The 72,089-nt window shown below is 36.2% G+C and overlaps 2 protein-coding genes across 3 annotated transcripts in view; both read right to left on the reverse strand.

The window, feature by feature from the left end:
- Positions 1-23,712: 23,712 nt before the first annotated feature.
- LOC127864663 (uncharacterized) lies at positions 23,713-42,893 on the reverse strand. Its single transcript, XM_052404506.1, has 5 exons — positions 42,292-42,893; positions 31,631-31,814; positions 31,128-31,249; positions 24,603-24,729; positions 23,713-24,092 (listed from the first exon to the last, which is right to left on the reverse strand). Exons 1-5 carry the CDS (start codon positions 42,386-42,388, stop codon positions 23,732-23,734), a joined length of 891 nt encoding a protein of 296 aa, XP_052260466.1. The 5' UTR covers positions 42,389-42,893; the 3' UTR covers positions 23,713-23,731.
- Positions 42,894-63,534: 20,641 nt separating this feature from the next.
- Positions 63,535-72,089, reverse strand: part of LOC127864660 (N-acetylglucosamine-1-phosphotransferase subunits alpha/beta-like) — a 50,448-nt gene continuing 41,893 nt past the window's right edge. For both annotated transcript variants that reach the window (XM_052404504.1, XM_052404503.1), the window contains 2 exons: positions 69,797-69,887; positions 63,535-67,310 (listed from right to left, as the gene is read on the reverse strand). In XM_052404504.1, coding sequence (XP_052260464.1) covers positions 67,206-67,310; positions 69,797-69,887 — 196 coding nt within the window. In that variant the 3' untranslated portion in view covers positions 63,535-67,205. The remainder of the gene's footprint in view (positions 67,311-69,796; positions 69,888-72,089) is intronic.

The raw sequence follows: 72,089 nt of genomic DNA on the forward strand, positions 1-72,089 counted from the left end.
GGTTGCGGCGATTGCGATGATCGTTAACTTGCATGCAGTGGTGGTAATGACGATGATGATGATTGGGTTGATGGTAGATGAAGTGTTCATTACAATGATGGTTGGTGTGCTGGTGATGCTGTTGTTGCTGATGCTGCTGCTGCTGCTGCTGCTGCTGCTGATGATGATGATGATGATGATGACGATTATGAAGGCCTGGTTTGGTATGGTGGTCATGGCGGTAGTGATGGTTGTAGTGGTAATGATGACATTTAAAGTTGTGGTGGTGGCGGTGATAGGAGTGTTGTTGGTAATGATAATGGTGATTTGTGTATATGGCAGTGGTGATGCTGCTATTAATGATGATGATAATCGTGATGGTTGTGGTTTTGGTGGTGGAGGTAAGATTTTGGTGGATAAGGTGATGAATGTAGCGGTATTGATAATTTCGACGCGGGCGATGATGATAATGGTATGGTGCTGGTGCTACATGTAGTAGAGTTGCATACAACATATGGAAGTGTTTTGTGTTGGTGTTGTGTAGTGGAAGAAGTTAGTTATATTACTGGCGGAGAAAAGAATTGCCCATTTCGGACAAATAATGCAATAATAGGAATAGTGTCCTCAGTATACATTTACTCTCTGAAATGACGCCTATGAAATGACGCATATGGCGCGTCTTGAGAGTATTTCCTTAACAAGATCCTAACCTAATAACTGTTGTTAAATCGGTACGCATGTCCACACCAATTACCTTCTTATGGAGATATGGATGTACTTAGAGATACTTCATGTTGAACTATATCGGATACTGTTTCGCTGAAGAATATTGCAAACCGTGTAGGGTGAAGTTTGTGACTGTACCTTGAAATCAAAGTACTGACAGTACTGGTGTGACGATGCTTTTGAAGAGGATGGATATAAAAGCATCAATTTAAGTTTATCTACATCACCACAATTGTGTATGTGGGTACGTAAATTTTGGGTACGAAAAAAAGATGGAAACGAAAATTTTGGGTACAAAAATTATGCCCCCAAAATGGGTACGAAAAAAATTTGGTCACGAAAGAAAATTTGGGTACGAAAAAAGATGGGTACGAACAAATTTTTGGGTAAATAAAAAATTTGGGTACGAAAAACAATTGGGTGAGAAAAAAATTGGGTACGAAAAATGTTGGGTACGAAAAAGAATTTGGGGGTACGGGGAAGTAGTGCTTGTGGGGAACTTGAACCATTCAGCGAAACTGGGAGGCGGGTTACATTCTCGATCAAATATAACAAGAAATATCTTTAAAAATATATTCGACGTGTATTTTCTGTTCAACTTATCTTAAAAAACCGTTCTGTTACAGTAAAACGTTTGTGGGTTATAACATTACGTTACGTAGAAGATATATTCAAAACTTGACATGCTCTTTAATTACACCGTGCTCTTTAATTTCACATGCTTATCATACCTAACTTTATTTTTCGTTGTTTCATTTCCTAAGTTAATGATGTTATGTGTACGGACGTGATTTCACATGCCCATGTGCATGAACATATAATTTTTTCTCTTTTGATTATTGTTTTTTTTCTCTAATTCAATAAGCTTAGGCATGTTTGTTCGTTAAATACGGCAATAATTGAGCACATAGTCAAATACGACTTGAATACTAGTACATGAGTTCGCCCATGAACACATGGCAAGGTTAACTAAATCTCCATGATATGACCTAATATGTGTTTAAAACAGCAAACAATATCCAACAAACGAATGAATTATCAAACATAGTATGTTCACTGATGTGGCTCTGTAATTTCTGTTTGAAAATGTTATTAAATATGCAAAATGAGTATGCACGCACAAGAGCAAGTTTCATAGATGTCGTGTGTGTGTATTCAAGGTTTATTTTCAGGTCGCATCCGCGTCTTCACGACTACATATAGGTACGAACCTGCCCCTGTGACCTTTCAGGGGGAAAACATACATTTTGAGCCAAAGTAGGTCAAATTTACCCCGGCTGCCCGGGTATTCGCCAAAGATATAATTTAGATCCAAATAGACCAGTGCATGGTGGACAATTATACCTTAATGTGCACTGGTAGTAGCCAATTTCAAGACAAATTCTTGTCTGGACGCAGCTCCACCTAGGGAGTGCAGCAAGCAGCTCTGCCTTTATGGCAACACTCGTCGTCACCGGCCGTCGTCTTCATACTCGAGACGGTTTCCCCAGTGCGTTAAGCGTACTGAGTACCGCTGCCCCGGGGTCCCTCTCTAAGGCCACCCCCTCGATGTTCTTGGGACTACTGTACCCACCCGCCCAGCAGCTCCAGGTTCGCCCCGTATGACCTCCACACTGGTAAGCCCGCTATCCCGCTGTTCCCGGCCCTCTTCAGACGGGACCTCTGGCAGGTCCGGGCCAGCGAACTCTCGACGATAAACACCGGTTGACAAGACCGCTGCATCTTGGAGAAGACAGCGAGCCTAGCAGTGTAGAAGACGTCCGGCTCGAGGGTTGGCGGACTCAGCTGGATCAGCAGAGCCGCCCGCAGAAGTTCCCCTCTATAAGGAAATATGTACAGGTGAGAAAATCGTCTGCGGGTGACTCTCGCCTCGGTCGCGACGCGCACGCTCTAGCTGCTGACCGAGTCATAGATGTCGTGCGGCTATAATGCTGTTTATATACCATACTCGTTATAACGTTTACAAATGGCAGGTTCGAAATAATTCGTTTTCTTTACCCTCATGATCGCGTTAAACGTTTATTATACACGTTTTCATTCGCAATTTATTTACAGAATCACGACAAATGTCAAATACAATACAGAAAACGCATAGTTGTATCTTTGATCTATAAACATATAATGGATTGAATATAACTGAATTAAAATTAACGTTTTTCAAACTATTATTAAATCTTTTTCCCAGAATATGCTGTCCTATTTATAGCTGAGCTTCCTTTACCTTTATCAATGATAATCAGCGAGGTATGCCAATTCGAAAAATAGAGCTATCTCAATCGTACTGGCTCGGTCTTTTGTATGACATAGGTCGCCATTGTGAAGAATTTGTTCATAGTATGATAACTTAGACGAGCTGCTTCGCAGCATCGTCAAAATGATTTATTTTTTAAATAATACAACAAAATATTTTTTTACTTAATTTTAAGTGTACATTCGACAGTTGAAATATGGAATGTTCTTCAATAATTTAAATTTACAACAAAGACTGCTAAGCGAATCGTTTGTATTTTACTGTACTTAATACTCTTTTTTATGGTTTTAAACACCTGAAATATAGGAATTGTGCAATAATTGTCAAAACAAGTTACCGCTTACTAATTCTTTTGTCTGAAAAAAAAACAACATATGTTAACTCGATTTGTTTAACCAAAACTGGCGGTACGCACTACTTGAATGGTCTTCATGAAAAGTTAATTAGAAACGTGTACATTGAGCACATGAGCTGCGCTCTGGGCAAGCCGGGCTTAATACATGTGCCTAAGTTGTCGTCCCCGCTTATGGGAAAGTAGGGCTTAATACATGTGCTTAAAGTGTCATCACCGCTTATGGGAAAGCAGGGCTTAATACATGTGCATTTAGTGTCGCCCCCGCTTATGGGAAAGCCGGGCTTAATACTTGTGCATTAAGTGTCGCCCCCGCTTATGGGAAAGCAGGGCTTAATACATGTGCATTAAGTGTCGCCCCCGCTTATGGGAAAGCCGGGCTTAATACATGTGCATTAAGTGTCGCCCCCGCTTATGGGAAAGCCGGGCTTAATACATGTGCTTAAAGTGTCGTCCCCGCTTATGGGAAAGCCGGGCTTAATACATGTGCATTAAGTGTCGCCCCCGCTTATGGGAAAGAAGGGCTTAATACATGTGCCTAAATTGTCGTCCCCCTTATGGGAAAGCCGGGCTTAATACATGTGCTTAAAGTGTCGTCCCCGCTTATGGGAAAGCCGGGCTTAATACATGTGCATTAAGTGTCGCCCCCGCTTATGGGAAAGCCGGGCTTAATACATGTGCTTAAAGTGTCGTCCCCGCTTATGGGAAAGCCGGGCTTAATACATGTGCATTAAGTGTCGCCCCCGCTTATGGGAAAGAAGGGCTTAATACATGTGCCTAAATTGTCGTCCCCCTTATGGGAAAGCCGGGCTTAATACATGTGCTTAAAGTGTCGTCCCCGCTTATGGGAAAGCCGGGCTTAATACATGTGCCTAAAGTGTCGTCCCCGCTTATGGAAAAGCAGGGCTTAATACATGTGCTTAAAGTGTCGTCCCCGCTTATGGGAAAGCCGGGCTTAATACATGTGCCTAAAGTGTCTTCCCTGCTTATGGGAAAGCCTGGCTTTATACACGTGTCTAAAGTGTCGTCCACGCATATGTCAAAGCCGGGCTTAATACATGTGCCTTTAGTGTCGTCCCCGCTTATGAGAAAGTCGGGCTTAATACATGTGCCTAAAGTGTCGGCCTCGCTTATAAAAAAGGCCGGGCTTAATACATGTGTCTAAAGTGTCATACCGCTTAGCCTTTGCTGTCAAATATATTCGGTACTGGCTCTGTTGTATGAGCAGCATCTCGGCTGATAACCGTGATATGGGTAGAAACAATGATGGCACAGTGATATGGGTAGAAACAATGATGGCACAGTGATATGGGTAGAAACAATGATGGCACAGTGATATGGGTAGAAATAATGATGGCACAGTGATATGGGTAGAAATAATGATGGCACAGTGATATGGGTAGAAAAATGATGGCACAGTGATATGGGTAGAAACAATGATGGCACAGTGATATAGGTAGAAACAATGATGGCACAGTGATATGGGTAGAAACAATGATGGCACAGAAGTTGGATGATGTTGACAGGTTTACGAAAAAAAATCAGGTTTAATAAAATTGCATATATCTTTCTTAGCCTGGAACAAATAATTAGGCGAATATGTTCGAAAAGACGAAGTAATCAAAACTTAAACCTGGAAAAGGAATCCAACGCAAAGTCTAGAAACGGCATACAAATAAACGTCGGTCGGGTTCGTTTAAGCCAACACATTTTTACTTCTTTTACTCCTCGTGAAAGGTACAGAAAGCACTCTTTGTATGTATTACGCTGTAAGGCCTTGCGTTATTTATGTATACAAGTTTATGATAACATTGTGTAAAAGACGACCTTCTATCAACAGCAGTTAGTTCATATATCTTGTATGACGTTGTGTTGTTCATTTTATTTTTTAACGTTTCATTCTGCTTTCTTACCACCATTTTTCTAGTATGTTATGGTTTTTTTTCCAGTCCTGTCCAGGTCATTCATTAGGGCTATGTCGCTGCCAACTTCTCTTGTCCTACAGCCTAATTGGTTTAAACCCCCTGTATTGTTAACCTTACTACCCAATGGGTAATGATGTTACTCAATACAGAGTGGCTGTTGGAATGTTTAATTCAAATGTAAGGATTTGTCGTCAAAAATATACTATCAGTTTTAATTTTACTCAGGTATTGATACAATTTTTGTCGAGTCTGCTAAGATTTTCGCAGTTAGCAATTAACAAATACCTAAATTCGTTGTTAGCATGTGCGATTATTGTTGTATGCGCTGATATTATTGGTTTTATTTTACTTCTGTCTGGTGATGTCGAACCTAACCCAGGCCCTCAGAACGGTGCCTTGGGTCTACTTCACCTTAATATAAGATCGATGCGCCACAAAATTGAATTTATCAAAGATAATTTACTAAATTCTGACATAATGTGTTTAACGGAAACCCATTTAACCGAGGTTATCACCGACGAGCATATTCTAATTGATGATTTTAATCACGCATTATTTCGTAAGGATTTTTCGAGTCATTCAAGCGGACTAATTGTCTATGTAAAACAATCATTTTTATCAAGGCGTATTCTCGACCTCGAAAATCCCCGTCTACACTCAGTTTGGCTAGAAGTTAAATTGCATAATTTGAATACTCTGGTTTGCTGCTTTTACCGACCGCCTAATTCTGATGTTACTTATTGGAATGATTTTGAAATCATGATTGATAAAGCGCTTGATTTAACCCAGAACGCCATTATGCTCGGGGACATAAATGAAGACCAATTTAAACACAATTCTCGCCTCTTTTAATCAGTATCCTTGTATAATATGCACAACGTTATCTCTCAAGCGACAAGGGTCACCGCAAATACTGCTACACTAATTGATCCGATATTAATCTCGGATACCATTTCATGCTTGAACAGTGAAGTAATACCTATCCCTCAAACCGTTAGTGACCACCATGCTACTGTCATTCATGTTACAATTCCTTTAATAAACAGCAAACCGATTCAACGAAACATTTGGTTGTACAAATATGCCGATTTTGAGCGACTTAACAATCTGATAACATGTACAAACTGGGAATTTATCCATGATTCTTATGTCAATGAAGCAACTGTTCTATTTACGAACAAACTTATCGAACTGATGAAACTTTGTATTCCAAATAAACTTGTCACGGTGCGCCCTAATGACAAACCATGGTATGACTCATCTATAAGAACGATTGCTCGTAAACGAGATAGACAAAAACATATATCTGTAAACAATCCTACTTCTGCTTACTGGAATAAATACAAGCAACTTCGAAATAAGGTTAATACCATGATAAAACATGCGAAAGAACAATTTTATTCAAACCTAGAAACATCTCTTGATGAACTAAACACTTCGAATCCAAAAAAATATTGGAAAACACTTAAGCAACTTATAAAAACAAGTTCTCATCCGAATTCGATACCACCTTTACAGTCAACGGACTCTGACGGCAACCTTATTGTACATATGTCAGACATTGAAAACTGTTTAAACAGATACTTTGCCTCTAACGTGTCGTTGAATGACTCGACCGGTGTTCTTCCACAATTCACTGATATTTCTACCGCAAAATTGTATAACCTGTCCATATCAGAATCAGAAACTATTGACGTTATAAAATGCTTAATAACCAATAAAGCCGTCGGTGGCGACCTTATAAGTCATATTGTCCTTTAAAAAAACGTGTAATTCTATTGCTAAGCCATTGTGTATCCTCTTTAACAAATCACTAAACGAAAGTACTTATCCCGCTCAATGGAAAGAAGCGAGTATAATGCCTCTATTTAAAAAAGGGGAATCAAATAATCCATCCAACTACCGTCCCATTGTTAAGTTGCGTAGGCAAGCTGATGGAGAGGGTAGTTTATAAACATTTATATAACCATCTGCTTGCTAACAAACTGATATACTCAAACCAGTCGGGCTTCCAAAAAGGTTACTCCACAGTCGCTCAATTATTCGACATTTTTGATCAAATAACGAAAGGTACAGATAAAAAGAAACTAACATGCATGGTATTCTGTGATATGTCTAAGCGTTTGACCGCGTCTGGCATACTGGACTACTTTTCAAACTAAAACAAAATGGATTTGATGGAAATTTACTCAATTGGATCAAAAGTTATCTTGGGAGTCGCATTCAAAAAGTCGTGGTTGGTGCATCAATATCTCAAACGTTAGAGCTAAATACAGGTGTTCCACAGGGTTCTGTTCTAGGCCCATTATTTGTTCTTGTTTATGTAAACGACATAGTCAAGCACCTTCAATGTACTGCCCGCCTCTTTGCCGATGAGACTTCCCTCGCCTGTACTACCTCAAATATGTCTAACATTGAAATTGTTCTGAACCATGACCTACAAGCTATTTGTTACTGAGCAAAACAATGGCTCGTAGATTTTAATCCACATTAAACCGCGGCTATGTTATTTTCTTCAAACCATGCTGTTCCCCATCCACATCTTTTATTTAATGATGTACCGGTCAATTTTGTAGGAAACCACAAACACCTCGGACTTACACTCAGCTCAAACGGTAAATGGCACGATCATATCATTAACATAGTAAAATCGTCATCAGAAATACTTGGAATTATGCGAAAAGTTAAATATATGGTCTCTAGAAAAACATTAAATCAAATTTATAATTCCCACCTACGACCACTACTTGAGTATGCATGTGTCGTTTGGGATGGATGTGCGCTTTACGAAAAAGAAATGTTAAATGAAATACAAAATGAAGCGTCAAGAATAGTCACGGGTCTCACAAAATCTGTTTCTTTGTCTAACTTGTATTCAGAAATCAACTGGCATAGTTTAGCCGAGCGTAGGAAGTACCTCAAACTTATACATATGTACAAAATACACAATGGCTTATGTCCAGACTACTTACAAAATTTACTACAAGTAACTGTTTTCAACAATCTGCTAGAAACATGAGGAACGCAAATGATTATGTAATTGTTACTAGAAGAACGGAACTTTACTCATGTTCATTCATCCCGTCAGCTGTCGACCTATGGAACAACTTACCTCGCGACATAAACATGTTAGATTCTATATCAAGATTCAAAATTAAATTGAAACAATTAATTCTTCCAAGTGTCGAAACTCCATTGTATTTTCATGTTGGTGATAGAAAATTGTCCATTTTACATGCTCGACTAAGGAATAACTGTAGCGATTTGAAACTGCACTTGTTCACCAATCACTTAGAACCTTCACCCTTATGTGTATGTGGAGAAGTTGAATCGGTGTATCATTTCTTTTTTAATTGTCCACGCTTTTCTTTACAACGTACAGCTCTTTTAAAAGCCTTCATGCAATTGAACAAATAAACTGCAATACAATGCTGTTTGGTAATAACATGTTAGATTATGACACCAACAGCTTCATATTTAAAAATGTTTAGATATTTATTAAGTCGACAAAGCGTTTTTCATAATGTTGTTGTAGCACATAGTTTTTTATTTTCCTGGACAGGACTTCACTATCTTAAGGTTGTACTGTATGTAAAAGAGTTTTATTTCCAATTCTTTACAAATCATGATTTTCTTTCTTTTTTTCTTGCGCACTTTTTTGTTTTCTTATGACAAATGTACTTTTTTCTTATGACAAATGTACTTTTGACCATGTAACATAGAGCTTTATAAAATTACGCTATCGTCACGAACATGTAATGTAAATAACAAAACAGGGAAAGACCACTTATAATGTTGTTAGAACTTTAGGTCCTAACCTTTTTTCAAAATAGTTGTATGTCTATGTATATTTTGTACTTTTGTGATTATTTTAGAAATTAAATATGTTTAAACTAACAGCAGTCAATGTAAAATGGATTATTTGAAACATGTAAATAAATATAAAAGAATAATACAGGAGGATTAACAAAATAAAAGATGACATCAAGGTGTACACGTATTGCTTTTTGTACAAAAACGTCACCAGAGCTCAGGCCTTTTATGTCTATTTTGGGAAAAAGTACCTAGCAAAATTGGGACTTTTTGATATCGCGAAATCTTCCAAATATGGAAGAATTTTCATTGATAAAAGCATTATTTGGGAAATTATTTTTCTGATTTTTTCTTATTTAATCTAATGTTTTCATACATAGGTATTGCCGAAAAATGCTAAGAAAGTATTCAACTGTTTTTTTTTACCATGCAACAGTCATGGTCCACTGCAAACGTAAATATGTGTATGATACATACACAGACACAGACTTTGTTATGCTGGATGGAAGTTCAAATAAAATACATAGCTCGATATGTCATTAAGGATTTTTTATGAGTATTCACAGTAAAAGGACCTGCATCCAACATATTTTTATTCAAAATTCAAGTTGCCTAATGTCTGAAGGCAACCATATTTTGAAACACAAAAGTAAAGCTGAACATAAATGTATATTATTGAACTGTTAAGAAGCTACAAAGGGTAGTGACTGAATCTGGCAGTGGCAAATGTTCATCACTTGCTTCCTAATGGGCGAGTCAGATTCTGGGTTAACCGTAGACTAACTGGCGGTAGTATTTCCCCACAAAACATTCAGTTTTTGTGTGCCTTTCGAGTCAATTTTTCGTATTTTACTTTGATAGAACTGCGAATTATGCGACAATGTTTAGACTGCGTCCGATTTCCGTATTGTTTTACTCAAATTTACTCTTTCGAACCACAGTTACGTTGAAAGCGAAACTAGTCCACATTTATTTCCCTCAGACCATCGATATCGATTCTCAACCAATTCACAATAATTAATGCGTACACATGGTTATCACTTGTTGTATACATACCTTGGGATTTTTTTTAATTGTGAAAAAAAAATCCATATTTGGCATTGGGAATGGGTCCGACTATCGGACCCGTGAGATAGGCAGAAAAAGGCCTGGAGCTATACAAAGAAACAAACTCAAATGGCGTCTACCTGTAAGTAGATCACCGCATATAAATCCCAGTGTGACGTCATACACGTGGATCTCGTCTTGTGTTTGGTTGTTGCATGACGTCAGAAACGGCTTTGAACAGTTCCGGAACTCCGAGTTTAGTAATAGAGTTTAAATATTTAAGTACAATAACACGGCTACTTTGCAATTAAATTATTTTCACAGAAAAGATCGTCTGAACATGCGACTGTTAATTCCGTATACGCATTGTCGAAAACGCTTTATATCTATCAAAAATACTGTCGTTCTCTTCTTTGTTTATCAATAACACTCGATATATCATCAAAATAAAATGCTTACGTGGACATTTGTGTCTTTAAAGACGATGTTCTAATTATATTTTCCACATTAGCATTTAAATTTCCAGGTTCGCACCTACAGACGTTTCTCATCGTGGAAGTTGTTGTACTATGAGGGCTGTAGAGTGATATCGCCGGCGGCGATTGTAGAACCGGAAGTCCAAAGGGACGCGAGCGCCAGTAACAAGATGTACGGATAGGAGCACATCCGGCGGTGGGACTCCGATGACTGGCCTTATACTTGGCGCACAAGAAAGGCGCCTGCAGCGAACAGCCATGTGGTTCATGTGGCACGTGCAAATAGTGAGGGGTTTATGCTGGTATAGTGAAACTTTTTTGGTCTGGCATAGAGATGCTATTAAAGACTGTGCATTATAGTTCGAAAAATCCTGTTATTATAATGCACTAAGCTGCTCATGGATCAAATGATTCAATGTATACGGACGCCGTGGTGACACGTTATGATAGTTCTTAAATCTGCTTTCGAACCGCCTCTGAGATATTTTCTTCCGGTTGTCATATAGATAAACGTAACAATATTATTTACACAAGTAAATTTTGTATGGAAAATTATCACCGATTTGTTTCCAATAAGATTGATGAATGGTTTATTTTTGTGGGTTTTGTGTAGCAAGTTAATGAACCCTGGAAGGTAGCTCATTATCACAAGCTATTCAATGTGGATGTCACGGGGCATTAGGAAAACAACCATTGCCTTTTCCAATTCTTTCAGAACGGCTGAGCGCGTCTTGTTCGTTTTCTGATTAAAAATAGTCGCCCCAAAGGCCTGGTTCTCACAAACAACTGTTCTCTTCATTACGCGCCGTATTATTTGATGTTTTTGGTTCCCTTTGTGAGTGTCTGTGTTAGTTCTGCTTGTTAGCACTGACAATATTATGAACGGCCCACTTGTAAATATACAATTGAGGCTCGGTCTGGGAAAACAGGACTAAATGCATGTGCGCCATGTGCGTCTCTGATTAGCCTTCTTCTTCTTCTTCTTCTTCTTCTTCTTCTTCTTCTTCTTCTTCTTCTTCTTCTTCTTCTTCTTCTTCTTCTTATTTCTCTTCTTCTTTTCTTCTTCTTCTTCTTCTTCTCTTCTTCTCTTCTTACGACTATGATTTTTTTTATTATTATTATTATTATTATTATTATTATTATTATTATTATTATTATTATTATTATTAATAATATTATTATTATCATTATCATTATTATATAATTTCAGCCAAACAAGTAATGAGGTATTCTAGGGGTCATATTTCGACATTAGGAAAAAGACAAAGTTTGAACAGCAATATCGTTTGGCGATGAGTAATTGCCCGTCTAGAGGTAATCAATAAGCATATGTCAAACCGGTGTGAGTTAATTGAGTAGTCAGAACAATTTTGGGGCTAATTTAACAGCGGTCTGCTTTTCGACGTCGTTCGTTGGTCTGTTATTAATCTACAGCGGCGATGTTGACGCGTGTTTGGAGTTAAAGCTCAACTGACTTTTTAGACACACGTATTGAAATGCTTTATCCGGTTATACATTATTTTAAGTCACGTTTAAACAACGGACTGCTTTGCTGTTTAATGGGCAACTATATTAAATATTATGCTATATAACATATGCCATATGTGTTTTATTTATTCGTTAACCTAAGCGGAGATTGCTTCCATAGAACTATGCGCGGTGCTGAACCCTGTGGCACGTGTAGTTCGATACCGTTTAACAGGCCCGTATCCAGGCCATGGGCCCAGGGGCCCGGGCCCCCCCAGCTCGCTGTAGAATTATTTTTTTTTTTAAATAATGGGCCCACTGCAATATTTTCTCTCGTGAAAGGGCCCACAGTACACTTTCCCTCAATACAAAACAGCAGCTATGTTTTATTGTCCCTGATAAACAAGGGGATTAGCGCTCGCCAATGGAGATAAGCACCTAGGCAATGTTTTCTTATCGCCTTGTACACACATCCACGATCAGTCCCCCATTGTGATCCCGAATGCTTCATCTATAGATGGCTGATGTAACATGTAATTTGATTAGTCAAGGAAAGAATAGCAGCAAATGGAAGCAACTGCTACAGGAGGTCGTAGACTATGGTCTGATAATTGCTGACGCAGGTTTTTTTTTCCTTCTTTGAGAAGGCCATATCCCCTCGACGTATTTTTCCACTCTAAAAGTTTGATTTTTTTTGGGGGAAACCTTTAATTGGAAATTGTTAGGTCCCAATTGGGAATAATATATACTTGTTTTACATTGCGAATAGGGCCCTGAATTTGAACGGGAACAGAAACACTGACACAGGTATTAAAACTGAGTATTTATATTTATCATTTTTGAAAGGAAATCACTAAAAAAGACTACGGATAGATAGTTAACATGTTTGTTGAAAAGAAAAACAGATTCATAAATTTGTCCAGCAACAGATAAGAATTTGGCAGAATTCAGTATTTAAAATTATTGAGTACCGAGAACTGAGTATAATGTCAACCTATTAATGGTTCATTGGTAAAAAAATAAGTAAAATTGAATCAACAAATCGATCTCATTATATACATGTAAGTTAACCTGATTCAGTGTAGAAAAATATTGTATTATTAATTTATCTGTTGCCTTGAATTTGTTTGAAAACAGTAAAATATGTTAAATTGATTATTTAAGACTTTCATTATTTCCTACAAAAATAAGGCGTTTCGCGCAATTTTTTTCCCCCCAAAAAAGGCAAGGTCTTTCCCAAAAATAAAAAATAAAAACTTTGAAGTTATTGATTTGTGCAAAAAATAAATAGTGTGAGCAATTAGAGAGGTGATATGGATAATTAGATCATTAGTTTAAACCTGTAAGTTTCATATTCACACCAATATTTAAAGCTTAAGACTTCCGAAATGTGCTGATTTACTTGTTATATTCCATAAATTAATATCACAAAATAAGGTTTGTATAAGCATTAAAATTACCTTGCAAAGTGCCAAATTCAAAAAACAAATATATATATATATATATATATATATATATATATATATATATATATATATATATATATATATATATATATATATATATATATATATATATATAGGGAGGGGGGACCCCTCCCAAATTCTCCCGGTTGGGCCCCCCCAGTCAAAAAATCCTGCGTACGGCCCTGCCGTTAGGTTAGAATGTGCAATCGTATTGCATAAACGAGCAGGTGCGCGTTTTAAATGTTACGTTATTGCATCGGTTATCTATAGTACATGGTTGCAGATGATATGTGGAGTTAAGCAAGCGGTTTCAGTTTCCGGTTAAAACAGCCTCGTACCCGACATTGTGGGTTTAAAAAGCTTATTAAAACGTATCCCCGGTCATAGCTTCAAACTTATATCGTTTGGGTTGACTGTGACGTCCTAACGCCATCACCCGACAATCTGTTTTCTGCGGTACAAATATTTTGTTTAATCTTTCTGTTTAATGTATCGTCTACTCTCAAGAATGCTGCGATCTATTTACCGTCTGCTACCGTACACATGAAAGATATAGAAAACATTAGTTCGACATCCCCTCTGTGATAACGTAATTACGCTTAAGCGTGTTTGCAGCAAAACACTTAATTTCCCATCGGAATACTAGCATGTAAAGTAGCAAAATCTGACAAAAGCGCTTAACTTAAGTACCATATGTTCTATTGGACACTTAAACAACGTTTATGCAATGATTTATACGTGCTGCATTAAATTATTTGATCGTTCTTCGTTCGGGAAAACCGTGTTGTATTATTTGTTATATTTACAGACATGGGAAATAATGGTCAATATGTTAACGATCATGCCAACAATTTAGAAGAAGATGTAGACAACAAAATATTATGGTTATGGTGAGCAAATGCTGAATGACTTTTGAAAAAGATAATATAGACGATGGTGAAGTTTTTTTAACGCTTATGAGATAATGATGATAATGATGATGATGATAATGATGATGATGATGATGATGATGATGATGATGATGATGATGATGGTGATGGTGATGGTGATGATGATGATGATGATGATGATGATGATGATGATGATGATGATGATGATGATGATGATGATGATGATGATGATGATGCTGCTGCTGATGATGATGATGAGGAGGATGATGAGGAGGATGATGATGAAAGAGAAGAAGAAGAAGAAGAAGAAGAAGAAGAAGAAGAAGAAGAAGAAGAAGAAGAAGAAGAAGAAGAAGAAGAAGAAGAAGAAAATGATGATGATGATGATAATCCAAATCAACTATTTTGGCATAATCCAAAGTATGTAAATCATTATGGGGTTTTCCAGTTCAACATGCGCTATTTTCGTTTCCTTTCGATCATTGTGTATAAGAAACTATATTAACTTTAAATGAACTTTGCTAGACATTGATTTTGAATTTCATCGCCAGTACGTAACCACTTTAGCGGCCGTCGACTATTGTACGAATAATTATTAGGCATATTAAACAAGATATAATCCATTGCTGATGTATTACTTCCACGCACACATCTGTCGAAGTGATCTCGCAAATTGCTTCCACAAACACCGGTTTGTTTGCACGAGAAAATGGGTCTGCAGAATATATTTAGGACCGCAGGGTTAACAACCCAACAAGAAATGTAATACTGTAATACAGCATCGCATGCCGCTTTTAGGCGCATGTTGTGATGAGAGTTCAAGTAAATCATTAACAGAAAGATAAAAGTATGGACGAACGAATGGAATGAGGCATAAGTCAGTTATCCCTTATTCTAATACATATAAGTTATAACCATTAACCCGTAAATATATGTACCTTCATTTTTTTTTACTTTAAACACATCTAAACGCGTGCAAAACAGATCTAAACGCCAGCGCACAAATGTAATAATAAACGGACAGAGGGAAATAAGTTGCACAATGATACCAAGGCAGAGAAGAACACGAACAAACCCGTATCGTAATGAACTCAGTGAGTTATAAAGGCAAATCCAAACTGTTTTCAGGCAAAAAACTGTTTTGTGCAATCTTTAAACATAATTCATATTTCTTCCGTTTGAACTCATATTATCCATTTTTCGTTTCCTGTTTCTATGTTACCTCTTTATGAACATGCATTAAATATTAATATCGCATTGTTTACTATATATGCATTGTTGTGTCTCTATTCTCAGTTTTTAATCTTTTTGACGATGCTGCTAAGCAGCTCGTCTAAGTTATCATACCATGAACAAATTCTTCACAATGGCGACCTATGTAAATGACCGAGCCAGTCCGATTGCGATAGCTCGATTTTTATTATCGGCATACCTCGCTGATTATCATTGATAAAGGTAAAGGAATCTCGGCTATAAATAGGACAGCATATTCTGGGAAAAAGATTTAATAATAGTTTGAAAACGTTACTTTTAAATCAGTTATATTCAATCCATTATATGTTTATAGATCAATGAAACAACAATGCATGTTCTGTATTGTATTTGACATTTGTCGTGACTCTGTAAATACATTGCGAATGGAAACGTGTATAATTAACGTTTAACGCGATCATGAGTGTAAAGAAAACGAATTACTTCGAACCTGACATTTGTAAACGTTAAAGCGAGTATGGTATATAAACAGCATAATAGCCGTGCGACATTTATGAAACTCGCTCTTATGCGTGCTCGCTCATTTTGCATATTTAATAAACTTTTCAAACATAAATTAAAGAGCCACATCAGTGCACACACTATGTTTGATAATTCATTCGTTTGTTGGATATTGTTTTCTGTTTTAAACACATATTAGGTCATTTAGTTAACCTTACCATGTGTTCATGGGCGAACTCACGTATTCAAGTCGTATTCGACTATGTGCTCATACCTACTTTCGGGAATCATCATGAAATTATTGCCGTACTTAACGAACAAACATGCCTAAGCTTATTGAATTAGAGAAAAAAAACAATAATCAAAAGAGAAAAATTATATGCTCATGTGCATGTGAAATCACGTCCGTACACATAACATCAATAACTTAGCAAAGGAAACAACGAAATATACAGTTTGGTATGATATACATGTGAAATGAAAGAGCATGGTGTAATTAAAAAGCATGTCAAGTTTTGAATAGATCTGCTACGTAACGTAATGTTATAACCCACAAACACTTTACTGTAATATAACGTTTTTTTAAAGATAAGTGGTACAGAAAATACACGTCGAAAATCTTTTTAAAGATATTTCTTGTTATATTTGATCGAGAATGTAACCCGCTTCCCAGTTTCGCTGAATGGGTAAAGTTCCCCACAAGTACTACTTCTCCGTACCCCCCCCCCCCAAAAAAAAAATTATTTTTATTTTTGTACCGAATTTTTTACGTACCCAAGTTGTTTTTCGTACCCAAATTCTTTTTCGTACCCAAATATTTTTTCGTATCAAATTTTTTTTTCGTACCCAATTTTTTTCGTAACCAATTTTTGTTTCGTACCCAATTTTTTTTTGCATAATTTTCGTACCCAAAATGTTCGTACCCATTGTTTTCGTAGCCAACATTTCGCACCCACATACACAATTATGGTGATGTAGACTTAAATTGATGCTTGTTTATCCATCCTCTTCAAAAGCATCGTCACACCAGTACTGTCAGTACTTTGATTTTTTCGAAGGTTTTCGTTTGTCGATGTACACACAATTTTAAATATTTGAAAGTTTATTACGATTTGTTGAAGTATGTCTAGTATGTCAAAATTCATAAAATTTTTTTTTTTTTTTTTTTTCTCATTTATTTTTCCATATATGTTATTTACATTGATACCAGTTACATGTTTATACATAAAACATACAACATAAAAGGCATATTCATTCAGGATTATTTTCGAGTTGTACATAAGTATATAGACATATACTACAATGTATTCATTCATTAAAGTTGTTACATATACAACATATATTTGTCAGAGTTATACAAAACACACACACGCACACGCACACACGCACACGCACACGCACACACAAACACACACACACACACACACACACACACATACACACACACACACACACACACACACACACACACACACACACACACACACACACACACAATACACAATGTGTTTAGACGGTTCTTGAAAAAATAACAACATTTTAAAACATGTTCAGAGCATAATAAAAAAGTTTTTAATTATTAATTGGGATATACTTTTGGTTGACGTTTTTTTTTTAAAAATATAAAAAAATAAAACATACTATTATTGATACTATGGGCACATATGTATTCAAAGAGGTTATCTAAGTTGTATTGGTTGCAAAATATCTCACGAAGTGGATCCATTTTTGGTTATGTTTTTCAAGTTTGTTTTTAGAAAGGGCAATTTCTGCTTCTGTCTGTATTTTTATCTTAAGATAATTAAGAAAAATGTTGAAGTTTGGGATACATTTTTTTATTTTCATATTAAATATGAATGTTTTTATTAAGATTAATATAAAATTGTTAACCGCTTTGTTGAAACGTGACAACACAATTGTATGATGTTTTCGTATTCAAAAATAACCCTCAAAGGCTCGAAATTACAGATTAACCGAATAAGTTTCCCTATCAAAAATATATCCCTGAAAACCATATGTCCAGCTGCTCGATTGACCGCAAGACATTTCTTATAAAAGTGAATTTGTGCGAACAAGAATCACGTTACCTTGTATTTAACGCTTCTTGTTAGATTTAGCTATGTATATTATAATTGGAAACATGTGAAATGTAACGCACATTTAACCAACAAAAAATAAACAAATAAAGGATTTAATTAATTAATTAATTAATCAATAATAATTAACTCTATCAATTCATTAATTATAACATAACTAACTAAAAATACGAACATAAATATAACTAATTATTTTAAAAGTGTTCAGTATGCTATATCTTTACTATAGGCAGAGCAGTTTCTAATTATGGCAGATACTTAAAGCAAGGCCTTACAAACAAAACTAAAAGAAAAGCCTGACGAACAATAGTCCATTCCTTTTTTTCGCCGAAACCTCACTCCGCTTTAAATTAATATAGCAGACCACGTTAAGTAAAAGCCACACATAATGTATAATTATAAACCATTTGAACTCAATCATACGTTCATTGACCATTCCACGTGACTCCTATCAAAGTCGGTTCCCAAAAATATATAACACAATACCTGCTAAAGTATCGATAATACCGTTGGGGTCGTAGCTAATCCATTGTTCCTCAGTGGGTTTTATAGTTCGAGACCAATTCACGAGAAAGAAAGGAAACAAGGCACCAGCTTCTGTAGTAAATTCCAAATCACCATAAACTGCTGTCATGCGTCAAGACATACAGTACTAACACCATTTTACTGATGTTCCTAGACCGCTCTTTATATAGTATCAGCAAGTATAACGCCCCATTCCGTTATATTTCCGTACTCAGTTAGTCTCACGACTAATCTGTCTTTCCAATGGTCGTGTATCGTATCCATTCTATTTGTCGTGTCAATGGTCGTGTGAATGTTCGTTGGTCGTGTCAATGGTCCTGTCAATGGTCGTGTGTCGTGTCAATGATCGTGTAACTGGTCGTGTGTAGTGTCAATAGTTGTGAAACTGGTCGTGTGCCATGTCCAAAGTCGTGTTACGTGTCAATAGTCGTGTAAATGGTCGTGTGCAATGTCAATAGTCGTGAAATTGGTCGTGTGCCATGTCAATAGTCGTGTAACGTGTCCTGTGTCCTGCAATAGTCGTGTAACGGATTGTGTACCATGTCAATAGTCGTGTAACGTGTAGTGTGTCATGTTAATAGTTGTGTAACTTGTCGTGTGTCGTGTCAATAGACGTGTGTCTTGTTAATTGTCGTGTGTCGTGTAAATGGTCGCGTATCGTCTCAATAGTCGTGTAACTGGTCGTGTGTCGTGACAATAGTCGTGTGTCGTGTCAAAATTTGAGTAACTGCTCGTATTTCGTGTCAATAGTCGTGTGATTTTCCGTGTGTCGGGTCAATGGTCGTGTGTCGTGTCAATATTCGTGTCAATGGTCGTGTGTCATATCACAGGTCGTGGGATAATTGTTTAAAGTATCCGCTTTTATAAATGCAATACAATGTGCAATGCTAGTCAACCTAAATAAATAAGGTTTATAATGTGATCCTTATATAAATTTAGTACATAGAACATTATCATTAGACGCGGTTTTCTAATAAATAAATCATATATGCGTTAATTATTAAACATTGATACAATATATTTATTTTAAAAAGATTAACTAGTTTTATGCTGTTTCAACATAACTACCGTGTACGTCTACTTAAGCATAACTGATTTCGGAAACTATTTACAATTTTAAAGGGATCTTTTCACGCTTTGGTAAATTGACAAAATTGAAAAAAGTTGTTTCAGATTCGCAAATTTTCGTTTAAGTTATGATATTTGTGAGGAAACAGTAATACTGAACATTTACCATGGTCTAATATAGCCATTATATGCATCTTTTGACGATTTTAAAACCTAAAAATTATAAAGCGTTGCAACGCGAAACGATTGAATAATTTGGAGAGTTCTGTTTTTGTCGTTAAATTTTGTGAAACTACGAAGATTGCTTATATAAGGTATAAAATACGACGATAATGTGTACTTGGCGGAATAGCTCAGTAGGCTAAAGCGTTTTTACTTCAGGAATCTGGCAGGACTCCAGGGGTCACTGGTTCGAAACCTGCTCCGGGCAATGTTCTTATCCTTTTTTTAATTTTATTCTTGATTTTTTACTGGAGCTTTTACGATCCAATGTTTACATTTATCAATATAAAGCATTTAATGAATAAGTTAAAAAATGCCAAAATCTGTGAAAAGGCCCCTTTAAAGAACATCAGATCAATTCTATTAATGTATTTAAATGTCAAAAAACATTCGATCGTGGGAAAATAAATTAGTTTGATTCTCACTCTTAAATCAATTTCTTTTCATTACTGTTGAACTTGTGTTAATCTTTAAACGCAAGTATTAATAAATCAATCTTTTTTCGTGATAATGGATCTATTCAATGCAGTAATATTAACCTTCAATTGCATTGCTATTGAAAGAAATTTTCGATTCCAACACTGCGACGCCGAAAAAGAAATGAGGATGCAAAATAGCTTTAAGAAATTATTTGCACAATATAAACCAGACTATACATCGATGCTTAAGGTAAGTAGACAACAGGTAAGTCGTAAAGTGTAGACAAACAAGCTTCTCAAACCATGGATCGCAGGTCGAGTCAATACGACACCCTTATATAACAAAATGAAACTTATGGTACACAGGCAGTGGAGAAACCTTATATTTGAATATAGTTCTTTATTTTTGCAAGAAATAAGTTGCATAGCAGTATTAGAAACAACACATACTCTAGTAATAGACAAAACAAACACGCACAAAGGCATAAAACTGGAGTCATAGCCTTTGACCCGTCAGTAAATCTACGGGTTTATACCGGTTTAAGGATGTCAAAATTAATGTATTTCATCGTTGTATATTTTCATTCACATGTACACCTTGCCGTACATTTTAGTACATTGTCGTACGCCATTGAACATTGTCATGCGTTATTGTTGACGGTCGTGTGTCAGCGTACATAGTAGTGCAGATTAGGACCGGAATTTTGTCGTGCATGATTGTACTTTTTCTTCACCTCTCGTCTATGTGCGTTATCGCGCGACGTTGTTAATTCTCGTACGTCGTTGGTCATTGTCTTTCGCAGTTGTACGTTTAAGTGTGTCATTGTTCCATGTATATTGTCGATGTGAATTGTTCTGCGTCGTTGTACTTTGGTGTGTATGGTTTTGCGCTCTAGTGCGTCCTCGCGTATTGACTTTCGTCGATTTACATTGTCATGCGTCTTTACAGATGGTGCAACTGTGTTTTTCATCGTCATATTTCATTGTTTATTTTCGATCGCAAAAAATGTATATTGTCGTACGACTGTGTATATTGTCGTGCGTCGTTGTCTTGCATTGTGTAATCGCCGTAATTCGTCCGAGACGATAAACCCCGGAGCATAGTTGCAGGTACTCGAAGTGGTATATTAAAAGACACATGATCGGGTCAGGGAGCAGTTTCAGGCACGAGCGAGCAGTCTAAGGTTTGTACACTCTCTCATATGAGAACTTAACACGTCTTCTGTTGCAAAGGCCACATGGGAGAAATTCTAAGCACACTCTTTACCTAATCACCAAGCTAAATGTACAATTGTCTAGTGAAGCAAATGGAAACCATGGATACAATGTACACCGCATTAAAAACCGGATCTGTCGAGTTGACAAAAAGGTGCTCCAGCATTTTGTGTAAATATTTTTTTTAATAAACAAATCACGTTGATAAGTGGTTTAGAAAAAATACAGTCGCCTACAGGATAAGAATTTAAGCATTCAACAAATCAATCAAAGAAACACTGTTGTGTTGAAGGTAAGATCTCTGGCATTAACATATATATGATTAACGATTATATAATAAGGCGCTTACATCATCAAAATGCATGATTATTGATAATGTAATAAGGCGCCTATTTCAATAAAATGCACCACTATGTCGATCGACATGCATACTCATCAATATGGATATATTTACATCATTAAGTAATACTTATTTATTAAAAGAAATATTAAATTTGCCACAGATGGCCATTTTTGCTGAACAGTTTTGCTAGAAGAGTTGGTTAAAAAGTATTTTTTGTTAATTTGGGCTGATACCTGATTTTGAATTATAAAAAAATTGATATATTATTAGTACCCATGGATTAATAACTGTTTTGCTCTGTGTATGTTTATTGATAAATCGGTTGTTAAATGTATTTTAATATCTGTTTGTTAGATATGTGTTGATATATCTTTGATACATTTGTTTATGAAGCTTGATATTTACTTTGGTTTATAGACTGATATTAGCTTTGGTACACGCATCTTGATGTCTGCTTTGGAACATGAAATTCGATTTCTGCTTTGGTTTATGTAGATTGATATTTACTTTGATTCATATGAATTTATATGTGCTTGGTTACACGTATCTACATGTCTGCTTTGGTTCATAAAGCTTGATATTTACTGTGGGTAAAATATAAATTGATATTTTGCTTTGTTACACGTATCTCCATACATAATTTGGTTGATAAAGCTTCATATTTACTTTGGTTCATATGTATTCATATTTGCTTTGGTACACGTATCCTCATATAAATTTTGGTTCATTAAAGGGGCCTTTTCACAGATTTTGGCATGTATTGAAGCTTGTCATTAAATGCTTTATATTGATAAATTAAAACATTGGACCTACAAATCTCCAGTAAAGAAACAGGAATATAATTTAAAAAAGTAAAAAAAAAGTAACCCTCAACTGGGTCGAACCGCTGACCCCTGGAGTCCTGGATTAAAAAGTCTCCCGCTTAAACCAAACGACCATCAGTGCTCAAGCTATGAGCGGATGTAATTTTTAGTATATAAGCAATCCTCGTAGTTTCCCCGAAATATAACGACAACAAAAGAACTTTCCAAATTATTCAATCGTTTCGCGTAGCAACGCTTTATAATTTTCAGGTTTTCAAATCGTAAAAAGATGCATATAATGGATATTTTAGAGCATGGTAAATGTTCAGTCCTCACAAATATCATAACAAAAACGAAAATTTGCGAATCTGAAACAACTTTTTTTTATTTTGTCAATTAACTAAAACGTGAAAAGGCCCCTTTAAGCTTGATACTTGCTTCGGGTCATATAGAATGATTTTTGCTTTGGTTCATGAAGCTTGATATTTACATTGGTTTATATAGGCTGATATTGTCTTTGGGTCATATTGATTGATATTTGCTTTGGTACATTCAAATTGATATCTTGTTAAGTACGCCTGGATTGAAATCTGTTGTGGTTCATATGGCTTGATATATGCTTGGTTCATGTGGTTTGATATCTGCTTGGCTCATGTGGCTTGATATCTGCTTGGTTCATGTGGTTTGATATCTGCTTTGGTACGTGTGGGTTTTTTGTTCTCTGATTCGGTATATGTACAGTTTTGTAAATAGATATTTGTTTTTGGTACATATATTTTGGTAAATGTAACCATATGAGGATTGATTTTGAATTTTGACTTATGTAGCTTAATACGTAATTTAGAACACGTAGATTGATTTCTATAATGTAATACAAATGTTGACAACTGACAACTGATATGGTACATACAAAGTTAAACAAACGATGACACGCATTATGCAATCGCCACACATAAAAAGTCTATGTATATGCATAAACAAAGAAACAGACATATAATATAATAACAAAGAGACAAAGGTCTCAAAGAATTGCACTTGGCCACTACTTTATCATGGTCCCTAGTGTCCGCAACCGGCGTAATCGTTCGCGTAGTTCTCGCGCGTCCCGACGTTGTCTGCGTTGACGTATATATTGATATGACGTCCATGGGGTGGGAAATTTGGCACCGGACGTTGTTCAATCGGAATACCTCGGTTATGGAGTGATTGAGCAACCGGAAGTATACATCTGCTGCCGCCATGGAGCATCCTAGGGCGGTAGATGAGTACACACATAGCACATAATCTTTGGAGGCGCTGAAAGCAAACAGTTCGATTAAAATTAAATTTCGATATTCGCGTATGCTTCAAATGAAATACACATATGTACCAATATTTCTATAGATGCACTGTATAAACTTAAAATTTACTTGGGCGTCATTTGTTTGACAATAGTTTCTAGTGTAATGAGCAGACTGACCGTTGTCGGCAGTTGACCTTTGTTCTCAGTTGACCGCTAATGCAGTTTTGACTCTATATAGTGAACGACATTTATAATATGATGTGCTTCCGTAATAAGTACTATGCTTTAGGCCTATTATATGATTTGATTATATAATTGTTTGGGGTTGACTTCGTTTTGATTGTGTGTGTTATTTAGTTTTAGTTCTTTTTAAGGGGGAAGGGTCAAACCGGATTTAATCAAAACATGGCATAATTTCGTCTTTTGCAAGAACATTAATAATAAACATCTGCAGAACTGGAATACATCCATAACACACGTTTTCGTGTGTGTTACGTATATAATACATGAGCAACCTACGTTACCTGCAGAGCGTGTGCGACGTCGACGCATCACTGACGTCGATCTCCTGGAACTTTTTAGCGTGTTTCTGCTTACAGGCATTATATGACGTCTGCAGACGCTGGTAACAGGCTCGGTTGCGTAGGTAGTCTAGAAACAAGTCGGAGCATTCGATCAACAAGGTTGAAAATACGTGATAAGTTTGGATGAACCCAGACGATAAATGGGTTAAAGACATCAGCCGGAAAGCTTGGTATAAAACAAGTGGGGGGAAATAGTCCTGGTTCATACAATTTTATGCCATCCCAATGTCGATTTTGCCACAGTGCCTATACATATTTGATATCTAATTATTTCAACAATTAACCGATTCCTTATAGATGTCGCATGCTATGAATTACGCAAATCACAAAAACATCCAATAATATTGACCAAACATACGCAGGCCAATCAAATACAATTAAGACGAATACATCCAGACGCGATAATTGGAATAAATTACATCCCATGTGTACATTTCAACTACGCCTGTTTCCGACCGATTTATGGCAACAATTGTTACAGCACTTCGCATTAATTCGATTATTTTATTATGTTAACCATCGTAATAGTAAATAATGATGGAAATAACGGTTTTACGTACCTTATTTATTTATCATTCGTTTCTTTATGTGTTTCCAAATATGGTACTTGTAATTTAATTAAATATTTTAACATTGTCTCTTGTGTATACAGCGATGATGGCGATGCTGATTCTCGATGATGATGATTGGCTTGATGGTAGTGGAAGTGTTGACTACGATTAGGGTGTTTGTTGTGGTGGCTTTAGTGGTGGTGTTGCTGATGATGATGACGATGATGTTGTAGCGGTTTTTGATGGTGGTGATGGAGATGATTTAAATTTTTGTGTTTTTGTGTGTGTTGAAATAATGAATTGGTGGTGGTGGTAGCGCTAGGAGTGTGGATAATGGTAGTGGTGGTTTTCGAGATGGTGGTGCTACTGCTGTTGTTGCAGCTGATGATGATCGTGATGGTGACGTGATGGTGGCCGCTGCGGTTTGATGGTTGATTAATGATGTTTTGGTGGTTTTGGAGGTGGTGAGGAGGGGCTAGTGGTGCTGGTTTTAGGTAGTGATAGTCGGTTTGGTTTTGGTTGTGGTGGTGATGTTGGTGTTTTTAGTGCTGATACAGATGTAGATGATGGCGAAAATGATGATGGTATGTTGATGGTGCTTGTACAGTGGCATGGTTGTGTTTTATGGTGGTGATGTAGATAGGACGTTGAGCATTGTTGTACTGGTGGGGAAAAATGTAATAATTATAAAATTAACACAATCTGATAAAGAAATAACGAGCATAAGCGAGTTATGGAGGTTTCGGTAAATAACAAGTTCGGTAAATTGGATTTATATAGTAAATGCCGCGGAGGTTTCGGTAAATTGGTATAAATAGGGATTATCGCAACTTTAGTCGATAAGCGTGTACATTAATTGAGTTGTTTGGCACTAATTACCTTATCTGATAAAAATGTACGGAGTTGATGTTATCAATTTAGAGATGATTGCAAAGTGTAATATTAATTACCCAGGCTTGCAACTTATTAATATTCTAATAAAGGGAGGTAATTTATATATTAAAAGTTTATCTTTAGGTCCTCATATTTTTTTTTAATATATGTTTTTATACAATCATGGCTGAACATCCTTGTATTTTGAAATGAAATGAAATGAAAGATTCAAATATGTCCTATATATATTGTATCCATGTTTTAAACGTGTCTGATGTATAATATATGGTACATAAAACGGATTACAAAGTTAATCAGCTAGTATTTTTTTTAAACGGATTTGTTCAGGCAAAAAATGAAATCAGTTATTTTGGCCGTAAATCCCATTGTTCCAATCAGGGACCTATACAAACAAACCAACAATCCTGTTTGTATAGGTCCCTGTTCCAATTCAGTAGCCAGGTGCCTGTGTATTGAGCTGATAATATAGGGATCACCACAGCAGGTTGCTAATACACAGCGTATTCATTCGGGTCTGCTGGCGTTATGTTAGATGTCATTTTTATCAGTTTTTAATTATGTGTAATTTAGTTCGCATCTCTGCGCTTAACTCAATGGCACGCGCACTTAACAAAATTATAAAACAGAACGCGTATCATTATATTTCTTTTTATAAATTACGTACACCTATTATATGTTATATATTTTTTTTCTTATGTTTTTATCAACCAGAAAGAAATAATAAAACATTGTTATATATAACGCGCACTCGGAATTTGACCTTTAATTTGAAGCAATCCACAATTTTTGTAGCGGCCACGCGCAGTATACTGATGGTGTTTTGTAATATGTAAGATGAAATTCAACATTTGGCTCTTACAAGAGGTGGCCTCCACGTGGCAAGAGCTGGGCAACATTATGCTGGCAAACTACCTCATGTATATACCGAGAAATTGAGTGCTTTTCGGTGGTCTAAAATACTATTGTGCTTCATATTTAAACTGAAATCAATATCAAACGAATTATTTCATATTTGTTTATGGTTTTTGTTTGTTAAGTTTTTTTTAATAAATCATGACTACAATATTTTACAAGAACATTTTTTAATAGCATTAAACTTAATTGAAGATGTTTCATTGATTCCGTCTTAAATCATCATTTATTATTACTATTATGTTATTTAAATAAAAGAACAACTTTCAATAGAGTTACATTTTAAAGTCAATCTACATTTTTTGGTTTGGTACCTTCACTTTCCTAAAAGAATTCGTTTAAAAAAGTTCAGAGGTAGCTCATTCATGCCCCTTAATTCTTTACCGTAGTCATAGCATTAATTACTCAACTCAAAATGTATCCACATTTTGCAAATATATGCCTCGATGTTATTGTAAGCCAATAATAGGTGTCATTAACAACTCATTGTAGGTATACCACCTCTATAAAAAAAACAATTTACCAAAATCTCCACGGCATTTACTACATATATTGAATGCATTTAAGTCTTAATATTCCTCAGTTTCTTCATGTGTTCTTATTAATGGCAACGTCACCGACTGGTTTAACGTTACGTCAGGATTACGTCAGGGTTGTTCAAGCTCGCCGACCTTATTCAACTTCTTCATCAACGACCTGGCCATGGATATAAAAGCCTGTGGTAGGGTGTTGATGTTGGGGATGATAAAGTGTGTATATTGCTATATGCTGACGATATTGTACTGCTTGCAAACAATGAACAGGATTTACAATGTATGATAAATAAATTGTATGATTGGTGTGTAAACAATTGTATGTCTGTTAATACAAGTAAAAATAACATTGTACACTTTCGACGAAAGTCAAAAGCTAGAACAGATTATCAGTTTTTGTATGGCGATGAGACCCTATCCTTTGTTGAGCAGTATAAGTACCTTGGCTTAGTCCTAAATGAACACTTAGACATTAATGTAACTGTTAAAATGTTTGCACAAAGTGCTAGTAGAGCACTAGGTTTGTTAATTGCAAAATATAAATCGATGGGTGGAATGCCATATAGAGTATACAGTAAATTATATGATAGTATGGTATGGTCAGTCATAGCCTATGGGGCAGCGGTGTGGGGAGATAAAACGTTTTCATGCATGAATGCAGTCCATAATAGAGCTATGAGATTCTTTTTGGGTCTTGGTAAATATGCACCCACTGCCGCTGTCCCTGGGGATATGGGCTGGCAACAACCTGAAACTCGCCAATGGATGGCTGTCAGTCGGCAATGGAACCGATTAATGAACATGGATAATACCAGAGTTAATTACAAAGATTTTAAATGGTGTAAGGGTAGAAGTGCTGTCTGAAGAAATAGGTGTTTTTCTGTCGCGACCATGTTTCGGTCTCTACAGGTAGACGGGTACAGTAGGGACTATAGGTCGGTTAGCAAGGCAATCATGTTAAGGGAAGTGTCAAATGAGCTAATGTACAACTGGCAGTTATCCATTGACAGAGAAAATAGTGTAAGCGGCAATGGGCATAATAAACTTAGAACATATAGACATATTAAACGTTTTTATGAGCCTGAACTGTATTGCACTATAAACATGCCTCTGTCGCACTATAAACATGCCTCTGTCTCACCGATCAGCACTTGCTAAATTTAGACGTGGAGTTGCTCCACTTAAAATAGAAACTGGTAGATACATGTATATCCGCCAGCCAGTGGAGGAAAGGTCATGTCCGTTTTGTGTCAATGTAATAGAAAACGAAACACATGTTATCATACACTGTCCAGAATATATAAGTGAACGAAACCCCCTTTTTATGAAGGCCAATGCATGTGATAGCAACTTTAGTCAACTGTCTGACTGTGATAAATTTAGATTTTTATTCTCCACCAATGCAATTGTTCGAGTTGTTGCCAAAACTGCTTCTTAATTTTAAAAAGTAGAAATGGAAAGCTGTATAGATAGTACATACAAATTTCATTTTTGTTGTATATAACTTTTCTTTGCATGGAATATTTTATCTTGTCTTATATTATTTTATCTTAGAATAAATATGCTGGCTTTATATTTAACTGAACTATTTTATGTGCTTTAACAGGATGTTTTAGTATTAGAAAGGGCACTTACAGTGTAAAGGCACTGCATATGCTAGTTTTAATAATACGTTTTACTGTATGTATTTGAATGCTTACATTGTAGTCTCTTATAATTCAAATATGAATGGCATGGTTAACCTTGTTTGTAAATAATAATTGTTTTATGTTCGTGAAACCATGAGGATACTCTAATAAAGATCTTTATATAGATCCAATATACCGAATTTGTTATTTACCGAAACCTCAAGCACCCGCATAAGCAGAGGGGGTAATTACGTGATAGTCAAGATGGCGACGTCCATACCGAGACAGTTATTTATCGCCGTTTTATACCCTTTATTACTTCTTTTTATGTTTTAAATAACGCTCACTTTCCAGCCATATCAGTAAAAAGGTGATTAGCGTTTATTTCGTAATTAAGTTCGCTTTATATCTCGACTTTACTCCCCGCAAATTTTCTTAGTGGAGCCCTAATAAGGTCATCCCGCTAAGAAACTTCGCAAGTCGAGATATAGAGCGAATATTACTATGAAATAAAAGCCAGTAACTTTCTTCCTAATATGGCTGGAAAGTGATTGAATAAAAAAAAAATTACAAGTAATAAAGGGTATAAAACGACGAAAAATACCTGCCTCTGCATGGGCGTTGCCATATCGTTTGTCACGTGATTACCCCCTCTGATAAGTTGCATCTTGAGAGTATTTTCTTAACAAGCTCCTAACCTAATAACTGTTTTTTGGTACGCATGTCCACACCAATTACCATCTTACGGAGAAACGGATGTACTTAAAGATACTTTGTGTGGATGCATATTGGTTACGGTTTCCAATGTGTACGCAGACAAATATTGCAAACCGTGAAATGAAGTTTTGATTTTGTGTAATAATACTATAAAATATCAGTATATGTTTAACTTAATTCCAGTTGTACATACAACATTTGAACACGGTAGCTAGCTAATCTTAAATTATTTAATTGTACAACACAATGTTAATTAAACTTCATCGTTTATTCTATTTAATGGTTTCAAAAACCGTAAAATACTAATTTCGGATAATATTTGAAAAAACGATGTACCGGTAACTAGTTCTATTGTCTGATACATAGAGATTGACTCAATTTTAAGAACCCACTTTGGCGATTCGCACTACTTTAATTGTCGTTAGCAACAGTTCGAGAGAGACAGACATAATACAAAGATATATTATCTTAATATACTGTTCACATATATAACAATTACAATTTATTATTTTTGTCAAAGATCTCAAGAAAAACCACACGCGTAGTCACAAGCAAAAATTACTGGATAAAAACGCTTGCATTTGTTGATACCCTTGATAATTCATGTACCATCTATACGATGCGCCAATATTCACTTTGAAAAGTGTAAGTACCGATGACAAACTGGTCATGTTAAAGTAACGACATGACTGAATTCCACTGATCAGGTCCAGAATAAGCAACAACCAAAACCTTTTCGACCCGAACCAAACAATCGTCGGTCGGGTTAGGTTAGTTTATACATATTTATTTAGCTCGATTGCATCGAAAGCCTAAGGCTTATTTGAAACGCTCTTGAGTCCGTTTCCTGGGCCTAGAACCAGTACTTGGTGTCTTTGGGGGAGATCTAAAGAACGCTCCTACAGTGGGGATCGAACCCGTGACCTCCCGATCTCTAGGTGGACATCATATCCATTACATCACGGCGACCTTTGAAGGTCTAGGTTAAACCAACACGTTTAAGCCTCAAAATATAGGTGTAGGGCACACTCGTTTTGCGTGTCAAGCTGTCAGTCCGTGCGTTCTATACGCATACAATTTTCGACATACCATTTGGAAAAGAAAGGTTATACATTAAATGCATGATTAATAAAAATGCAAAGATAACAACAAGGTGAACACATACTGATCTATTAAAAAAATAAACGTCCAAGGAGCAACACAAAAACAAAAATCACATATGCCATCTACCTGTAAGTATATCACCGCATATAAATCCCAGTGTGACGTCATACATGTGAATCTCATTAAGTGTGTGGTTGTTGCATGACGTCATAAACGGCTGGGAACAGTTCCGGAACTCCGAGTACAGTCTGTGAGTTAAAATATAAAAGTACAATAACAAGATCACTTAAATTTACATAAAGTGGCTACATATTCCTTTTATGCAATAAGTGGTTAAAATGCTGCTCAAAATAAAGAAAAAAAATTAATTATTTTCACTGAAAAGATCTTCTAAACATCAGTCCCGTATATTCACTACCGTCAGTCCCGTGTATTCACGATGTTGAACTGTTGCCAACATATTTTTATAGCTATCACATATACGGTCGTTCTCAACTACCTTTATAAATTAGATTCTATCATTAAGAAATACTTAATCAAAATGCTATTTTTACGTGGATATTTGTGACTTTAAAGCCAATTTTGTACTTTAATATTCTCGATTAGTATTTATATTTCCGTATACTCACCTACAGACATCCCTCATCATCGACTCGTTGTAATCTGGGAGCAGTCGGTTGATGCCGCCAGCGGTGCCTGCTACACCGGACGTCACCTGGGACGCGAGCGCCTGTAACTGAAGGTATGGGTAGGAGCACATTTGGCGGTGCGCCTCCGAGCACTGGCCGTACACGTGACGCACGAGCAGTGCGCCTGAAACGAAGAGTCAGAACGTGAAAATAGTGAAGGTATAGTGAGGGGCTGGTTTAGAGAAAGATATCTGTTCAGGTAAAGATATTTTCTGCAATATATTTCCAATGATATAAGCATTTAGAAAATACGTTCTAAATTTTTTGTTTTGCATACAGACAACCCCGTTATACGTTATAAAGGCCTGTCATATTTGTCATAAGGATACACGTCACAATATTAAAATCACCAACAAATATTTTATGGATAATAATGGCCAATTATTTTACAATGGGATTGATTAAAGGTATATTTTGTGGGTGTTTTTTTGTAGCAGCTTGGGTTAAGTGGGCGGTGAGAGGTGTTAGGTCAATGACAGATTGCACTCATTTCTAGAAAGCAACGAGTTAATGAACCCTGGAGGGTTGCTCATTATTGCAGCTATTCAATGTGGATGTCACGGGGCATTAGGAAAACAAGCATTGCCTTTTCTAATTCTTTCCGAACGGCAGAACGAGTCTTCGTCGTTATCTGATTAAAGACAGTCGCCCTTAAGGCCTGGTTCTCACAGACAAATGTCCTCTTCATTACGCGGTGTATTATTGGATGTTTTTGGTTCCCTTTGTGAGTGTCTGTGTTAGTTCTGCTTGTTAGCACTGACAATATTATGAACGGCCCAATTGTAAATATACAATGCTCCTATATAGTCTAAGTAGTGTTCTATTCCGTGTCCCAATGGTAATACACCGAGACTAAGACAGAAATCGTTTCCCCATCTTTGCGTAGCGACCATGAACACCGCATTTTGTTTTAAAAAGTTGCAAAATGTTCAAAATTGTGAAAAATATTAGTCGCAAAGTTCTTTAAATTGTGAAGATTTGGATCGTGAACTTCTTCAACTTGTGAAAAATTGAGTCACGAACTTTACAAATATGTGAACAACGGTCATTTTCTTGCAAGGAAAAAAGCCTTGAAATTTAATTTGAGACAATATTAGTAGGGTTTGAAGAAAAATGCAGGATTGTTGGTTTGATTTCTTGTTTTGTGGACAAAATGCCTGAATCAAATACACTTGTTCGTATCAACCTCAATTAAACTTGCTGTTTGTTGTTGTTGTTTTTAATCTCATAAAATACATTAATTGACTGGGATTTGTTATGCTATGAACATCTTTGGACACGTTGCAAAATAAAACAAAAATATACATTCGACTTACATAGCAAGATTACCCGATAAACCAAAGAAATACTCCGACCTTTTCACCTATAATAGAACCTTCCGGGTATACATTTTTGACAATATTCAATTATTTTTTGCGCTTCTTTTTTCTTTCTTTTTCTAATTATTTTTTTAATAGACCCTTTTGTTTCATTAAGATAACATAGTTATGGGTATGATAGTGTTTAATGTTCAGTGTTGAAAGAAATTTTAATACAATAATAATTATAAATAAATAAGTAATAAAAGAATAATAATAATAATAATAATAATAATAATAATGATGATGATGATGATGATGATGATGATGATGATGATGATGATGATGATGATGATGATGATAATAAATATAATAATATAATAGAACAATATGAAAGTATGTTGAGGGTTCAATGTTCGGATGTGGGATGAAGTTTGACCAAGTTTGAACTGCAATATCGTTTGACGATGAGTAATTGCCCGTCTAGAGGTAATCAATAAGCTAATGTCAAACCGGTGTGAGTTAATTGAGTAGTCAGAACAATTTTGGGGTTAATTTAACAGCGGTCCTTTTTTCGACGTCGTATGTTGGTCTGTTATTAATCTACAGAGCCGATGGCGTCGCGCTTTTGGAGCTACCGTTCAACTGACTTATTGTGCACGAATTGAAATCCTATACGATATATAGTTTTGACACTAGTTACAGCCTGTCGTATACAACAAACTGTTTTATATATTAATCTGAAATGTACTATTTTCTAAAACATATTTCATAAGTGTGATATGCTTTCTCTTACAAAAGCGAAGATCACTTTCATAGGACGGGCATGAACCCGGCGGCACGTGCAATGCAATACAATTAGGTAAGATTGCGCAATATTATTATTTACACGTTGATGTGCGTTGTCGGACCGTATTTGGTACAAAAACGAATATGTACAAGTTTGTACCATATTCGGCCGAATATGGTACAACTGTCTAATTGTACCATATACGTATCTGCAGTTTTGGGGTAAAATGCCTGACCGAATATGGTACAAACTTGTACCATATTCGGATGAAAAATGTACCACATTCGTTCCGAATATGATACACACTCATCATCGTAATCATCATCATCATCATCATCGTTATCTCATCATCATCATCATCATCATCATCATCGTTATCTCATCATCACCATCATCATCATCATCATCATCATCATCATCATCATCATCATCATCATCATCATCATCATCATCACATCAATTATCAACACCCCAATGATCATCATCGTTGTTATCTTTACCAACACCACCATCATCATCACCATCAAAACCAACATCATCATATCCATTATCATGATCGTAATGGTGATCACAAAAGTTTTTTTTGTGATGATAATGACAGCGATGTTTTCGGTCGATAATGAGGATGTTGTGATGATGATGACGACGATGAGAATATCATCATCATCATCGGCCAATAAACATCGCCATCATCATCATCACAAATATTTTGTTATCATCATCATCATTATCATCATCGTCGGCCGATAAACATCGCCGTCATCATCATCTAAAAACTTATCATCATCATTATAACCATCATCATCGTCCGATAAACATCGCTGTCATCATCATCCCAAAACGTTTGTTATCATCATCATCATCATCATTATCATCATCATCATCATCATCACCACAATCATCAAACCCCAATCATCATAACCACTGTCATCATCATCACCACCACCATCATCATCACAATTTTTTTACCATCATCATCATCACAAATGTTTTGTCATCATCATCATCACATATTCATTTTACATTTTGTATTTTATAATTTGTTTCATTCAAGAGATTCAACAAACTTGTACTTTTTTCATTTATTGGAATACTGACAGGATTTTTCAAAGTAATATTGAAGAACATAGAACAGCATTTAAATTTTAATCCAACTGTAGCATTTTGACAAGACATAATATACATATATACATTCATTTTAGTAGCAGCCAAAATATCCCAAATGTGCTTCGTAAAAAGTTACCAGTAAATGAGCAAATGACAACAAATTTCCGGTAGAAGAACATAATCATCAATCACAAAAATAACATAACAGGTTTCCAAACACCGATATACATGTATATTTCACCTGTAATGTCTGTACATGACATCTATGATATCATACCAACCGATTCCACTAACACGCAAACGCAGCCATGCGTTTGCCCATTTTGGCCCCTTGATGATTTCTTTTATTGCCGAAATAAGACCGCTGTTTCTGCCCGCTCTTGTTAATAGGAAACGAACGCTAACAGGATTTCTGTTACTAGTATCTAGTCCAATATCCGGCCGAATGTAAATTCTAGGTGTTTGCAAACTCATTGACCTTATTAAATCTCTAAAGGGTTTGCCGACCTTCGCCAACACAAACTGGATTGACGGGTTTGATTGTATGCAGAACTTAAAAATTTCAACTTGAATGTGAAGTGGTAACATCAGAAATGGAAAAGTCGTTCGCTTCTGTGCCCTCCTATTGTTTATCATATCTTGAAGCTCTTTCAGGGCTGAACACACAGAGACGTCACCGTTGTCGCCAGAGTCACCGTTGTCGCCGGAGTCACCGTTGTCGCCAGACGCAGCGTTGTCGCCGGAGTCACCGTTGTCGCCGGAGTCACCGTTGTCGCCGGAGTCACCGTTGTCGCCGGAGTCACCGTTGTCGCAAGAGTCACCGTTGTCGCCAGACGCAGCGTTGTCGCCAGATGCAGTGTTGTCGCCAGACGCAGCGTTGTCGCCGGAGTCACCGTTGTCGCCAGACGCAGCGTTGTCGCCGGAGTCACCGTTGTCGCCGGAGTCACCGTTGTCGCTGGAGTCACCGTTGTCGCCGGAGTCACCGTTGTCGCAAGAGTCACCGTTGTCGCCAGACGCAGCGTTGTCGCCAGATGCAGTGTTGTCGCCAGACGCAGCGGTGTCGCCGGAGTCACCGTTGTCGCCAGAGTCACCGTTGTCGCTGGAGTCACCGTTGTCGCCGGAGTCACCGTTGTCGCAAGAGTCACCGTTGTCGCCAGACGCAGCGTTGTCGCCAGATGCAGTGTTGTCGCCAGACGCAGCGGTGTCGCCAGAGTCACCGTTGTCATAAGACTGTTCTAAGCGTGATATTATGTCCTTGTACACGCGTTGATTGATACGGATACTAACGTAATGCATGCCAAATCCTTCTGGGAAATACCCCAATGCAATTGTTCCAACATCACCATCGAACTTTCCATCTGCTGACACAATTGATGAGTGTTCTAGTCCTCGGGTAGAAACTACCAGGCACTGCAAATTATATTCTCTCATAAGTGCAATGAGCGTGAGGTTGTCGCCGTATGTCCCATTCTTAGACATATTCTTAACGTATTCATCAAATGTTTCATCATAGACAAAAGTTTCATAGAAATATCTGTTTTCTACAATGTGATAGACTGCTTCCTTACGTAAAGCATCTACGTCTTTGTATATACCAATTTTACCAAGTTGATGCGATATAGCAGCAAATTGACAATTTCCATCCGGATTTGGGTCCATGGCAATATTCACCCCATCCAACAACTGCAGATTTTCATGGTGTGTTAAAACATGATAGTACTTAGTTCTGTGATTTTGTTTCTCTGAGCGGTTCTGTTTTAATGAATGTTTTTAATTTTTCGTTGTTTCTCTAACGCAACAGTTAGGCTAGTCATGTTTTCGACCCCAACCGATTTGCTTACGAATCCAAGTTCGGGTTTGTTCGGTACTTGAAATGACACGATATAAACACCATTTCGTTTTACTTTTTCTACCTTGCCTTCGATAACATATCTTTTGGTTGGCACCCTGGATTTTCGAAAGGGATAGCGAATTAATACTGTCTCTCCTACTTTGTACTTGCTTGGGGAAGTTGCGTTTTTCAACAGCGACCTGTAAGCCTTTTTATTTGCTCGCCGTATGGTTTTCTTTATTTCACGAGAACTATGACGTTCTTTGGTAAAAACATGACTTCTTCCGTAGTAGGCTTCAAAGGGCGTGAGACCCCCAAGAACTCGTTTGAAACTTGTGTTTATGGCATAGGCTAAATCTTGAAGCCCTTCGACCCAGTTAAATCCACGTTTACTTTTTGTTGCAAATAGAATCTTGGCCTTTATAACACTGTTTGACCTTTCACACTTGCCCTGTGATTGAGGATGATACGGCCTACTATTGATCATTTTGATGTTGTACTTGTTCAACAAAAGTTTCATACTAGGGCCTTTAAATTCCAGTCCGTTGTCACATTGGATGATGTCAGGGGCAAGGTTAACCATCAACACGTCCTCTAATGCCTTTGCAACTTCACGCGAACTCTTCGTTTTCAGGGGTTTTGGCATAACGTACCTAGAATAAACGTCCACGACTTGTAGAATATAACTGTATGTGGACCCCTTGTAGCTAACACTTTGATTTTTCATGTTAATTATGTCAATCTGCCATCTTTTGCCTGGTTCCTCTTCTGTAATTGTCTTTGGCTTTGGCTTGTTTGTAAATCTCGGATACTTCTCATGGTAATACTTGCTATTGTACAGTATTTCAAGGATAGCTTGTTCCGAGAACCCCGTGTAATTTACTTTCAGTTTGTTGTAAATAACCCTTGCTCCACATCCTTTGTTTTCCATGAACATCTTCTCAACAAATCTAGGAAGATCTTCTTTCACAAGGACTTGCTTTCCGCCACACAATAAAGAACCCCGGTCACCAAGCTCGAAGTCCTTACGTTTTCTAATCATGGCCAAACAATTATTCTCTTCAGGTGTCCGTTTCTTCACAGGGACATCGAACGATCCGTTTAAACATCTGACAATAATGTCGTACTTCGACCTGGGCAAGCACCCTAATTGCTTCCTTTTTCTCCTAATTGCTTCCTTCATCTGAAATAATATAATAAGTTATTATACATTTATACTTCATTAGTTAATAGAGCTTGTATTGAACACCGCGTGTCGAAAACGAATGTCTCACGACATGAGCTGAGCTAAAATCACTCGTCTGATAGCTCCGCTAAAATTTACAATCCGAACTTCCGGGCAATATGCGCAATGAAAGTAGCAAGTACTTCATGTAAAGTTTCATTGAAATCCAACCGAATTCAAATTCAGGGGAAAAATAGCGGGCAAACTTATGGCGGTCAACGGACAAACGGTCTGTAGAAACCAATGCTACGTGGATGGAAGGGATATAAAGAAGGGGCCCTGGGGGCCTAGGTCGCTCACCAGAAGTCACGACTAGGCAGGGTTCGAAGGTCAAAGACCTATAAATCCATAAAATTTAAAATGTTCAAATCTACAGATTACAGGAGCTCGATCTGATTTTGGTGGAAAATACACTTTCGAAAAAATGACTGTAGCTTAAATATTTTAGCAGTTTAGGAGTTACGCACCCGGAAGGAATGCCACGGACAATTGGATAGACGGACGGACAACTGCAAATGCACTCTGAGGGGGGGGGGGGGGGCATAAAACATAAAAATCAATGCATGTTAAAACATCAATGCATATTAAGACAACTGAAAATTAAAATTATGTACAGTACTTACTGTCAAGAATTCTTTTGAAGTTTGAAGAAAGTTTGGATTTCAATTCTTTCTAGTCGAAAATCACAACTTTTCTTGCCGACCGCCAAGTCAAATATGGTAACTGACTTCTGAGTAAGACTCGTGTGCAAAATTCCCGCCTTTTTAAAGCGGCACGTTATCAAAGAAAAAATCGGAAACTTCAAAGCTTTGTCGGCTTCTCAGCAATATGACGTCGGAACGACAAATCAACTTTACAAAGTAATGTTTAGGAATACAGTCACACCTGTCTAAAGCAGCCAGTCAAACATCCTTATTTTTGGAGAGATATATTCATTTAAAAGAGCTCAAAATCTCTTAAATCGGATTTTGGTGAAAATACACTTTCGAAAAAAAAAGTTTTAAAAATTTGAAAATTGCTATTAATGATCTCCACGAAAGTATCTGGCCCGCCCGGGAATCGAACCCAGGCCGCCTGCGTGCCAATCTGACGCGCAACCGACTGAGCTAGCCGGCGAAACAGTTACACAACCAGCAAAATCCATGTAAAGTGTGGTTAGGTTAGCTGTTTCTGTTACTGCTAGTTACGACGACGACGACGACGACGACGATGATGATGATGATGATGATGATGATGATGATGATGATGATGATGATACTTTTGTCACTTCCAATATTAGGTTAATACAATGTATTTGAGTTTGAAAAAAAGTTTACACATCGGCAGACTATTTCATTTATTAAGAAATACATAATTTATGTACCATATACGTAGGCCATTTTCATTTTTATGAGTTTTTTTGGTATGTACCAAATACGTTTTGGCGAGCATAGAAAAACTTATTCCAACCGAATATGGTACAATGTTTGTACCATATTCGGTCGAAAATTGTACCATCTTCGGTCCGAGTATGGTACATTTGTACCATATTCGGCCGAATATGGTACAAATGTACCATATTCGTTTTTGTACCAAATACGGTCCGACAGTGCGTATATTAGATGATCAGTAATCGCAGCGGGTAGGTCTGTTTAGGGACCTATACCTATATGTTTTTATAGGTCCTGTCTACTTCGTGGTTGCGAATGATACATTACGCTCTGCGTGGTTGTATGTTTCCGGTTTGAACAGCCTCGTGCCCGAAATCCTTGGTTCAAGTCAAATTAAAAAGTATTCAGGCCATAAAGGGGCTTCGAACTTTCAGCGCCGTTCTTGCATGTGACGTCAGTTGGTTGTCATCAGAAAATCGTTTTTATACGGGCTTTTTTAGATCTTTTTTTTATTTAACTTTTCGTTTGCTCTAAAGAATGCTACAATCTATTTACCGTCTCTTGCCAAACACTCCGAAGATACAGAAAACATGTGTTCGACATTACCTCCGCGATAACGTTATTACTTGTAAGCGGGTTTGGGTACAAAATTTAATTTCCCATCGGAATACCTAAGCATGTTAACTAGCACAAATCTGACAAAAGCGCTCATTTCAAGTTCCGTTTGTTGTTTGGGACACATAAACATGTTTATGAAATGAGTTATAGGTGGTCACCCGCACTTTATTTGATCGCTCTTCGTTCGAGAATACCGTGTTAATATTATCAATGTTTATAGAAATGGGAAATTACGGTTATTGTGTTAATGATTACTCCTAGCATTTAGAAGAAGACGAAAACAATAAAATTCTATGATTATAATTATAAAATGTTTAATAACCTTTCAAAAGATGATACAACAGATAATGACGGTTTTATGTTTACGGTTGAAAAAATGACGAAGCAATTGAATAATAAAATGATGATGATGATGATGATAATGACGACCACGACGACGATGATGATGATTATGATGATGGTGGTGGTGATGGTGGTGGTGGTGGTGGTGGTGATGGTGGTGGTGGTGGTGATGGTAGTGGTGGTGGTGGTGGTCGTGGTGGTGGTGGTGGTGGTTGTGGTGGTGATGATGGTGGTGATGGTGGTGGTGGTGGTGGTGATGGTGGTGGTCGTGGTGGTGATGGTGGTGGTGGTGGTGATGGTGGTGGTGGTGGTGATGGTAGTGGTGGTGGTGATGGTGGGTGGTGGTGGTGGTGGTGGTGGTGGTGGTGGTGGTGGTGGTGGTGGTGGTGGTGGTGGTGGTGATGATGATGATGTTGAGGAGGAGGAGAAGGAGGAGGAGGACAATGCACCATCGTATGCCGGCTATGTAATGAGATTACGTGTGGATCAAGTACGGACATAAGACGATGGGACGAACGAATGTATCGACGCATACATCCGGTTCACTTTCCTTTAGTACATTAACAACACTTATCTAACCGTAATATATTTAAAGCATTGAAACATGCAAGCGCACATATATAAAGTAAACAGGGGGGGGGGAGATGGACCCTAAGAGAGGTTTGTTTAAATTGAACCAATGTAAAAACAGGACTTTAAAAAAACGTATTGTTATGAAATCAGTAATTAATTCATTGATTGAAAACCATTTTTCATGGATAAACTTTTTGTGCGCAGCAGAGCAATACGTATTGGCTTAAATTAAAAAAATCGAATAAACCATTACCACAACTTATGATACAAAGAACACACGTTACCCATGGATTTTAACGTACGTATGTACTACAAGTTACTGCAGACAATTTAATACCAACTTCCATATGTACCGTTTTGCCTCATTTCAAATGTTCATGCAAATAGAATACATGAATATGCGACACGATAAAAATGATATAAAACACACATTATTATACTTTGTATGAACTTAGTAACATTTTTTCCAAGTGTTTGTTATAAGTATATTTTATCTTACTTTTACAGCGAATTCGGTTGATTAAAGCCCCGTTGATTAAATTTCTGCTATAAACAACGGCACGAAATGACAACATTTTTTCTACAAAATGACATCATAAATCCAGCAAAATGATCCAGCTAAACTAATTTTGTTTAAATAAAAAGGTTTACTGAATAAAAAGTGGGATAGATCTAAATAGAATAATAGGTTAGTGTTGATTATAGATCAGGTTTATCATACTCGGCACGAAAACGAATAGCAATCGCCAAGACTCGTGCTTTTTGTTTTCTAAGCCTCGCATGATAAACCTGATCTATAATCAACACTAACCTATTATTCTCTATGTATTTCCGTTTTTTTGCTATGATGTAACCAACATATAATACGCATATCTCATTATATAACAACAGTATAATTATACATTGCAAATTATACTATTTCTATGTTGATATTACTATAAAGACGTACATTCAAACATATTGAGATGTTTTTAATTTCTGACGTTTTTTTTAAAAGATCATAGCGATATGGGTTATCATATTGGTTATTGTGTGACGTCAACACAAAAGTTGAAACCTCGTTAAATATTTTTGTTTTTAAGATCAGTTTTTTCTAGGAGGCCATAATAAACGGCACAATGTCCTTAATTTAGTGCTTTCTTTAAAAAAACGAATTAAATGTTGTTGTTTTTCTTGTTTGTTTTTGTTCTTTCTGTAAATTTATATAAGCAGCAAAATAAAGAAACATTTTGTATTACGATGTTTCTATAACGTCGTAGACACAACACTAGTAAATTGCGTTGCTGGTAAAATTGCACAAAATAAAAATATGGTATTTGTTTCAAGGTTTTTCGGACGTCCAATGATATTGAAAAAAAGAATTTAATTGTTGTACTAGAAGAAAGTATTTTCACTTTTTGCACTTTGGTTTACAACAGTTTCTTAATTGATAAGTTTAACAACTTACCACATATGACGTAACAACTGATGATTATTTCAACGTTGTGTAGCAGACAGGTGCGTTTTTGCGTCCTTCCGTTTCCAAGCAACCGTACAGATTTCATCGCAAATGCGACGATGGCGTCTTTAATAACTCAGTAATTTATTTTCAAATTCCCATTAATAATCAAGCGATCAAATAAAAGCACGTGCTTGCACATTAAAGTTGTTGACATTTTAACGCTGTTTTTTTTTGTTCCGGTTAGTGGAGTTTAATATCAACTTAATCCAAGTCCCGTTGTCAACCAAATGCGAGATCGTACCGTTTTATTTCACTGAAATTTCCTCACGTGTGCGCAGTCGAACTGGTGGTCTTTGTCCGACATAATAAACTTGTTGGTTGACGTTATAAAATATACATTTATATCCCTGTTTTGTGAGGCACAGTTAATGCCCAATGAAATAAAATTCACGAAATTGTTAAATCTGCAATCCGAATGTTGATGTCCCAGAGTGAAGATCTAATGTCAATTAAATTAACGCCTGTCGAATCTTCTAGCGTATTGCAGATAATTCAACTTTTGATTAAATACGAACATTCATGGTCGGCGCATTATGAGGTATTTCATATCGGAGAGGTTGGTTAATCACCTGAAAGGAAGTTATAAATGCATGTTGGTAAATTAACATACTTGCGCAGTGCGCAATTCCACCACTGCCGTAAACCCGCAAAACGCACCAAAATAAGCATTTAAATGCGATTACTCGTTTATATGAATTTATCAAATATAGATGATTTCATTATCGACACTTCGTGTTGAGTCCTTGATTTTTGTTGTAAATGTAATCCTTTAAATTGATTGTTGTCAACCTAACCCATTTAATGTAAATACATGGCATGAGGGGAATCTATATATCATACTGCACATGCGCTATTTTGAGACCAACATTGGCCCACAAATCAACCCACCAATTGACCCACACATTGACCCACCCATGTACCCACACATTGACCCACACATTGACCCACACATTGACCCACTCATTGACCCACACATTGACCCACACATTGACCCAAAAATTGACCCACACATTGACCAACACATTGACCCACACATTGACCCACACATTGACCCACACATTGACCCATACATTGACCCACACATTGGCCCACACATTGACCCACACATTGACCTACTTATTGGCCCATACATTGACCCACATATTGGCCCACCAATTGACCCACACATTGACCCACCCATGTATCCACACATTGACCCACACATCGACCCACACATTAACCCACACATTGACCCACACATTGACCTACATATTGGCCCATACATTGACCCACTCATTGACCCACACATTGACCCACACATTGAACCAAAAATTGACCCACACATTGACCCACACATTGACCCACACATTGACCCACACATTGACTAGAGCTGTAACGATTCGGTTCGATGCATCGAAAAACCGGTTCAGCGCCGCCGATTCGATTTTGATACCAATACGGCAAATTTCGATTCGATTCACTGCAATCCCGTTTGATCCGCATTTTAAACCTTACTTTCCAAATCCGAACGTTTGTTCTTGTCATTTGTAATACATCTTATGATTGGTCAATAGCCAATATGACATCCAATGAATGAATGAATAACATGCTGAGCATTACATCAGCCGGTAAAATGGCTTCTTCAACCACGCCGAAAGACGCACCGTCAAAATTAACATTTAAAGTATGGGAACATTTCGGGTTTTGCGAAGGTTCTGATGCAAAAGCAACTTGAAAAACGTGTGTTGTTGACGTAAGTTATCCAATTGGTCTGTTTACTAAACTGTGTGCATTCTGTTAAGAAGTCAACTTGGAGTTGTTTATATACTTACATGTTTTTGTTTTTGTGTTTGTTTTCTGTTAAACACATGTGATACATTGTGCATTTTATGTTATTTAAGAATAACTCAACAGGAAGCTTTGTTCAATAAATTTGTTACTTATAAATGTTGCGTTTTTAAATTTTAATTAAAAAAATAAGCGCTTTAAATTCACAACATAATAAGTTATTAACAAATACAAGACATATTAATTCATGCTCTGTGCAAACCAAATATGAACTAGTGTGCAAAATAAGCAGCGTATAGTTTAATTTGAATCGAATCGAAAATAATCGAATCAGGCCACTTGGTATCGAAATCGAATCGAATCGAATGATGGGTGAATCGTTACAGCTCTAACATTGACCCATACATCGACCCACACATTAACCCACACATTGGCCCACACATTGACCCACGCATTGACCCACATATTGCCCCATACATTGACCCACATATTGGCCCACACATTGACCCATACATTGACCCACTCATTGACCCAAATATTGGCCCATGCATTAACCAACAAATTGACCCACACATTGACACACACATTTACCTCAATATTGGCCCATACATTGACCCACTCATTGACCCACACATTGACCCACATATTGGCCCATGCATTGACCCAAAAATTGACCCACACATTGAACCGCACATTGACCCCCACATTGACCCGATAAGGTTTCGGACATAATGGAATGAAATTATCTTGTTTTGTATAAACTAATTTTTAATTTTTTTAAACAAACGATTAGTTCGTTTTGACAACAAATAACATGAAAAAATATTATTTTTTTATCTGTTAAAACTTTCTTTTCGAGGCGTGGCGGTTAAAGCATTTTCACAGTCAGTGCCTACATTATATAGGTCTGTAATATCGCTTATTATTTTTCTTGGCCAAGTAGTTGGAATGTTATAGTATCCAAAAATATGAGCAAATGCAATTTGAATCTAACTAGATTTATAACAAATTTTGGTCAATTGGTTCACTACTGTTGAACATATTTCAATATCGTTAAAGTACTTTCTAAACGTGGCGGAATTAGGCACTGCACCAGTTTCACATACTGAAGTGTTTATATTACAAAAATCCCTATCCATAACAATAAATTTTGTGATAATTCAGGTAAAATCACAAAATATTTTAAATAACAGTGAAAATACAATAATTACATGTATTTGGATGAACATGGGTTTCTTAAAAGCAACAAGAAACCGTAAAAAGCCGCTCAAAGAATCACTCAAGTTCTCATTGTGTTGCAGAGTACTTTACAAATGTAATAGCAGTCTCGACATTTTCAGTGTGCACAAACTAATAATACGATAATGCCTTAGTTATGCTATTAATACGCAAATACAATACGAAATACAACGAGCACTCCAACAATAAAGAAAAATAAATGACAATAAAACAAAATAATAATAATAAATACGTAAATACATACATACATAAGTACATACACACATAAATAAAACAAATGATTGAAGTTATGAAAGTACGCACGAACAATAAATATATAAATAACTAAATAACTAAATAACTAAATAACTAAATAAATAAATGAATAAATGAATGAATGAATGAATGAATGAATGAATGAATGAATGAATGAACAAATGAATGAATGAAGAATAAATAAATAAATAAATAAATAAATAAATAAATAAATAAATAAATAAATAAATAAACAAATAAATAAATAAATAAATAAATTAATTAATTAACTAATTAATTAATAAACCAGAAACCGTCGGAGACGGTTGATGCTCCCCAAAGTTTTTGTTTTGTCACAATATTGCACTATATATTCAGATAAAAGAAAACGTCTTGAGGGCACAGTAGTTTGGGGGACAAGATTTCTTTATAGAAAATTTCAAAGGGCCATAACTCTGTGAAAAATCAGCCGACCAGAACTCGCTGATAATATGCACATCTCTTGGTAGTGAAGCTTCCCATAAAGTTTCATTGAATTCCGGTCATTATTTGCTGAGAAATAGCCCGGACAAAAATTTTGCACGGACGGACACACGGACACACGGACGGTCAGACGAAGCGGCGACTATATGCTCCCCCCAAAATAAATTTTGGGGGAACATAATAAATAAATAAACAAATAAATAAATAAATAAAATGACTTATCTATTAGCTGAGTAGTCTCAAGTTATGTCCGATGCTAAAAGAAAAGCTTGAACAACAATACTAAAAAAGAGGCTTTACAACTATTTATAATCCATTCATTCCTTACGTTTAAACCTCACTTGTTATAATAAATAATTATTTTCGTTCTTCACCCATTCAAACATGCAATGAACATTCCACGTGGCACCTTCCAAATGCAGAACTAATCATTTACATCACAATACTTGCCCCTGCTATAGTACCGACAATAATCGATAATCCAGTGTTCTTCAGTCGAGTTTACAGTCTGATGACAATTCACGCGCAAGAAAGGAAACAACGCGCCAGCTCCTGTAGTAATTTTCAAATCACCATAAAACTGTTGTCTAACGTCAAGGCATACACTACCAACACCATTTTACTGTTGTTTCCAGATCTATGTTTCCTCCTTAAGTATATCTCCCGCTTCCGATACATGTCCGTACTCATTTAGTCGCGCGACGACTTCTGGTTTCTATCGTTGAAATTATACGCCTTCAGAACCACAACTAACAACGCGAGTCTATGTAATGAATAGGGTCTTACCACAACTAACAACGTGAGTCTATGTAATGAATAGGGTCTTAGACGTGTTTTCCAAATAATTAGAACGACGACAATGGTGATAATTTTGAATAATAATAATAATAATAATAATATTAATAATAATATTATTATTATTTCTTTTGTTATAACTATTCTTAAAAATAGTAGTAGTAGTAGTAGTAGTAGTAGTAGTAGTAGTAGTAGTAGTAGTAGTGGTAGTAGTAGTAGTAGTAGTAGTAGTAGTAGTAGTAGTAGTAGTAGTAGTAGTTGTAGTAGTAGTAGTAGTAGTTGTAGTAGTAGTAGTAGTAGTAGTAGTAGTAGTAGTAGTAGTATTTATAGTAGTAGTAGTAGTAGTAGTAGTAGTAGTAGTAGTAGTAGTAGTAGTAGTAGTAGTAGTTATAGTAGTAGTAGTAGTAGTAGTAGTAGTAGTAGTAGTAGTAGTAGTAGTAGTTGTAGTAGTAGTAGTAGTAGTAGTAGTAGTAGCTGTAGTAGTAGTAGTAGTAGTAGTAGTAGTAGTAGTAGTAGTAGTTGTAGTAGTAGTAGTAGTAGTAGTAGTAGTAGTAGTAGTAGTGGTAGTAGTAATGGTAGTGGTAGTTATTATTATTTTTGTTATAACTATTCTTAAAAGTAGTACTAGTAGTTGTAGTAGTAGTAGTATTAGTAGCAGCAGCAGCAGTAGCAGCAGCAGTAGCAATAGTAGAAGCAGTCGCAGTAGCAATAGTAGTGGCAACGATGAATGCATATATATAGCATTAAATAGTTTGCGTGGGCTATAAAGGTTACCACAAACAACATAATTAGCAAACTACAAGTATGATCGAAACGGAACAATACCCACATGTATTTGTTTTGTTTTATTAAGATAATCATCACACCGGTTTTTTATAACATAAATGCTTACTTAAGGTTTGAACCCTACCATTTGTCTGTGATTCTTGTCTTAGACATTTATATTAAAAAAAACACTTTGATTTCAATACTTCTTCATTTTTCGATTTCAAAGAATCTGCTATCAGAGACGTAGATAACATATATCTACGTCTTTGCTGCTTTCAATGACATTCGTGTGCAATTTGCAACGTGGGAAAATAAATGTATTCGATTCTCTTAAATTCTTTTCTGTTCATAAACACTGAAGTGAAGTAAATCTTTAAACGCAAGTGTATATAAATTAATTTGTTCCGGAAGAATGAATCTTTTAGTTTGATGTATCTTAAATATGAATTACTATCCGATGGAGTATACATTATTAATTGACACGATACGACCATGAAAACAAAAATGAGGAGAAAAATAGCTGAACTAGAAATCTTTTTGCTCAATATAAACCAATCTACCGGTAAATCCCCATGCTGGACAACGGGTGTATGGTCTAGTTCGGACATACTGGCTTCTCAAGCCATGAATCGCAGGTTTGAGTCAACACGGCACCCGAACAGTTTCCGGTACGACCTAACCGTACAATGAGATTGCACAATATCTCATTTCAAATCTTGTTTTGGGGAACAAGCTACATTGGAGGAAATCAAAGTTCACTCGATAACACATCAATTACCTCAATGCACATTTTTCTCTGAAATCAATGAAAACTATGGATTCAATGTCCAACGCATTTGTAACCGGATGGCAAAACGTATTACAAAAATTGTTGCAATTTTTTTTCCCTATTTTTATACACATAACATATTGTTTAGAGCATATACAATCGCTATGCAGTGTGTTTAAGCATACAACGAATAAATTAAAGCACGACTGCAATATCTCAACACGACTGCAATATCTCAACACGACTGCAATATCTCAACACGACTGCAATATCTCAGCAATATCTCAACACGACTGCAATATCTCAACACGACTGTAATATCTCAACACGACTGCAATATCTCTGGTCAGATCTCAGCATGATATGCGTGTTTAATGATTACAGAAGAAAGCGCTTAAATCAATAAAATGCATGATTAACGATAATGTAATGTGGCACTTATATCAATAAAATGCATGATTTACGATAATGTAATATGGCGCTTATATTAATAAAATGCACCCATTGGGCTATCGAAATGCATATTCATCAATTTGAGTATTTTTACATATATTTACATAATTACGTAACGATTGAGTCATGCTAAGGAATATTTAAGTTGCCACAGATGTCCATGTTATGAGGAACAGTTTCGCTAGAAAAGCATCTTTTATGTCCTGTACGATACATCTGGACTCCTTTGGTGGGTACATAATAATAAGTTGTGTTAAAGCGTCATATGTGTTACTATGTTTCGTAGTGCCTTTGTGCATTTTACTGAAATCACTCTCGTTTTGATAAAAACGGTATCGCATTGGTTCGTACAGGTTATTTAGAAGAGAAAGTACGGTATTGATTTAGCGCGAAAAAATGCAAGGGTTTCTTGTTTAGGATTTAGCGCGAAAAAGCACGGGTTTCTCGTTTTGGGCTCTGTATGAGTTGCAAATCTACTGATTTGCTAGTTATCCCCCGCCATAGGCGGAGGGATATTGTTTTGCCATTGTCCGTCCTTTAGTCCGTCCTTCAGTCCGTCCGTCTTTTTGTCCGTCCGGCACTTTTGTGTCCGGAGCCATATCTTGGAAGTGCTTATGCGGATTTCATTGAAACTTGGTATGAGTATATATATGGATAAGAGGATGATGCATGCCAAATGGCATTGTACACCATCTGTTAAAAACGGAGTTATGGCCCTTTGTATCTTAAAACAAAAAGCTTTTTAGCTAAGTGTCAAATATAACACTTTTGTGTCCAGAAGCATATTGGCGGGGGATGTCTATTCAACGACTTTGCTTGTTGAGGTGTGTATTTGACGGGCGTATGAATTGCAGAAGGAGAACAAACGGGTTATATACCCGCTCTCCCGCCACCTAATCAATACTTGTGTGTTAAAATAACCGATTTCATTACGTTTACTTGTAATGTTGCAATGATAAAAGGAAAAAAATAGTGGGGTTCAGTTCAGTTTTTAGTTGGTCGCGTTAGCGGCCAGCTAAATTTACAGAGCATATTTTGCAAATCAGTATGTGCTTAGAAGCCTTAAGTACGGTAAGAACCACAACTCACTCTGCAAGGGACGATTACCGCTGGCTGTCTGCAGCAGGCGAAAAATGATTCTGCTTTAGCAGTGAGTGTATATACCCTCTAGCAGTGAGTTTATATACCAGCTTGTAAGACGACATTGGCCAGTCTAGTGTTTATCATTGAAATCTGTACATATTGGCTGCTTTCAGGGAAAACGGGGCTTAATGCACGTCAAATAAGATTAGCCTGTGCACACTGATTAGCCTGTGCAATGCGTACAAGCTAATCAAGGACGACAACTTCAGTGCCTTCAGCGCTTTGATTAATTCATGTGAGAAGGGATCCTTAAACGAACCAAGTCTTTTACTGTGGAGGTCCATGCATTAATTTTTACTAAAGTCAGAAGCAGTTAAATGTTTCGTTTTATTCTTTACTTCATATTGTGCTTTAACGTGATTTAAAATTGTAAGTTATTTGTATCGTTTTTCAGACTGTCGCGTCCCGTAGATAATTCTTCGTGTATTTTTATTGAAATATTAGTATGTTTTAATATCCGCCACATTGGACTTGTTCAAAGTGCTATCATTTTTGTTTTGTTATGTACTGAACGATTTAGGTAACACGTTATTTTCTATATTTAAGAACTGATATTTTTATCGTTTCGTTTTTGTGTAACTGATAACGCTGTATGCGTGGTGCTTTTGGCATTTGTTTATTGTTTTAATTTGCGAAATGCATGCGACCATGTGTTATGTACATGGTTTTGTAAAATAATACTTTAATGTTTACGATATAGTTATAGCTGATTATTTGCATATTTCTCTAAAATTAGGGGTTTCGGGAGGTGATAAAGGCACCTAGACACCGGTCTTGAGCCATGGGTCCCCATACGTACCCCTGCCATTAAAAGAAAAAAGAAAGAAAAAGAAATGGAAGAAGGCTTGCGTATCCCGCTCGCGTTTAAACCCGAGTCGCACATTACAACCGATTATTGTTTGGGTCGTACGTGACATGTGCAATTCTCTTAACTGGTGGTGATGGATACATCTTGTAATTATCGCAGCTGCTTTTAAAGGGGCCTTTTCACAGATTTGGCATGTATTGAACGTTGTCATTAAATGCTTTATATCGATAAATGTAAACATTGGATCTAAAAAGCTCCAGTAAAAAATCAAGAATAGAAAATTTAAAAAGGATAAAAAGTAACCCTCAATAGGGCTCAAACCACTAACCCCTGGAGTCCAGGAGTAAAAGTCTACCACTAAGACCACTCGGCCATCCGTGCTCATACAATGGCGGGCGTATTTTACACTTTATATAAGCAATCCTCGTAATTTCACAATATATAACGACAACAGCAGAACTCTCCAAATTAATCAATCGTTTCGCGTTGCAACGCTTTATAATTTTCAGGTTTTTAAATCGTCAACATATGCATATAATGGCTATTTTAGAGCATGGTAAATGTTCAGAATTACTGTTTCCTCACAAATATCATAACTAAAGCGAAAATTTGCGAATCTGAAACATGTTTTTTTTATTTTGTCAATTTACCAAAGCGTGAAAAGGCCCCTTTAACAAAACTAATGCTTCAATGTGTGCACTTTTCGCAAATTGGCGTGGTTGATCAGATGGGCATTGGGGCGTCCTGTGTGCGCTATGGGCATCGACCGGGGCGGGCGGATTGTTCGGGCCGTAGCATCCATGGGCATGTCCTTTTTAAAGGTGTAGTTAAATTGTGCACTTGTGTGATTTTGAGCTTGGACTAACCGTCTTATGTGTATTAATAATATTGCACAATTCGCATGCCACACATGTGTATGGCAAGCCTTGACTGTCTTATACGTACAAAATGAACATTGCTGTGGCAAAATAGAAGTATATTTAGTCACTTTGTCAATATATTAAGTCAATATGTCATTAAGTCAATCGGTCATTATATTGGGTGCATTTGTCAATATATTATGTCAAACCGTCCTTGTGTTGAGTGGTTTCGTCATTATATTGGGTGCTTTTGTCAATATATTGTGTCAAACCATCCTTATATTAAGTCAATCGGTCATTATATTTGGTGCTTTTGTCAATATGTTATGTCAAACCATCCTTATATAGTGGTATCGTCATTATATTGGGTGCTTTTGTCAATATATGATGTCAAACTTTCCTTATATTGAGTGGTTTCGTCATTATATTGAGAGGATCAAATTGACCGGGTCATATGCACAGTGCGACACAATTTTGTGTGTTTTTACTCTGCTCTCCACCCCAAGAGAGGTGTCAGTGGAGGTTCGGGCGAGATACAGGAAACACCCCTCGCCGAAGACACGTTAGTCAGTTAAAGGGGCCGTCCAGCAGGATTTGATATGTATTGAAGCATGTTAGTAAATGCTTTATATTGATAAATTTAAACATTCGACCTAAATATCTCCAGTAAAAAAAAACAAGAATACAATTTAAAAAAAGTAAAAAAAAATAACCCACAACAGGGCTCGAGCTCGAACCACTGATCCCTTGAGTCCAGGAGTTAAAAGTTTCCCGCCCAGACCACTCGACCATCCATGCTCATGTCTAGAGCGGATGTATGTTTTACCTATATAAGCAATCCTAATTGTTACCCAAAATATAACTACAACAACAGAACTTTCCAAATTATTCAATCGTTTCGCGTCGCACAACGCTTTATAATTTTCAGGTTTTCTAATCGTCAAAAGATGCATATAATGGATATTTAACAGCATATTAAATGGTCAGTATTACCATTTCCTCAAAAATATCATAACAAAAACGAAAATTTGCGCATCTGAAACAACTTTTTTAAAATAATTTTGTCAATTTACATAAACGTTGGATTGCAGGGCGAGTGTACAGTTTCTTTCCCAAATTATACTGCTTACTCGTCTATATTTAACACATGCATTCACTGTAAATCAGATGATAACAAAAATACGAGATAACATGTGAAAGACAAGAATACTTCGCAACCATTGATTTTTATGTCATATTAAGCAGGTCATGTCATCAGGACCAAAGCAAGCGGGCGTGATGGAAATTTGCCAGGTACGCGCCACCAGCCCAGCTGACATGCTCTACCCAAAACATTTTATCTAACCTACATTTGGAATCTAAAATACACCGGTAGCAGTCATATTAAAATAAAATATTTTATCCCATTTTCACCGCGACATTGACGGTATAACACGTTGTGGAATATACTTGCTTGTATTCAACACTGTGGAATATACCTGTCGCGTGCACGGACTACTTTTTAAATGACGTCATGCGATATGCGCTAAAATTAGGTCGATATTGTTTGGTTCATTGATCGAATTTTAAGGTCACCCATTAGAAGAAAATGTGCATATTTTGCAGAAAAAAATATATATGACACATTCACCAAAAGAAATGTTGAAATAAAATATAAAATTACACGATTTTTGTTTTGTTATTTTTTTATATTTATATTTACTTTACCACTGAATGATTTTTCATAAGAAACAAAGTCGACAAAACTTAAGCTTCAAAATTATACGACCTTCAACCTTTAAATCAAGTCATATGACATAATTTTTCGCCATCCGTGTAATGAATCAGCTGATTGATGGCGTCATAAAATGACATACTTATTGCGTCATTTTCCCCTTTTTTTTGACGATTTATTATAAACGCGACTTATTTCACATGTTTTCTACATGTACTGTATGTCGACATATCTGAATTGTCAATTGATCACATTTGACTTATTTCGTGTAATGTGCATTGTTTATAACCAAAGCATATAGATCTACTTTTGACATTTAACTTAAATATTAAGAATGTACAACAAGCCATACACATATCGCACAGTTCATGAATAATCTGCTATGTTTGCTTTCCTATTTAATTCACGATAGGCATAGAGCAGATGGTAAAAATAGCACCACACTGGAATTGGGAACGTCCCATTTTGTACACGGGTATTTTCTACTCATTTATCTGTTGTGTACTGGAATGTTTTCCATTCTTTGTGTATTTATGTATTAAATTATTTTTTCGTACAATAAGGGCATTTACCATAGATAAATAAAACATTGTGCAAGTTCAAACATAATTATGTTTGTATGCAGAAATCTGCAAATGCAACCGAGTTTACCAACGGCTATTATTAGATAAACTGCTCCGGTTCATTTGAACAGCAGTAATGTAGAGTACATGACGTAGCTTGTGACGAAGAAGAAAGTTTATCGCGTTCGTAAACTCATTTGAATAACGTGATAGAATGGCATAGGCCTAAGGGTCTTTATTTAACTATGCTAAAATAATTATTAAAGACCCTAGATGCAAACTCGTCAATTATTGAGTTAAATGGATTAATAGATGGATTTTAAAGGATAATTAAAGGTAAGATACTAGTTCTTACGTGTTTTGATTTTTGTTTGTACTTTTGTCGTTCCCTGTTCTCGGGGAAATGATTTTAACATGGGCGCCATTGATGCATCGGATCACGGCATACCCATAACATTATATAAAAAACTCGTTCTGCGCGTCCTTAAATTCGTCGTCCGAAGTCGGAAAACGTATTGCCCTGTATATTTTGTCAAATAAAGTGTCAGTCGCTGCAATGGTCCGTTTACTCGTCAAAATTGTCAAGGTCGTCGATAGCTAAAGAAACTTCAGCGTACAGTTTATTTAGTATTGACAGACCTGTACAAAGTCGCGCCAGTCAAAAATCATAAAAAGCGACATTTAAAGTTATGGTAGCCAGAACAAGGTCGTCGATGGTGTACATGTATGTTGACATCGACAGCATTTTGTCAGGAGCAATCGCCGCCATATTGGATTTTGATCATTTTTTTTCGAAAATAAAATGAATTATAGATAATAGTAAAGTAAAATCATCTTTTCGCGGTCGTTATGTATTAAAATTCGCATACTGCGTAAAATTGAATGTAGGCATATGGTGATATGTTTACTTGTTTTACAGTTTGTGTGTGAATTTTTTAAAGACTATTTTGCGTACCAGAACAAATACATGTATATCACTACGCATGGTTACATTTGTTAGATTTTAAGCGCTTTTATGACTGAATTAAAATTATTGTTAAGGTTATTAGATCTATTTATGTTAAATGTCACGTTGAAAAATCAAACGGGATAAATAGAATACTAGGATTAGCGTTGAATACAGAGAAGTTTATGTTGCTCGGCTCGAACACCGAAAGCGCTCGCCAAGGCTCGCGCTTCCGGCGTTCTAAGCATCGCAACATAAACTTCTCTGTATTCAACGCTAACCTAGTATTCTCTATTTATCCCATTTTCACCGCGACATTGACGGTATAACACGTTGTGGGATATACTTGCTTGTATTCAACACTGTGGAATATACCTGTCGCGTGCACGGACTACTTTTTAAATGACGTCATGCGATATGCGCTAAAATTAGGTCGATATTGTTTGGTTCATTGATCGAATTTTAAGGTCACCCATTAGAAGAAAATGTGCACATTTTGCAGAAAAACATATATCTGACATATTCACCAAAAGAAATGTTGAAATAAAATATGAAATTACACGATTTTTGTTTTGTTATTTTTTTATTTATAACAAAGTCGACAAAACTTAAGCTTCAAAATTATACGACCTTCAACCTTTAAAACTAGTCATATGACATAATTTTTCGCCATCCGTATAATGAATCAGCTGATTGATGGCGTCATAAAATGGCATACTTGTTGCGTCATTTTCCTCATTTTTTTGACGATTTATTATAAACGCGACTTATTTCACATTTTTTCTACATGTACTGTATGTCGACATATCTGAATTGTCAATTGATCACATTTGACTTATTTCGTGTAATGTGCATTGCTTATAACCAAAGCATATACTTTTGACATTTAACTTAAATATTAAGAATGTACAACAAGCCATACACATATCGCACAGTTCATGAATAATCTGCTATGTTTGCTTTCCTATTTAATTCACGTTAGGCATAGAGCTGTGTAAAGTATAAGATGGTAAAAATAGCACCACACTGGAATTGGGAACGTCCCATTTTGTACACGGGTATTTTCTACTTATTTATCTGTTGTGTACTGGAATGTTTTCCATTCTTTGTGTATTTGTATATTAAATTATTTTCTCGTACAATAAGGGCATTTACCATAGATAAATAAAACATTGTGCAAGTTTAAACATAATTATGTTTGTATGCAGAAATCTGCAAATGCAACCGAGTTTACCAACGGCTATTATTAGATAAACTGCTCCGGTTCATTTGAACAGCAGTAATGTAGAGTACATGACGTAGCGTGTGACGAAGAAGAAAGTTTATCGCGTTCATAAACTCATTTGAATAAAGTGATAGAATGGCATAAGGGTCTTTATTTAACTATGCTAAAATAATTATTAAAGACCCTAGATGCAAAATCGTCAATTATTGAGTTAAATGGATTATTAGATGGATTTTAAAGGATAATTAAAGGTAAGATACTAGATCTAGTTCTTACGTGTTTTGATTTTTGTTTGTACTTTTGTCGTTCCCTGTTCTCGGGGAAATGATTTTAACATGGGCGCCATTGATGCATCGGATCACACACGGCATACCCATAACATTTTATAAAAAACACGTTCTGCGCGTCCTTAAATTCGTCCGAAGTCGGAAAACGTATTGCCCTGTATATTTTGTCAAATAAAGTGTCAGTCGCTGCAATTGTCTGTTTACTCGTCAAAATTGTCAAGGTCTTCGATAGCTAAAGAAACTTCAGCGTACAGTTTATTTAGTATTGAAAGACCTGTACAAAGTCGCGCCAGTCAAAAATCATAAAAAGCGACATAAAGTTATGGTAGCCAGAACTAGGTCGTCGATGGTGTACATGTATGTTGACATCGACAGCATTTTGTCAGGAGCAATCGCCGCCATATTGGATTTGATCATTTTCTTTCGAAAATAAAATGAATTATAGTAAAGTAAAATCTTCTTTTCGCGGTCGTAATGTGTTAAAATTCGCATACTGCGTAAAATTGAATGTAGGCATATGGTGATATTTTTTACTTGTTTTACAGTTTGTGTGTGAATTTTTTAAAGACTATTTTGCGTACCAGAACAAATACATGTATATCACTACGCATGGTTACATTTGTTAGATTTTAAGCGCTTTTATGACTGAATTAAAATTATTGTTAAGGTTATTAGATCTATTTATGTTAAATGTCACGTTGAAAAAATCAAATGGGATAAATAGAATACTAGGATTAGCGTTGAATACAGAGAAGTTTATGTTGCTCGGCTCGAACACCGAAAGCGCTCGCCAAGGCTCGCGCTTCCGGCGTTCTAAGCCTCGCAACATAAACTTCTCTGTATTCAACGCTAACCTAGTATCCTCTATGTATCACACAACCCAGCATCTTACGAATCCAGACTGCATCGTGATACACTGTATCACACAACCCAACATCTTACACAACCACACTTCTCAAGACTCAACACCACATCATGGTACACTGAATCACATAACCTAACATCTCACCACACGAACAGCTCAATAACACATGAAACCACGCCAAAGCACTCTTAACAAAAACGAAAATACCATACACACCATACACACCATACACACCATACGACATTATATAATATAATGATTAATCAGGTCAGTCCCGAAAAAGTGCACGTTGACTAATTGACCGCCTTGATATGACTGAAATAAGTTGAAATAGGCGAAAAAACCCACCTCAGCAAACAAACAACACTAAACAAAATAACTTGATGATATTTACGTTTAAGTTTATACATTAGTTCAGTTTATAGCCTTAACGTTGAAACCACAATGGGATATATCAATCTTTAACTAGATATAAATACAGACTGAAACACATATTTTATAGCTCAAGAAGGAGAAATAGATTAACAAATGAAATATTTCGCCGATACCAACGTTCATTAGTTTGTTTTATTGTGAACTGTTATGTTTTTTTGTATTTAATGCAATGCGCTTTCGTCGCCTAGAAATGAAAGTATATTGCTCATTTAAGGTGGTTATTTTACTTTTTCGGACATCTAAACTAATTCGTTCAGTGTTTCCAAAAAGATTTGATTATTAAATCACTGTCCCTTTATAGGTCGACGTTGTTTACTGTACTCTGCCAACAGCTAGACGAAGGCTACTTAAGACTGGAAAGCTCGTCATTTTCTCACCGCATTGACAGTTGTGGGCAAAAACATGCCAATGGCAATTTATATTTTGTAATGATTACTAATTAATAATTGTAGTGATGTTATGATTCTCTTGTATAAAAGTTTTAAGCATTCTTTAATGTAACGTATCAATCACATCGACACGTATAACGGACATTATACAACGTGAAAATTAATGATAAATAAATACGTATTAACTTCCGATCGAGCGTTTGCACTAAAAAAAACTTGTGTGTACATCATTATGATACGACAATGATAAATTCAACTTTTTTTAAATTATTGAAGACACTCACTGAAATTTACATTTTAATTTTACTAATCTAAAGTGTCTCATTTTTTTCCAAAGTATCACACTGAAATGGTCACATTCGATTGCAAATATGTCAGTACAAACACAGAAGCTTTCTTAAGCTTTTAATAACATAAAACAAGATTGAGATATAAACAGTTACAATCACAATAATTACAATAGAAGCTTGTATCACTGAGGTCAATACAATCAAAACACAATGACATGGGATTTTATTAGAAATAATGTAAATAAAAAAAATCATTTCGAGCTAAACATATAATTAAAGTTTCAATTCAAATGACCAAACAAGTGGTTCTTTCCTTGGTGGTGCGTCAAAATCACTTAAAACAGGTTTCCAGATTTCTCTGTCTTTGCGGTCTTCAATTAATCCATTTATGCCTAGTGGACTCTCCCATTCTTTTAAATTGGATCAATTTATTTCCAAAATTAGGGATGTATAGTATATTTATTTCTATATTTAGAATACTTCTTACAGAAATTCCTTTAAGCAAACAGCGCAGACCCTGATGAGACGCCGCATCATGCGGCGTCTCATCTGGGTCTACGCTGTTTGCAAAGACCTTTTTTTCTAGACGCTAGGCATGAATGGGTAAATGTCATAAAATAACACCACGAACATTTACGTGGGGATTTGTTTGAATTTATAAGGAGAATCTTACTGTTAGCACATACACCGTGGAGCCGAAATTGCGCATTCGTTTAAAATGAATATACAATGTAAATACATACTGGCTTACAAGAAGAAAATATCCGCTACTCCTTCACGAAAAAACATAAGAACTACGCCATCTCGGAAGTAAGTTTCAACTTACCTCATTTAAAGCCGGTAAGCTTGCGTATACGCATGCCCCCCCCCCCCCCCCCTCCCGGTCTTTGTCTTGTACATGAATACATGAATACGATCCCATATTATGCACTGTACAGACTTTTTGTTTAGTATTAGAATGCAGATTGCACATTAAACATGGATTCTAGTAACTATAGTACCAAATGAATTAAGAAAACACAAAATGACACAGCGGGGTTCCTAACACGTTCATTTGAGGGTTACATATTTAGTCTTCTATTACGTCATTTTTAATTCCTCGTTGAACGCCGTGGCATTATTTAGTGTCGCCTTATTAAACTTAATAAAACAGTAACAAGAACGCTATGTTTTAATTATTGCCTGACATTTTGCGTGGATAACAATCTGAACGATGAGGACTTCGACTTTTGGGCCTAGACAGTGGGTTCATGTTCATTTGTCTGGATTTACAATATTTGAATAAACCAGTATACAATGCATAGTACTGTACATGCGTGAATAAACGAAGTCAACATTAAACTTCACCAGCAATAAAACAATCCTGTTATAGCAAGACATGCTTTAGATAATCAATTGCCAAACGGTGTAACAAAGCACATAGTTCGGAACAACAATGACTGCAACTGGGAGGTCACAACATTGGACAGTCAATGCAAAATAGTTGGGGTTAAGGCAGATAAAATTAAGCAATGCTTACCTGACTAATGCTAAAACTAGTTGTATATTATTGCTTCTATACAATTATGTACAAAATAGTGAATAAGACAATTACATTTGTGTAAATTATCAAAGAAATATGTTCTCATGAACAAAATACGTTCCGATCAGACCATATTCGCATCAAGTTTTACAATGTTTTTAATTGGCAATAAGTATACAAATTCCTCCTTCTTAATTATTATTATTTAACCTATAAAACACTCGTTTGTATCGTTCAAACGAAAATCGAATATTGTAAATTAATCAACCAAGAAACAAGAAAGCAATCTTTCTTTATCCTTGGTCTGAGATCATTAATCCTTGTTGAGACTTCATGAATGAACTTGCTATAAAACCCTACGTTACGCACGGTACTCATATTCTTTAATAACATTCAAGAAGCAAAAAGGTTAGTACATTCACATTTTGTTAGTTTCGGAAAAGTATTGTGAATATGCGTTATATATTGCAATAAAAAATAATTCGTGGTACCGCGACAAGAAAGGATAATTATAAAGCAGGGGATAAACTATTAAAGTGATATTATGGGCATTTTTCACTGTTGAATTCAACAAAAAAGAATTTACAGGTCAAAAGAGTAAGTTATAATGTGGTTACTGACCAATTATCTGCAACTCATCTTGCTCCCAGTTGTTTATAAAAATATATTTTATATTCGATATTTTACGAGACTCGTGATGTAAGCCGAAATGATGCGTAAAAAATGTGTCTTTGTGTCGTATAAACGAATCTGCACTAAAACTAAATTTAGGTTCACATTGTACATGCATGATCAGTTGTAAAACGAAAGTACGGTTGATATTCAAATGCATTATTTTTCTCTTTCCGGGATATTGTTTTAGTATGTTGATGCTGCATTAACAAATATAAGTGTATATGAAGTGAAAACACCAAAAATAAACAACGGTTGCGATAGACATCTATAAACTGTTAGATGCCCATACTATCACTTTAAATTATCGAGTAGGCATAACATGTCCATACAATTGTGTTCGTTGAATGATTATACGTATTGGTATTATGTATAGTTTTCTTTGCTATTTATTGTTGTATATTTTATTTATTTTACATTATATGATTTCAAATATCAAATGATTGTAATGCCGTTTGTTCTATAATTTGGGAAATGATAACTATTGGGAATGGATTGTTTTGCAATCATCCGATTGGTTAACAATTTGGATATTTTTCGATTTTTTTTTATCAAAATGTCATGAATATTTCACCTGAACAATGTACGTAGAATCATAAATCCACATAAATACATCTACATGAATATTTAGAACAGCACATTACTTTAATATAACACTCGTCTGTGAAGCATTTAACAAATTAATAGCTATTCAAATGTTTAATAACAAAAAATTTGCATTCGATTTGATGAGTTAAGCTGCTTCGTTAGATTTAAAATTATGATATTGTTTAAGTCTATTGAACATCATGTGCGTATCCATCAAGGTCTAAAGTTTAAAATCTTGGTTGTTTTCCTGACTTTTTAGGATGGTTTTTTACTATTAGACAATACTGCTGTTGGTGCGATCTAATTCAATTGTAGTACACTAAGAATCAAACACATTATACTGCAGTATGCGCTTTTAAAATAAAATATAATAAAATTACTTAACACGATTGACACATTGTGTTAACATTTCAGGTAAACATAAGATATGCATGAGGACATCGTTTTCGTCGTCATAATAATCGTCTACGCAACAATGGTTGACTCACGTTCTTATTGTTTAGACGACAACATTAATGAAGACCGTTGCGGTCCCATACTCATAGGAATAAAGTGTCAGTCGCTGCAATGGTCCGTTTACTCGTCAAAATTGTCAAGGTCGTCGATAGCTAAAGAAACTTCAGCGTACAGTTTATTTAGTATTGACAGACCTGTACAAAGTCGCGCCAGTCAAAAATCATAAAAAGCGACATTTAAAGTTATGGTAGCCAGAACAAGGTCGTCGATGGTGTACATGTATGTTGACATCGACAGCATTTTGTCAGGAGCAATCGCCGCCATATTGGATTTTGATCATTTTTTTTCGAAAATAAAATGAATTATAGATAATAGTAAAGTAAAATCATCTTTTCGCGGTCGTTATGTATTAAAATTCGCATACTGCGTAAAATTGAATGTAGGCATATGGTGATATGTTTACTTGTTTTACAGTTTGTGTGTGAATTTTTTAAAGACTATTTTGCGTACCAGAACAAATACATGTATATCACTACGCATGGTTACATTTGTTAGATTTTAAGCGCTTTTATGACTGAATTAAAATTATTGTTAAGGTTATTAGATCTATTTATGTTAAATGTCACGTTGAAAAATCAAACGGGATAAATAGAATACTAGGATTAGCGTTGAATACAGAGAAGTTTATGTTGCTCGGCTCGAACACCGAAAGCGCTCGCCAAGGCTCGCGCTTCCGGCGTTCTAAGCATCGCAACATAAACTTCTCTGTATTCAACGCTAACCTAGTATTCTCTATTTTTACACTCTATATACGCGTGATCTGTGTTAGGGGAGCACTGTGGGGGGATGATGTGGACCCATCTTCGCACTTTTTTGCATCTTCCACAGATGAGTGGAAGTGTGTTACATGTATATGTGCGCCTGCCCATTGTCGCGTGGTAGGCATCTGGCGACAGCTTAAGAGTGGGATAGAAAGAGGGTCTCGTGGAACCCTGACTTTGACAGCCGTTCACCGACATGACTTTAGTGTATGTTTATTAATTATTAATATATATAAATTATTTTGTACACGTGTATTCATAGACGTTACAGTACGCTTTAAGTTAACTGATATCTTCTTTGGTACATGTAGGTCGATCTTTGCTTTGGTGAACGTTGACGTCATGGCAACTGCAGCGAATGCTAGAATAATCAGATTATTTACAAGCAGCTGCATCAGCTTCCACGCCAAGTACATGCTCTACAAGTTCTCCTAGTCTCCACCCTACAGTACGGCTGCGAGACGTAAACGCATCACGTGGACACAGAACGCATGATACAAGCCTTTGAACACACGTGTTTTCGAAGACTCCACATCTATTAGGAGCACAAGGCCAACCTGTACGCCCGAAACATGACAGCAGCACTTATTGGCCCACAAGAACCCCTCTTATGGAGCGTCAAACGACGACAGCTTACTTGGTTTTGAAACATCGCCAGGCACGATTCACTGTGCCAAACTCTGCTTCCAGTGAACTCTAGAGGGAGGTCGTTGTCGATGCCGTCAGAAAAAGAGCTGGATGGAAAATGTGAAAGAGTGGACATCTCTTCCCGTGGATTAGCTCAAAAGACCTGACGTGCGCGGATCTCTCTGTGTTGTGGTCTCTACCTCCAACGACCAGACCGGTCCGTCGAGGGAATTATGATGACGGTTACCTGTTAATACCCGTTTTTTAATTATTTTTTATTGATACTTGTTGTTTGTAAACGTTGATTGATAACTGTAGTTTGTACATTTTGGTAGATAAATATTGTTTGTAAATATTGGTTGATACCGGTAGTTTGGGAATGTAAACTGAAACACGACCCTACATTTTTAAATGTCAGGTCTCTTCTTTCAACGTAAATACGCTTGATATAAATGAATAACGGCTTTTTGTTTGACATATTTTATTATGTGGAATGTAAACATTGCCAACATACCCATGTCTTGAAATGTACTTAAAATAACATGTATACTCATTAAATACGCCAATGCATAACATTCTGGTACATTACATGTACACATGTTCCTGATATACATTAAATAAAATATGCATAATAAACCCATACAAATAATATTGCAAAACACAACGAGATGGTAGCTCTAAAAAGTAAAAATTCCAAAGTGGCATTGCTAATTTTTAGATGTATTTCAAACAGTAACAGTTTACACTAATGTTACCTATAATAGAATTCCAGGTGTGCATGCTGTAATCGTATGAAATTCTATGCTATTAAGAACACACATTTGACACAGTTAGAAAAATAAAAATCTTACACAAATAACAATTGGTTATCATTGTAGAGCTTACCGCCTTAATATATCAGGGTGCAGAATCAACGCGATTTCCTGGGTTTTACACATGGGCTGGACAGAATGTTCACACACCGTTAAGAACTTTCTTTTTGCAAATATCTCAAGTTATTGAAATACATAAACTTTTTTCTTGCAGTTTGTGCCGGTATCTTAAGGTATAAAAATAAATCCTTGAATACGTCTGAAATTGTTGACAAAATTTCGTGTTGCCTGAACATAACCGTGTACATGTACAATGGATGCAGTAGATACAGAATTTTTTAACAAGAACACAGGCTTATTAAATAATGTTATTCAGATGTATTTCACATTGACTTAAGCAGCATAAAACTCTGTCTTTTATGCACTAGTTGAAATTCTTAAAGAAAATAATTTTAAAAAGTTATTTGAAATAAAGCACCACTCACCGTAGTGTATACATCCATTAAAGTAAAATGGTGGAACCCCACAAAGTCATGAGATCCTGCATCCTGATATAGCTGGCCAATATTAACCTGGCACTGACCAGTATACATTAACATATAAAAGCGCCGTTACAAAAAATCCATACTAGAAGCGTTTTTAATTGATAAAGTCGTACCTGATTAAGTACACTGTTATTTTAAATAAATTATTTCAAAACTTGTAAGAACAAAGAAGAATGTAAATATAGGAAACAATCCAAGCGCTAAATTTATGCTTTAAGAGTTCGTAAGTGCCAAGTTAATTTTGACGGACTTTACCTTAAATATCAACATAACTATAGCAAATAGGTACCACACAAATTTTTAAAATCCCCTTTGATAATAAACTGTGAATATAAACAGATAATCTTAAAAGCGTCATCAATCCCAAGCTACAAACCCTATGGAAAATCTTAATATTTACAAATCAAATGAGGAAAATAATTGATATTTGAACATTTTGGAAGATAATTTTTTGTAGATGTTGGTGTGTGACATAACGGTATATGCATATTGTATATTCTTATGATAGAAATTTAAGTACAGATAGATTTAATAATAGGGAAATATTTTAATAATATGTTTGAGTATGTAATGTTGCTGTGTGTTGCGGGTATTTAGGAATTAACATAACAGATGTCAGTTCGGATGGGGTATGTAATGAAGTTTGAAAAATTGATTATGGAAGTATGGTTTCATTTCTCCAATGTAGTTCAATTATCGGAAACATCTGTTGACATGGTCTTAGTTCTTGATTAACAATTTGGCTCGTAGGTCAACATTACTTCAAACCAATACATAATTCAGATATTATAATTATATAAGGGTAATTCCAATTTCCCAAGGTACATACGGATACAAGTTCGGATTGAATGTGTATCGAATGTGTATCAGGGTTTGCATAATCGATTATAGAAGTGTTAGGTTTCATATTACCAATGTGTTTTGTCCATAGAGAACAGCTGTTTGTATGATCAAGTATGCTAATGTAATGAGGTCTCCTGTTCCCAAAGTGATAATTGTGTATTGCACTCTTCTGCTGTGACAGGTGGTAGATGTATGTGCGATCCATCCAATCAACAAGGGTTATTCGAAGGGGTGGGTTTAGTAAATCGGGGGAAGAGTATCAGTTAACCAATCAAGAATGGGATAAGACATGTCTAAACTTTATGTTTATTTTTCCTCAGAATAAAAATGCTGTGAGGTTGTTGTAAGAGGATTCTGCGGTTAGATTTGAAAGTCTGCGGTGAGAGTTGTCACGTTTTCTTGACGGGGCGGCCATGTTGGCCGCCGCGCTGTAAAATTGTACTTCATGAACATTAGAAGCGTTGTGTTAGAAATAATTTAACAGAAATAAATCTCGATGAAAACAGAAATGAACTTTGTTTGTTACTGTGTGTTCTCCACGAACAATACGTAATTACGCTACACGTGGATACCAGTAGTTTGGGAATGTAAACTGTAACACGACATTAGTGACAGATATGAGTTGCCAAACAGCCCATCATTTCAACATGGGGCATCTTCATAGTTAATTTACTCAGACTTGCTTATGCTGGTTTGTAACTGATGTTGCTATTTTAATAGAAAAATGCCTCTTAACTCTTTAAATGATAAATTACTAAACTTTCAATATGTAATGTTCAGTTTTGAATTTAAGTGACCACAATTTGCGACCCATTAACAGAAAAACACAGATTTAATGGGAACTTAATGTTTCAAACAGCACGTTTAATTATCAAAATTTGAAAAAAAGAGATTTGTAAATAAATGAAAGGTTTTGTAGAAGTATATTTATAACCGTCTCTATTTCTAACAAACAGTGAGCAACGAAAACAAGTACAGAATTATGCTTTTTTCAAAACAGGGCAAACTATGATATGACATCAATGAAAGAACACAAATGAACAAAAAAGTTGACACTATAGGAACGAGGGTTTTACAAACTTTTGACAATGGAATGTAAAAAATATATATGAAATACAATATAATGCCATAGAATAATGCAAGGTATTTGACCCTTAAAATACAAAACAATTTTTTATAAATGGGGTTTAAATCACGTGACATTGAAAATTTTAAAGATATTAATTGACTTAACCCAAATTTAATGTAATTTGCTATTTTATTGTTGGAATAACTCTTCAATATTTACCATTAAACCTGCATGTTAATGATAGTGATAGGGCAACACAGGGTATCATGTCTCAAAATAAATATGTTCAAATTTTTTAAAGGTTTTGAATCACAGCTTCTACTGTCAAGTACGCACACCTAACATGCTTGTGTAAGTAATTACAGAAATCAAAGAGCAATCATGGTTATGGCACTCACAGCTATGTTTTCTTGTAGTCAATGGGTCTGGATTTTCAATCGTATGGTTTTCATGAAACACACTCTTAGAATGGCAATAAATATCACAGAATGGCTCTGGTTTACGACACCTGACCAATGAAAATGAACAAATCATATAACACATTGAAAAATAAAGTAATCATTAGGAATTAAATGAAAGGAAGACTTCAATTTTGATCAGAATACTATTTATACTTCTTACTTTGTCTTATTAACAGTTACTGTTGTTAGTTTCTGCAAAAAAATACAACATCTCTAAATAAAATGCACTGACATAAGTTCTATTTTTATAACATTAAATCTATTGCACATATAATGTTAAAACTAACATTGAGTATTGTTTCAAATTTAGAATTTGTTCGATTCATATATCACCATGGCAACAATTATCATGATCACTATAGCAATCATCACCATGATCACGTCAGGTGTCATAAACCAGAGCAGACACCGTCAGACGGTGATAACCATGTGACCTTGACCCGTGTCACAGCCAGCACTTGAGGTCGAGTTGTCTGGAGATCGTCGTCGTAGAAACCGACGTTGAGCAGCCTCGATCTGTAATAACATTTAATGATCTGTAACAAAATTGTGTGATCTGTAACAATATTGTGTGATCTGTAACAATTTTGTGTGATCTGTAAGAACATTTAATGATCTGTAACAAAATTGTATGGTCTGTAACAAAATTGTATGGTCTGTAACAAAATTGTATAAGAAAGTACCTCATTGTATAAGTGAGTACCCAAGTATATAAATTATATATTTATTGCATCATGTGCATATTAACATAGTGAGTACCCAAGTATATAAATTATATATTTATTGCATCATGTGCATATTAACATATCATTAACAAGAGCTGTTTCTCAGCCAATAAGGGCCCAGTATAAGCCAATAAGGGCCCAGTATCAGCCAATAAGGGCCCAGTATCAGTCAATAAGGGCCCAGTATCAGCCAATAAGGGCCCAGTGTCAGCCAATTAGGGCCCAGTGTCAGCCAAAAAGGGCCCAGTGTCAGCCAATAAGGGCCCAGTGTCATCCAATCAGAGCCCAGTATCAGCCAATAAAGGCCCAGTGTCAGCCAATAAGGGCCCAGTGTCAGCCAATAAGGGCCTAGTGTCAGCCAATAAGGGCCCAGTGTCAGCCACTAAAGGCCCAGTATCAGCCAATAAGGGCCCAGTATCATCCAATAAGGGCCAAGTTTCAGTCAATAAGGGCCCAGTATCAGCCAATAAGAGCCCAGTGTCAGCCCCCTGGGCCCAGTGTCAGTCAATAAGGGCCCAGTGTCAGCCAACAAGGGCCCAATGTCAGCCAATAAGGGCCCAATGTCAGCCAATAAGGGCCCAATGTCAGCCAATAAGGGCCCAGTGTCAGTCAGTAAGGGCCCAGTATCAGCCAATAAGGGCCCAGTGTCAGCCAATAAGGGCCCAATGTCAGCCAATAAGGGCCCAGTGTCAGTCAATAAGGGCCCAGTATCAGCCAATAAGGGCCAAGTATCAGTCAAAGAGCCCAGTATAAGGAATATTGTTAATCTTTGAGCTCAACTCAGAAGATGAGATTTGAGCTGAGAATGTTGGTCAGCACACAACCCATCTCAAATCTAAGATATTCCAATATTTACATTCTATTTTCTTGCAAAAATACAGGGTTTAGTATGATATAAGGGTAAAAACAATATCTGTGACCACTAAAATGAGCATGATGGTAAACATCATATAAAAAAACGAAAAACAAACTCAAGGTTAAGTCAGAATTTTACAGAATCCAGATAGGGCCAAGTGGACACGACATTCAAGCGACGCACGATATGACACTCAAATTTGAGTGTCGCATATCGCGCTGGGTTTCAAAAAATAAATATTGCAGAAATCTTGACTGTTGACTTAATTGTCGACTGTCATATCGTGTGTTGCAATGAATGTCGCGTGTTGCTTCGCATGTCGACTTGAATTGTCGTGTGTCGACCTTGGAGTGCAACACTCGACATTTGATCAATGCACGATACGAAGCGCAACATGCGATACGACACTCGACAATATATCGAGCAAATGTAGCACAAATGCAACCTGTCGACCTAAAGTTCCCAAGGTTGACACGCGACATTTGCTCGACGCACGACTCGACGCATGATATGACACTCTACACTATATCGAGCAAATATCACTCAAGTGTCACATGTCGGCCGGTGTGGGAGTAATTTTTTCAACTGCAAGAACGGTGTTATAGTAACTTTTTAAGCTACAAGTAAACATGGCTGAAAAAGTTACTATTGCAACGTGCTTGCAGTTGAAAATTACTCCCACACAGGTCGACATGTCAAATTCAAGAGTTGAGTGTCATATCGTGCATCGCTTGAATGTCGTGCGAAGGTCGACACACAAAAATCAACTTGGCCCTATAGGCATTCCGTAGATTATTGACTGTAAGAGATACTAAGTCAAGGTTAGGTTATTATAATTTACCCCCCCCCCCCCCCCCCCTACAAACATTGTTTGCGAGGAAAACAATCATTTCCAGATCAATATTGAGGTATCCTTGAATCCTTGATCTTTGGATTGGACGTCCAGAACTCTCTAGACAGAGCTAGCCAGACCGGTCAAATATGAATATGTCTCACTTTGGCCTTATTTCACCGAGTATGTATACTAAGTAACAAGTAAATAGGTACCTTATACACATGATTTTTGAGATGTGCTCTGTGAAAAGGGGGTTAAATGCATATGCGTAAAGTTTTGTGCCGCTTTCGTTTCCGCACAGGCTAATCAGGGATGACACTTATGCACATGCATCAAACCCTCTTTTCACAAAGGGAGGCTCATTTATTTAAATATGTACATACCAGCTGATACTTTGGCAACAAACACATCCCTATAAAATAGACCATTTAATACGTATGTAGAAAACGTAGTGAGATATGGTACAATTGATTAACTGAAACATTATCTGCTTAATGTTCCATATAAGTACTCCCCTTATTTTAGAAGTATGAAGCAAATTAGAATATCACAAGTAGTTTCAACACTAGATGTGTCCAAAACTTACCTTATCTGAGAAGTACGAAGCAACTGTGAATATAACTAGCAGCACCAATGCTAAATGTGTCCAGAACTTCAACCAGTCCCTATACTGCCGCCTGAAAAATGCACCTTCAAAAATGATGCTAGAATTTAAAAAAGAAAAGAAAATAGCACAGTAGTTTAAAACTGAGTAAAATATATAATTATACTATCATTGTTATTACAAATACGCTCTTCCATCATAGAATTTAACAAAACATTTATAACAAGACTATTGTCAAGCAATATAAGTCCCCTACCGGCTCCACCATTGTCAGAAATTCCAACATTTTCAGATTAAAAATTATATATTTGTTGCCATAGCAACCAGAATTTTTGACGTAGGAACTAAATGAAATGACGTGCATAATGTCCATATTGCCATGTATCCATGTTTCAAGTTTCATGAAAAAATATTAAGAACTTTAAAAGTTATCGCAGGATCCAGAAAACAACCATTTTCAGCAGTATTTCTAGTCTATGTGTTGCCATAGCAACCAGAATTTTTGACGTAGGAACGAAATGAAATGACGTGCATAATGTCCATATTGACATCTATCCATGTTCCCAGTTTCATGAAAAAATATTAAGAACTTTTTAAGTTATCGCAGGATCCAGAAAAGTGTGACAGACTGACGGACACACAGCGAAAACCATAAGTCCTCTCCGGTGAAACTAATTAATTTACAGCGTTTATCACTATATATGCATTGTTCTGGGAAAATTGGGCCTAATACTTGTGCATGAAGTTTTGTCCCAGATTATCATTAATCTGTGCAGCCCCACAGGCTAATCAGGGACGATACAATTTCTGCTTATATAAATGTCTCCTGTGAAGGAAGTCTGTTTTAAACAAAAATCAATTCTATGCAGACTACACAGGCTTATCTGGGATGACACATGCATTCAGCCTAGTTTATATTCTTTTTAAAGATCACTGTCTTTATGAAACTCTTGCATCTCTCCTTGTTAGAAAATTCATACAAAGAAAAAACCCAACCCAACCCATTGTTAATTTTAATGTCAATACACTATGCTGCCAATAAACTATGCTAAGTCAATAATCATGCATCTGATAACAACCAAGATGGCAAAAATTCTACTTCTTAAAAATTCAATTGCAACAAAACAATTAAACAAACAAAAGAAGATTCGAACAAACAAACATATGGACGGATAGGCAAGTGATATGCTCTCACTTACTTATAACACAATAAAAGCTGTCATTGTCGGATAATTCATTCAAAGAACAAGATGTGTTTGTGAAACACAATGTCCCCCTATATGACGTTTGACCTTGAAGGATGGCCTTGACCTTGACCCTTCACCACTCAAAATGTGCAGCTCCTTGATATACACACGCATTTCAAATATAAAATTGCTAGCTTCAATATTGCAGAAGTGACATTACATGAGCAATTTTGACCCATATATTTGACCTTGAAGGATGACCTTGACCTTTCACCACTCAAAATGTGCAAATCCATGAGATACACATGCATGCCAAATATCAAGTTGCTATCTTCAATATTGCAAAAGTATTCATAAAATAAGCGATTTGGGTCACATATATTTGACCTCTGACCTTGAAGGATGACCTTGACCTTGACTTTTCACCACTCAAAATGTGCAGCTCCATGAGATCACATGCATGCCAAATATGAAGTTGCTATCTTCAATATTGCAAAAGTATTCATAAAAGGAGCAATTTTGGCCACATATATTTGACCTCTGACCTTGAAGGATGACCTTGACCTTGACCTTTCACCACTCAAAATGTGCAGCGCCATGAGATACACATGCATGCCAAATATGAAGTTGCTATCTTCAATTTAGCAAAAGTTATTGCAAAATGTTAAAGTTGGCGCAAACCAACAGACCAACCAACCAACCAACCAACCACCCAACCAACCAACAGAGCAAAAAACAATATGTCCCCCACTACTATAGTGGGGGACATAAAAAGCCAAACCATTTTTAATTCTACTGTCAATAAACTCCGCTAAATCAATAATTATTAATCTCATAACAACTAGGATGGCCACAAAACCATTCAACATATCCACTGAAGCTTCAGAACAAACGTACATATGGACAGATAGACAAGACAGTGCAATTCTTAATGCCCCCCACTTTCTGAGGAAGTTAATTACCTAGCAAATAACCTTTTCCCACTCAGAAGCAAAGTGAAAATTGCTATGTGCAAACAGCATAAAACCAGAACAGAATGCGTGTAACACACAGTCTGTTCAGGTTTTATGCTGTTTGCTGCTCATCAG

This window comes from Dreissena polymorpha, chromosome 1 (assembly GCF_020536995.1).
Source record: "Dreissena polymorpha isolate Duluth1 chromosome 1, UMN_Dpol_1.0, whole genome shotgun sequence".
In the NCBI taxonomy this organism is placed as follows: domain Eukaryota; kingdom Metazoa; phylum Mollusca; class Bivalvia; order Myida; family Dreissenidae; genus Dreissena; species Dreissena polymorpha.

What these genes read in the sequence shown, in the direction of transcription:
- LOC127864663 (XM_052404506.1), bottom strand. Translation starts at nt 42,388, where the DNA reads ATGAAATCTGTACGGTTGCTTGGAAACGGAAGGACGCAAAAACGCACC. An exon ending in ATGATGAGGGATGTCTGTAG is followed by an intron (nt 31,250 to 31,630) that starts GTGAGTATACGG and finishes TTTAACTCACAG; the next exon opens with ACTGTACTCGGAGTTCCGGA. An exon ending in ATGCGGTGATATACTTACAG is followed by an intron (nt 24,730 to 31,127) that starts GTAGATGGCATA and finishes ACTTGTTTCTAG; the next exon opens with ACTACCTACGCAACCGAGCC.